Genomic DNA, 59,752 nt, shown 5'->3' with positions numbered 1-59,752 from the left:
TTACACCAACTCGATTTTTCACTTTTAGAACGTTAAATTTCAGAATTTACAAAACGACGAAAGTAAGATTCTCCACTTTCACAACCTAATCGCTACTTTCGACGCTCCGTTGTATGGAGAGACAAGGTGACTTAACCACGAATCAAAACAAAATACTTCTTGAGTCGAGTGTACACTGGTACAAAAACGTCGTAAGTAACTGATTGAAACGCCTGATCATTTTGTCATACAATTTTTGTGGGAAATGATAGGAACTACTTAGCGTTCTTTAACGCGAGCTGATTGCATGCAAAATTTAAGTGATGTACACGGTAAAAAAAAGTTTTAAAAAGGGGATTCAATTTAAAACAGTTTTAGAAGAAAGGTTGTGATTCTTCTTAATTAACTTTCTCAAAAGCGTATGAAAGTTACTTACGTCGATTTGAAAAAGTAATCGAGAAGTCTTTTTTTTAGAGAGTTGGTCCCTATATAGGGGGACCTGGGGCAAAATGTATCATTTAAGGAAGATGTGCCGAAATGAAGACATGAATGTAGTGCTATAACACACTAATTATACTAGATTGTTGGAAAATTTAACTTTTTTCGAACACTACTCTTGCGTGAATTATTGATGCAAAACGCACCACAACATTGAGCAGGGTGGCCACCGAACCGGGAAAAGCGGGAAAAAGACGGGAATTTGAATCCACCGGGAAAAACCGGGAATTTGAGAAGATCACCGGGAAAATGGTTTTGAACGAACATCTTCAAGCTCCAATCTTCAAATAACCAACCTCCAAAATAAGTTATAGAAAGTAGTTATGTTTAATGATATTGCCATGAGGCATCCGCAATTTTAACAAATATCCTTCAAACATTAATGATTTAATGTTATTATCATATTTCTTAAAAATGTTTCATTCAGTTCAAAGCAATGTTTCGATTTTTTTTTTTGAATTTTTGTTCTTCCACTGTCAGGGCTAATATGTTTTGCACTTTTCTCTAATTTGCTCGACGTTTTGAATCAAAATATAATTACTTATTGCAGATTGGTTTAGCACTCTTCTGTAATTGCTGAATACCACCACTAATCTTGAAAACAAACCTTTATTTATAAAAATTTTTAATATGTCTATAGTTATCTAAGCGACAAAGTTTTGAATAAGGGCTCATTTAAGATTTTAATAATGGTCAAGCTGTTAGAGCTCATATAAAATGTGTAGAATATCTATACAGAAAGCATTACAAGAGGGTGAGTGGATGTCAAAAATGATATTTTTTGTTGTTATTAAAATTGTGAGTGAGCCCTTAGTAAGTGCTTCTAAATGTGTGGCCTTATTTCATCCATATCTGTAAACTCATTTGCTTTCGAACACTTTTTATTTTTACGAAAAAAAATCAAAAGATAAAGAATTGAAATAAATTTAATTACGGTAAAGAACTACTTGGGCATCTTAATGATTTCTTTAGGCACCTGGGACTTTTGTCGGCCAAATTATCTGAAATTCAGCATTAAGATTCACTTAAGATAATTATAAATAAAAGCCAAATCTCTACATTTCAAGAGCAGAGAATCAAACAGAGCTCCGAGCTGAAATTCCGATCGTTTTATCATCACCAGTATGCAACCAGTCCATTAAATTTTCAACGTGAACGGTTGTCAGGTTCTCTAGATCTTAAAATCTGAACTTGAAAATTTGAAGTTTTTGAAGCCAAACTTGGTTGGTAAATTGTTGGTAAATATGGTTCAAAAAGCATTCAAATTAAACCCCTGCCATGTCAAGAGTAGGATCTGTTTTATTAGCACAAGTAACCATCTCTTTCCCATAATAGATAGGGCAAACGCTCCCTTAGTGGAGGTAGCTCCAATAGTGGAGGTAGTGTGTTTTGACATGTTTCGCACTTTTTTATGGCTATGTGATATTTTTCTATGATGTACGATGTGAAAATGATACAAGTTATCGAAAAATATTCATAAAATTTAACCATAAACCTATTTTAAACAATTATTTTGCTTAAATTTTTTGCTCCTTTGCACCTATAGTGGTGCATCAGTACCCATAGTGGAGGGTCCCATAAGAAATCAATGGTTTGCGCCACTAAAGGAACCATTCTTAAAACATACCTCCACTAAAGGAACAGTGTTCCTATTGTTGGTGCAAGGCTTTTTGCAGGGAAATTTCAAATGAATCGTGATTTTTATAATTTGAATGATAGAAGGATTTGAGATCTAGCGATTGATACGCTAAAATCATATAATTCATGATTTTATCACCATGTTTTAGCAGTTTTCGCTTAGGTGCACCACTAATGGTACATTTGCCCTAGCTCCAGCTCCATTGATTTTCGACGAACGCGAGATAAATCGATTCAGATGAATACTATACTGTGCCATAGTTTTCAGAATAAGATTCTAAATAGATTAGAACAATCTAATAGTCAACTCATTGCTCCTATAGTGAAGATAAACAATCAAATTACTATGGAAAAACAACTAAAAAATTGAACCGATTTAAAAAAAATGTTACAGTGCTTTTCAAAGAAAAGGTTTTTGATATAGAAAAAATCTACTAAAGTCGTTGGAAAGAATGGATTAAAAACCGGGAAAATTATGTAAAATATACCGGGAAAAAAGCGGGAATTTCAATATCGAAATTTGGTGGCCACCCTGACATTGAGGCAAGATGCACCATTGTGTTTTAAACGTAATTTCATTTATCGAAAAAACATGAATTTTGGATGATTTTCACGTACAAGATTAAACAATTGTGCTTCAACAGCGGAAATGGCCAAACTTTCATGATTATAGTTAATTTTTTAATGGCTCTGCCTTCGACCAATGGAGTGCATGTTGCCCCGACTAGGAGCTTACCAGAAAATGTTATAGAATATAGAAATCGTTGTGTGATATCGCCAAATCATCGCATCAACAACTAACCTAGTTCTCAATCATCTGTTTTATGGTTGAAGGTTGTAAAAAATCTCAATTCATCACTTTCAAAATAACAAGTGAAATGATCGGCAAAGTTACATCAAAATAAATTGCTCTTCGAATTTATTATTCTATCTCCCCGTTAAATTTTTCAACATGTATAAAATCCTTTTTTAATGTTGAAAGTTAAACTACGATTGGTATATAGTGATCTCACCCACCAATAATAACCAGAATAGGATTATGCAGCATTAAATTTGGTTTGAATGCACGAATAAATTTTGAATAAATCGATTTTATCAACATGCCGTCATCGTCACACAAAACTATTCGTTCCTATTATATGGCAAGATACCAAACTTTTCTGATACTTCAACAAACAACTTTTATGTTTTGAAAGTATTATGAAATTTGTTGAAAAGTATTCTCTAATACATTAACTTTGAATTCTGTAGTAAACTAAGCAAATAATTCTTCATATAAGCTGGTTCTTCCATGTTAGTTGGCTATAGTCGTTAAACAATGCATTTCAACATCCAATATCTAAAAATTAGAAAATATTTTTGGAAACGGCCATGGTTTCAGTAATTCTAATTTGAGTAAATAGCAGTAGTTCGAAGTTTGAAACAAAAAAAATTTCGTAGAAATGAATGAAATACAAAAAAAATAACATTTTATGTTCTTTGTAGAGTTAGTAGCAGGTCTCTTTTAAGATACTTGGTGTCTATTTCAATGCAAGTCTTGAAAAAGTTTCTATTTTTGAAGCAAAATCTCTAAAGTTTTTGTTTTGAACAAAATGGTCTCTTAAGTCACTATATTCATTATATTGCTTGCAGTTAAGGTGAAGAGGCGTGTAACTCAAAGAATCATTAGAATCATCATTGATGTAATAGTAGTACATATTCAACAGGTTCATTTAGATTTTTTTCTGATCTCTCGAGGAAAAGCTTCAAGAAATAACACAGTAATTCCAAGAGATTTGATCTGGAATACTTTCAAAGATTTTCTCTAGAATTTTTTATCGAGTTCTCTCTACCAATTATCCCAGAAATTCATCCAGCGACTTTTCGAAGGATGCTTAGAGGAAAACTATCCCAAACTATGCACTAATTCTACAATCGATTCCTCCAGTTGTTGCTTCCAAGAAATTTTCCATAGATTCATATACAAAAATTTCTTCAAGAAAACCCACAAAGATTTATTCCATAGTTTTGAAGAAATTCGCTTAAATATTTTACCAAGGAACCCCACAAGAATTCCAACGCTTTTTCATGTGAATTCCTTTAGAGTTCATCCATGAATTCCAGGAATCGCTCCAGCAGTTTCTCGAATGGCTATTCTAGAAAATCTATTCGGAAGGAAGGATTCCCCAATAAATAAACTCGATCGTCGATTCATCATAATGCTCCTATAGGTTTTTTTTTTCTAGGAGTTTCTTCAGCATTTCACCCAAACGTTTTCCAATGAATTTCTCGAATAAAATATTCTTGGAATCTTCTAAAGTTTATTCAAGGTTCTACACCAGTTATTCAAGGAATTAGAATTCAGAAAATCCTACGGGATAAGCTATTCGATTAATTTTTGTTTTCAATATCTTAACAATTGATCTCAACAATTGATGTCTCTGAAAGAACTAGCGATCCTTGTACATCAAGAGTTATGTACTTTAAACCTTACAAAAGCTTCATCAGAGTTTACTTTAGGTTTTTTTTCTAAAATATTACTTGTCCAGGTTTTTATCAAAGATTCATTTAATAATTTCAGAAAAAAAATCATGAAATTTCTTTGAAGATATGCTTTCCTGAAAAAAAAAATATTCGAAGAGTTACTTGGGAAATATCTCAAATAATTACTGGGTAATTTCTTAAGAAATCTTAGAAGGAATCTCTAGGGTACATCCAGAAAGTATCCATAGAGAAATTTCAAGTTGAAATGTTAAAGATATCCTGAAAAAACAATGTTGTAGGGGATTCTAAGAAAGATCCAGGGGTGCTTTCTGGAGAAGATACTGTTATTTTAGATGTTCTAAACGGGTATTTTTTAGAGTGCCCAAAAGGAAGTAATGGAAGAATCATTGCATAAGAGTCTGGAGGACTCAATACTTTGTTGGAGAATCTTTGGAGGAATTCCTAATGAAGCTCTGAGGTGTTCTGTGGTTCTCCTTCGAATAATCCATATTGTATTCTTGAGGTTTGTAAAATTATATTGTAGGGGAAATTCCTTCAGAAATAATCACTAAAGAATTAAAGAAATCTTTTTGTTCAAGTGTGTTGAAGCCATTTAAAACCTACTGTTAGAAATGAATTAAAATTATTTAAAAATTAATAATTCGATAATCATTAGAATTTAAGGTGATTATAAAACAAAGCCAAACCTGAATTTTCAAGAGCACAAGACTGAAAAATCTGTCAACAATTCGCGTTGAAAATCAATCAAATTGCTTGCTTGCTTGCTTGGTGGTGACCAATGGGATAAATTTTAAATGCGGAGCGCTGTTTGGTTTCAAGTCTTGTGCTCTTGAAAATTTGAGGTGTGGGGCTTCGTTTTATAATCACCTTAAGGTTTTTACTTTAGCCTGGAATTATTTATTAAGACCTGGAAAAAACTTGAAAATATCAGGGAATTTCATTTCTGTAAACGAGTAGACACTCTGTTGTTAGATCATTTTATTAATTCAATTGTGCTGATTCTGCGCGGCGTGTGAGGTAAGACGAGTCGAATGAGGTGACAATTGAAGACTCGCTCCCATTTGATTATTATCGGCGAAATGGTTCCTCGCCGAAGTTGGATTTTTCTTAGAACCTATGGGAGGTACCTAACTTCGGAGGTGGTGCATTCGATTCGAATCGGGATGTGCTCGAATGCACCCTACTTCTGAAGTGGGGTATCTTGCATGGATGCCGAGAAAAATCCAACTTCCGCGAAATGCGTTTTCTAACGATTAACCGAACTTACAATAACACACGCCGCGCAGAATAAGCACAAATGGTAAGATCTTTGAGGGATAAATAAATGGCAAGATTCTTAAGATATTGCTCAGATTTCGTAAAGTTCTTGGTAAGATACTTGGCCAAATCTTCAATAGATTCCGTGGCAGATGCTCTTTTTGAATTTATGTCAAAAAAAACCAGCTTCATAGAAAAACAATCAAATCTGTGCTGTTACTGCAATAGGGCCTAATTGACATGGGCGATTTCTCTTCATCGATCCGCTCTTTTGCTAATAACTTCGCTAAATTAGATAAATCTGTAATATTTATTGTTAATGAAGCAAGAATTCTTCATCCAACAGCACAAAAATATGTTACGAAAAGAGAATCAGTTTTCTGCAATAACGCAAAGAGAGCAACGGTGAATAGAAATAGATGAATGCAGTTAGGCCCTTATGAAAAACAATGCTGATATGTTCGTGGCGAATTGATTCTCTAGGGATGATAGAATGCTGAGAAAATTGAGAATATCTCTCACTTATCGCTCTCTGTTATAATCATGATCCGCATTACATCATAAGAGTCTGTTTATAATTTTCTGCTACAGTGCATGATAAAAAAAAAAACATCTAAACAAGTGCCAAATTTGCGAAGCACTATTGATGTAGGATGTTCAGGGATTTTTTATCATGTCAGTAAAATAAAACACCTATCCTTAATTACAAATAAGCGAGAAAACCGGTTTTTATCATCGCTCTCTCTTTAATGTTCTCATTTGCTGCTGCTATTTATCAAGCTTGTTACAACTTGTGAAATAATGCCGATTATGGACCGATACAGATGACAGTTGCGAGTCACTTTTTAGTAGTTTGGTGACTTCAAAGTCATTATTTGCAACAAAAAGTCTCTAAAACCAATTTTTTTAGAAATTTTGTCACTATTTTCGTGATCTGGTTATAATGAAAATTAAGGATGAGTCAGCTTTTCAAACGCAAGCACCGAGAAATAGATATTAGTTATTCTAAAGACAAATATAGTGTGATTTGGAAAGTTCTGTACAAAGTTTTGTTAAGTTTTGGATAAGATTCTATCAAAACTTATGTCGAAATCGTTTTCGAAACTAGGTAGGAACTGGCGAAACCCGTGCTGAATCACACCAACCCCAGTGTTGATATGCTCACACTCAAAATCTCAATCAATACGCTCTCCCGTGAGAGCAAACTCATTAGAGATCTGCTTCGCAAATCTCACGCTTGAGATTTTGATGAAAAATCAACTCAATCAACTCAAACCGTAAAAAATGATTCAGTCGCAAAACCCGGCAAAAATTCGTTAAACCCGAATGTTGTTGTTTACGTTAGAAAGGATTAACATAATTTTACCAGACTAACAAGAAATTATTGACGTGTGTAAGTGAACTGTGGAAATACGAGACAATGAGTTAAAAAGGTGAGCCAACTCATCCATTATTTTTTGACTGCTGAGTTGCATTATTGACAATGAAAAATCTCAAGCGTGAGTTGTGAGAAATTGAGTTTTTCACAAAACTGACCAACCCGATTCAGGTTCGACCGAACTACAATTTGCTTGGTTGTTTATGTGTTGGGTCGGTGATCAATCCTAAAAGCGAAAACGGCATTAGAATGCGACTTTAGGCTAAATTTTCTGGCCGTAATATATGAATAAATTTTAGCGAAAACCAGGACCAATATCTTGCTGAATAAATTACTAGTGAACTTTCTACAGTAATCTGCGACTATAGGGTGACTGATCCAGTGGTAGTGTGTGTCCCAATAATAGTGCTAGTTCGGTTTCAACCGTGTAAAGAGTGTGCTTCCGAAAGCCCAAGCAAGCGAGTTCAGTTTGTGCGTCGCCGGAATGATTTTTTTTCTTGCTAGCAGTGTTTTGAAAAGCCCAAGCAAGACGGTTCGTTTTCAGGACGCCGAGAAGTTTTGCTGTTCGCGCTGTGTGAGTGCAAAAATATATTCGTGTTCAGTCGAGGACGGATTATTAACTAGTAAGCTCGTTTCATGCTTATGATAACACATTTTTTCAAGAAAGCACTTTTATGTATTCAAACAAACTTTGTATGGTTTGTCATTACAAGTGTCGGCATCAAGATACATATATTTTTCTCTTTTTGACTAAAAATATCTTTTCAATTGTTCGACATTATGAATGTTGACGCATTTAAAAAAACTTCTACCTTCTACCAAAAACTTTTCATCTCGAGACAAAAATGCACAGTAATACTCATATGTAATTTTCAAACAAAATATGTATGGATCATTACTACAAGTGTGGGCATAATTCCTTTTTCATATAATTTAAAATATATACATATATTTTTCTGCTTTCGCCATTAATAAAAAAAATCTTTTAAATGGTTCGACACTGCAGATGTTGACGTATTTTTTTATCTTCTACCAAAAACTTCTCGAGACAAAATACAAAACTAGCTTTAAGTATAAGTCGTATTTTCCCCCCTTGTCCATGGATCGCATCACCGACCAAAGGTGACTCCCAGATCTTTCCCTCCCTCACTAATAAACACTCTTCCCGTGGTGATTGTGGAGATGCAGAGGTATTCTCGGTCTCTAGAAGCAACAATCATTACACCCTAACATTCTTTCCCCATCCCAACTGACTGTAAGGACTTGGCCGGTGCCGTTATTGATCAATAATATTAGACCTGCTAAAATTGCACTTCGAGAGTAAGTGGAAACTCGCATCCCTTATTAATTTGGATCCTAGTGCAATTCTTACCAGTTCTGATCAATCACGGAGTAGCAACTATTGACATGTACAGTCAGTATATGCTATGCTTAACGAAAGAATTAACGTTTCCAAAAACCGCGTACATCTTTAGAATACGATTATGGGTTTCAAAATGGTTACACGAATTGGTGTCAAGATGCATTCCAGTGCAATATGAAACTTCTCATAAAACAAACGGGTTTACATATCCGTTCGTATGAAAAAAATAGGATTATAGATAACTGCGAATGTGCTCGGAACCTTTGTATGACTAGTTTTATATACAACCATTATAAAACTGTAAGTGTAATAAAACAGTTACAAAAATAAAATCAAATTGCACTTCAATTCTAACTTGCGATAGACTAAGGTCTGCGAACCCCCTCATCTCCTCTTGTAAGAAAAACGGGTTTTGAGTTATATTTAACGACCCCTATTTGCAGTAGCAGAAAGCTTGAAATAAAAAAAGGTTTAATTCGCTTACTGCTGGCTGAAATCAGTCATTATGACGGTGACAGCCATGTTTGGATTCCAACATTTTTTACCTTAACTCCCGCCCGGAATTGTCTAAATTTATTGAAATGGTAATAAAAAGTTTTGATTATGAATCAAAAGTTAATTGATATTGAATCAACAAGTAGGATGTATAAATGTTTTAATAAACTATCCTATTCCTCAATATCGAACCTTCGTTAGAATGTCGGACTGAATTAGATTATGTTAGATTAATCGAACAGTAATGGTGCTCTACATATAAAGGCTCTACATTTTGTTTGATCTTCCTTATAATTGATATTATTCCCTCTCTGCCTCCTAAAAATAAAATAAACTTATTTAAAACCGTATGTTAATTTATTCTCCTTTACTACTTTCCCAGGAAAAGTACCTGAAGGAACGCTTCAAGGTCAACGGCAAGACCGGTAACCTCGGAAACAGTGTGTCGTTCGAGCGCCAGAAGATGAAAGTCTACGTCAACTCTGACGTGCAGTACTCCAAGCGCTACCTGAAATACTTGACCAAGAAGTATTTGAAGAAGAACAGCCTGCGTGATTGGATTCGTGTTGTGTCCAACGATAAGGATCTGTACGAACTGCGCTACTTCAGAATCAGTTCCAACGATGATGAAGAGGAAGATAACGAGTAAGCTTTCGGAATACATGTTAATGGCTTCGCTTTAGGAAGCCAAAACTAATTGTGTCAAAGTGTTGGACATTTTTTAAGAGATCCGAAAGCCGACAGTATTTTAAAGTAGTCACCACACAGTTAAGGATCAACCGAGGGGGTCATTTTTTCAGAATATAATATGACTAAAAGTCATGGTGACGCTGCACAAAAAAATCACCTCCTCGGCACTGCAGAACATAGTACTTTTCGGGAATACACCTCGAAATTCGCGGTTATTTACTAAAAAAAATGTTGATTTTTACAGAGGTTACAAACGTCCATCCCACAGATGTTGATTAGTGGGAGAGGAATGAATCAACGCTAATAAGAATATGGTTGGAATGATATGCGTTAGCGTATTATAATTGGGTCCTAAAAATGTTAATGAAATCTTGTTTTTATTTAATAATACAAAAGAGCATGTTACTGCAACTATTTTAGCATTTTCCCGCTCAAATAACGGCTATATCATGTTTAAACTTCAATTTAAAAATTATGACGCTTTTCGCATTTTTTATGGGCCATACTGTATATTGCACTTGAAAGAGTATTTTTTATTTATTTTGACCTTGTAGATGAACATGGGGTAAACTTAACATCAAATATAAATAGTTTTGAAACAAAAAGATTTCATGATTTTTTTAACCTTGATAAAAAAAAACTCAATGTACGTACTAGCAACACGGCCGAGCTAGCAACAAAGTGCCCTGTTGCAATCCAATTCAACAATGTGAAAGTATGCCTTTGCCAAAACGACCAATGAGAAAGTGGTATTTTTTGACAGGCGATTGGCTTCGTTTTTGTACTTTGACCTGTCACGTCTTGCCTTAGATCAAACCTATCATACATAAGTTCTACAAAAATATCTTGAATTTTTTCCGAACATGTTTTTTTGTGAAAAAAAAATCAATTATTTCCCCACAAAAGTTGAAATTTCATTGGATTTTAACAAACTATTGTTGTTATTATCATTATTATGTTTAACGAGATTTGCAGCCCGCTCATCTCGGTTAACAAACTATCTGTACTCCTTGTGCTGAAAGTTTTCGCTTGGCAAATTTGCTGATAACTAAGGCGGCATCCACGAATTACGTAACGCTCTAGAGGGAGGGGGAGCAGGCTTCAGCGGTATGAAATTTTTCATACCAAAAACCGTTACGAAATGCGGGGTCAAAATTTTCCAATTTTAGCGTTACGTAATAAATTGATGCTGCCTAATGTAAAAGCGAAGTTTGTGAAGAACTTACAAGAGTTTTAGATTTTAGCCGCCATAAAAACCGATTTTTCTACTGTAAGGCTCAAACCCATGAAATTTAAAATTCTCAAACGAGCTTTGCAAAAATTGTTCAAACTGCATGTTCATCTTGGATTTTTTTTTTTTTGCTGAAAAAACTTCATATTTTTACTTTGTATTGTTTATGAAGTATTAAATGTTTCGTGATTTTATTTTTATTGATTGTATATCCAAAATAGCTTTGTCTTAAAAAATAACAATAAATTGAACGAAAATTAAGGATTTGTGAATACTGCAAACATTGCACGCTCTGTATTTTTAAGCAGAGAATCTATATTTTTGATCGATAAGTTTCGACAACAAAGTAACAAATGAACTTAAATGTTTGCAAGAACAAATCTAATTTTTAAACGTTTTTCCTGGAAAGTCGTGAAAAATATGCCTGCTCGTTAGGCGGCATCCACAAATTACGTAACGCTCTAGGGGGAGGAGAGAGTAGGCTCAAGCGTTACGGCTCATACAAAAATTTGAAATTTTTCATACGAAAAACGTTACGGAGAGGGGGAGGGGGTCAAAAATTTCAAATTTTAGCGTTACGTAATAAATGGACGCTGCCTTAGGTGGGTCGTGCACTCGAAAAGTTTGGGAACCTATGCCCTTATTCACAAATTACATAACGCCAAAAACGGCCATTTTCGACACCCACCCAGCCCCTCGTAACGCTTCTTGTATAAACATTTTACAAATTTTGTATGAGCCGTAACAATACGCGGACCCATCCCCTTCAGCGTTATGAAATTTGTGAATGGGCCCTACACAAGTCAATTGAAATACAATGCTAGCAGTCGAGACTGCTATGGACATGGTCACTAGTGTGAGACAAAATTTAGATTCTCGCTCCAGTCCACTTTTTGGATAGCATTTAGGTCCAATACCAACTGTGCAAAATTTCAGCTCGATCGGAGAAACTATATTTTAGCGCCAGTCGTTCAAAGTTTGTATGGGAAAACTTACTTTTGCAAAGAAAAATCGCCAAAGGTCGCTCATTGACCTCTATAAAAATTCTGAACACATACCTCGATAGGTAGTTTTACGATGAAGAATATTGCCGAAGACTGACACTTGTGAAAAAAGTTATTCAATGAAAACCTATTGGCAGGGCGACGTTGATTAACACGTAAAGGAATAACAATAATAACAAAATCGGGCAAAATTTCCGAATAATCTATGCTTAATAACTTTTTTCACAAGTGTCGGATTGCTTTGCGGTCTTCGGCAATGTTGTTCATCGTAGATATATCTATCTAGATCTGTGTTCAGAATTTACATAGAGGACAATGGGCGACCTCTGGCGAGTTTTCTTTGCAAAAGTAAGTTTTCCCATAGTAAATCCCATACAAACTTTGAATAGCTGGCGCTAAAATATAGTTTCTCCGATCGAGCTGAAATTTTGCACAGTTGTTATGGGATCTAAATGCAGGTGGGGATTGCTTATCAAACCTTCCGGTCCGCCTCATAGTTACGTACTATTTGGTGCTGGGTGTAGTTCTTGTTTTTCCAGCTGTATTGAAAAGCATGAGCCATAGTCTTTGGCATACAATCGGGTCTTTCTTTAGCAGAAAAGAACCGAAATGTCTATCGACGACCGGTGATTGCTAGCAGATATAGTGGAGAGCTTGTCTTGATACGTTCATCGCTTCAAGCTAGTTGAAAAACTGAATACACTGATTGCCTGTCGATCAGAGCCGAACTAGGCATAGATCGTCTACATACATCTGAATCTACATGTCTCCGATGTATTACATCGTTCCAGGTGGGAGTTATCTGATATGTGAATATGGTACCATAACAGAATTTTCCATCTGAACGAAGTGATAAATCATAATATTCCGCAAACTGTATCACACATCTACAGAATGTATTGCGTGAAGTTAAGACACAGCAGAGTATTGGGTACATAGGACCAAGTCCCTGCCGGGTGGCGCGAAACTGATGAGCGATAGACAATAGAATCAACAACACTGCCATAAGGGATAGTAAGCATGTGACTATTGTCGAAACTATGATTAGGAGGCAAATCAACATCCCAAGATCAAATTTTTGTTACAACCCAATGTAGGTATTATTAAATTAGGCTGTAGAAAATGATAAATATCTGATCACTTAGGAACCTTGCAACAGGTAATAAATGCCCGTAGTCTGTTTTATTCGAATACACATGTATAAATTGTTAAAATTGCCGAATCATACGCGGAATTTATTAAACGGATCATGAAATTAGGACTGAAATCATAATGATGATAGATTATCAACTTTCCTTTCGTCTTGCTATTTGTTACCGTTAGAATCACCAAACTGATTGGTTTCCCACTACTTACACCAATACAACAGCACGAAAACTGAAGTATTATAATCGCGCGTTGGAACTTTCAATATCCATATATTACATCAATAGTGAATTCTTGTATGTAGCCAGTATAAATAACAGAATCATCAACTTCTTGAACATTCTTCAACTGAAAACAGGATGCTTGTTTTATCAAACATGCTCAATCTGCACCTAAAATCTCGGATCCAAATAGTTTTCTAAATAAAAATTGTATCTAAATAAAACGTGTAGGCCAACAAAACATAATTGAGTAGGAGTTTACAAGTTACTTAGCACATGAAAAGCAGTTTAAATTAATCTATTACTAGATCAACACTAATGCTCACATTTTTATATTCTCATTTCATCATGGTCCTCATTGCTCGAGCGGAGACGAACACCCTGGAGATGGAAAAATCGACAGCGCTACGATAAGGAAACGTAACAGATGAGAAACTATCGATACATTTATCAATTATAAAACCCCGTTTTAATGTTAACACTTTGTTTCTGTTTTTTCTGTTTTTTTTTCGTTTCAGCAATCAAATAACCGAACCAACTCTACTATCTTTTCGTTTCTTCTTCGTTATACTTATAGTCCTTCTGGTTTAGTGCCAGAGGGACTAAATCTATTTAATGTATCTGAAGCTTGTGGGACCGCTTTAATTCCGGCGCCTGCTTGTGGAAGATCCCGGTGTGCTAAACGGTATAGGACATGTTAACGGGGGAGGCTAGGTAGGTCCTCACCCAGCCCGTGTCTAGATGGGCGGATAATTGTCTGCCAGGGTGTGGATTGAGCAATTACAATTACAATTACAATTGTTATGGGATCTAAATGCAATCCAAAAAGTGGACTGGAGCGAGAATCTGAATTTTTCATATTCGCTCCCAAGACGACAATTCGTCCGGTGGGGTGTGCTGCTGTCGTCATGATGATGGTTGACGAGAGCAATGTCAAACTCATTCATGGTTTCAAAACATTCGGAACAAAATATTTATTTTCACCGCCTACTTCACTTATGTATGAAATTGAATGAGATCCAATGGTAGAGAATTCATTTATCTACCCAATGGTATTTTTAGGGGCAGCGGAGAATGTCCCGAAGCGTGTTTTATTCAAGCGCAAAAATCGCTCAGGCGAAAGTTCCAATGAAACTAACCTCACATATCCTGGTTTTCCAACCTCAAACTAGTGCTCCTACCAGCCGGATCTCAATTTTTATGAAAGTAGTGCAATAATACAAAAAACAAACGTATGTAGAACATAGAGAATGGATATTCCTACCTTTTCCGCCTAACTGTTTCACTGTGAACAGTCTTATATCAGGAAAATAAAACATTTTTCCCCACAGCGGCATGTGATGGATGCGTGAAAAATCAAATCTCTCATCATCTGACTAGTTGCGCTACCAAAGTATAGATGGCTAACAGTATGTTGCATTTTGCGATTGGAAGCGTATGACCGTGTCCCAGGCTAATGCCCAATTCGACTCTCCTAAGCGTGCCTACGAACAACAGTGAGAGATTTTATTTTTAGCGTCGCACTGTTGCCTTGTTTGTGCCGTAATAGACATGACAACCCTAGTTGAGATTTGTGTAGTCGGTTTGAGAATCGTTGGGGCCCATTCACAAATTTCATAACGCTGAAGGGGGTGGGTGGGTGTCCAAACGATGTTACGGCCCATACAAAAATTTAATAATATTCATACAAAAAGCGTTACAAGGGGGTGGGTGGGTGTCCGAAATGACCCCCTTCAGCGAAAATGTGAATAAAAGTGCGGGATTGCATCGAATCATTTCGATGTCTTCAGCGGGGTTTTTGTTTGGACTTCCAGGAATAACCCCGCTGAAGACACCGACTCGATTTGATGCAATCGCGCATTTTTATTATCATTTTCGCATTTGTACAAACTTCTGCGATAGTCCAGTGGTGAAAGAAATGCGCAATATGTATTCTCCAAGCGTCGCGCGTCGCGACTAATATTTGAATAGTGCTGTGTTCACAAACATCGTAATGCTACGTTCAGACTAGAGTTGATATTACGTAATATGCCTATGTTCGTTAATAATCAAGAGAGACTTCTCTTGTTATCAGAAACCATACACAGCAAAAAAAAAGTTGTTGAATATTACATCAAAACTGCTGCAACCAAGTCATTCCCTCGGTTGTGTAATATTACACAGTCCGACGTACTCGCGGGCTTTTGGTGTAATAAATGCGACCAATGTAATTTTGTCGATGTAATAGTTTCAACGTACATAATACAACGTAATCGATGCGATGTAATAGAAAAACTGTGTAATCAAGGCGATTTGACAGCGCTCGGTAATTCTGCACAATAGCGATTGAATTGCTTTTGTATCCTTTTATGCTTAAAGCTGTTATAACGGTTTTAACTCAAAGAAAAGAGTACTGTAATAACATTATTGGAACTTTAAAAAGGATAAAAAGCAATTCATTCGACCATTGAAGAGAATACAAATGCAATCAGATAAAGAATAACTGAATATGAGTTATATAATGTATTCATCACATTTTATTATTTTTGGTATTATTCGTTATTTTTTTACATGGTAAGATACATCAAAAAGACCATCTGACAGTGCTTCCAGAAGAAACATTGGCTTAAAAACACTGAAAATATTGAGGTAGACATAGCGTTCTTACTCCTTAGGAAGCCGTTGAAACGATCTGGTCGTTCGATCGGGTTGTTGATCTGGATGAAAAAAGAAATAAACAAGCGAAAAAAAATAGTTAAATATAAAATCTAGCTTTCGCGTCTTACATGAGAAAATTAATAATAGACAAAAATGTCATGTTCGAGTATTTCTACTTTCTTGAAAAAATGTCTACCATTCTGGAAGTTTTTTCAAGAACTCCATCCTTTGGTAATTTCCTATACAATTTGACATTATTATTTGATTTGATGCTTATTTGATTATGATCAATGTATTAACTGCTTTGCTCATGTCCGAAATAATTCGTTAGATGCATTTCGCCATACAAATATTTTCCGCGTTACCTTTTAGCGATTTTTCGTGCATAGATAGCGGCTCAGCCGAATTGTTTTACGCTGGGGTATTTATAAGTTAGAATTCCTCGTCGTGGAAAAATTCTGACATAAACCACTGCCTCAAAATAATTTCCCTGAGTTTGGGCGAAATTCCCAGATAATTCCAGGTTTTCCAGGTAGTATAAACTCTGATCTCATTTCTCAACTCACTTTACCAGTAGAATAAGGTCAACTGCAATTCTTGTGACTCTTCGCATAAAATGCTCAAAAACATGATTAAGTATTTTAACGTTGGTTTTTAAATAAATTTTCATTTTCATTTTGCAGCGTTTGGTGGGGCAATGAGAGCGCAAGTCAGTCCAAAGCCGGGGTAAGGGATAGGTAATGGCCGTAATAGTCTATGCGGACCACTTGAACACCATCGGAAAGGATAAGAAGGGTTGGGGTAGGGTATAGGGAATGGAGAAGACTTGACACAGTAATGCGATTAATGCTGCAAAATGTAAATGTGCTGAAAGCAATTTAATTTGAGTTTTGAAGTTTGATTTGACTTATTAAAATTCCAAATAGATCGCCCATTGTACAAGTAAGAAAGAATATGCTGATCGCTTTCTAGAAATTTTATAAACAACAAAATAACAACAATATGAGAGTGATGCTAAGGGCTGCTGATGGCACAATGCGACGCTTTAGGAGATTTTGATACTGAATGAACATTACTATACAGAGCGCAATTTAATCGATGGTGATAACTTTACAAACTTTATCTGTTTTTACACTGATTGACGATGCTGATTTATATAAAAATATTTAAAAAATATTTGATATTAGTTCATTTGTTTGTGTGATCTAGGTGTTAATAATGGAAAAATTTTACATAACCTTGATAAAATACTTCCCTGACCAAAAATATTATATTTTGAGCGCCCTTTTCGAAGCTATTCTATCCATACTGCTTTCAATCCTGAAATTATTCTTATTGTGCATGCTCATGCATTATATTAGTGATGCTCATAATCATGCAACAGATAAGAAGGAGAGAAAAAGAGAATATAGGAACAGTGATTAGTAATGAGTTAATTATGTAGTTTTGTTAGAATTATAAACAATTAAACAGCAGTAATGAATAACTTATAAAATTACTTTGCAGCATAGCTGAGCCTTTCGGATCATAAGACCGATGTATAAAAATAATTTGTTTCGAAATTGTCCGCGTGGTCTTCTAGTGCCCCTATTAGATCAGAATCAGTCATAGACATACATATCGAATGCTCGCCATGACCCTATGACCAACATTTGTATATGTATAGACTTAGCTGATGTGGCTTTTCTAATAGGTAGTTCTTTCACTCATTGATTGTCTTCAAAACCTTGTCAAGTATAGAAAATTGATTTTATTTCATTTATTACTACATTAAAGCTACATTGTACTTATTAAGTATTAGGTATTATTTTATGTTTTTATCACTATTGATATTATCAAGGCCAGAATTCCCAGTGAGTGAAGAATTTTATAGTACTAGAACACCATAGAAGATCGCTTAACATTACCTAATCATGGAACGGCTTTTTGCTCTATTATTTTAGGTAGATGCTATTGATCTCCCTTTGCTCCTATCCGCAACCCGGTGCACGCGCCCTGTTGGTTTTCGAAAACCTCGTAGAAGATTACAAACCGTCAATGGCATTCCCAATTACTACCCCACATTGCACATTCAAGGGTCTGATTGTGCTCCTAACCCACCCTCAGTCTGTAATCTTCTCGCCAGTTTGAAATTATATTTTCCCGAAGTGAAAGTAATTTTGATGAGTGATAGCGTAGTGCAGCCCAACTGCATAGTACAGTAGTTTAACCAGAATCTTTAGGTCAGAAGATAAAATCTAAATTTTGTAATAAAAAGGTTGCCATTGCTTTGAAATTTACCCAACATCTAATCAAAACTACTAACAACAGCGATCAATTATCAAAATTCATCGCTCCCTGGAAAATATAATCCCAAGCCCAGGGATTAAGTATTTTAACGTTGGTTTTTAAATAAATGGACAAATTTTGTTAGCGTTAGCGATTTTCAAACAAAATGCTCAACTCTGGGATGCTGTAACTTTGTTTTCCTGTGAGCAATCGGCATGAAAGTTTAGCAGAAAACTACAAAAATTCAACTTTATTATCACAATTTTTTTTCACAGTACCGGTTAAAAAGAGCACGTTCAAAATAAATCTGCTGTATTTGGAGTTTTTATTTTTTTTCCAAGCAATCGAAGCATGCTGTGCTCAACGATGGACGTTAACAAATGTCGTCCGTCAAATTCAAGAATGCAGTTATTTTATATTTAGTGATTGCTGCATTCATTACGTTATAAAGTGTATGGCTCCGATAGTAGTGTTGATGCTGAGAAGATTTTTCAAGCAATGTTGCTGCTATTTCCAAAAACGGTGAACTTTCGTGTGTGAGCCCGAGTTCAGTCAGAGGAAGTGACTATGGCTTATGGACAAGAAGTGTCATACATACAATACACAAGGCTACGAGAAACGAGAAATTTGCTGACCACTGAGAAGCTACCATTGATTGTGAAAACGCAACATGCAAGCATTGCTGGGCACAGGGGAATGCAAATCCGGGAGTATAAAAACAACAAACGTTGGTACACTACATCTGGTGAGATCGTTTTAAATACTCAATACGCGCACAATAAATTCATGGGAAACAGCGGGTTCCAATATAGCGGGTTTGGGGCAAAATAAATTTTCTTCTCGTTTCAGAGAGCGAGCAAAGGCGCTCAAACCAAGGCTCTAGAGCCAGGACATGAGGAAGAAATGCCTATGTCCCATCCCAGGAGAACAACAATGGAGTGGGCATTAACTTTCTTAACAACGCCACTCCCAACGATTTTACCTCTAACCCTGAATTGAAACGGTTGGTACGGTTGTCCCCGTTTCTTCTTCCTTGAATTGGGTCCTAAAATGTTTAATGAATTCTCGTTTTTATTCAATAATACGAAAGAGCATGTTCTTGCAACTACTTTAGCAAGTTTTTCCGCTCAAATAACGGCTATATCATTTTTTAACTTTAATTTTAAAAATGGTTCCAAATATCAACCTTGACACTTGTGATCTTGTTTGACATTCACTTTTTCGACAAAAATGCCACAGGGCATATAGTTTTAACACTGGGGTTGTTCCTATCTGACATTTCGGAAGGGACACGGAAAACAAAATATACCCAAAATTCGAGTTTAAACCAAGGGGTGTGACAAAATCTCAAAAATCATAAAAAAATGTTTTTTGTACTTAAACCAATGAAAATCATTTAAAAATTGAGTAAACATGTGTTTCTGCCCTAAACTTAAGCGTTTGGTAATAAAAACAGGGTTTCCTCCTTCTGTCGGGTGTGAGATCACTGCGTCCATTTTTTTAGAACTAATGTGATATACCCTTTTGCTTTTACAAAGACCCTCAGTGGCGGGAACGCCATCGGAATACTTTGCGCGGTGACTGAACTTTTAGCCATCTGCCATTGATGGGCAGAAGTCCTAAGTTGCAGCATTGTGAATCCCCCAATCTGGTACGATCAGCCTGATAAAGCCGACCACTTCCCTGGGAGATGCGTTCCAAATATCGGCCGGCTCCAAAAAGGGCTTGCCAAATATTTTGGATCTTCGTTGTATATGTGCACTGCAGGAGCAGAGAAGGTGTTGTGAGGTTTCGCACGTTTCACTACAGAAACGGCAATTTGGGTTTTGGATGGCTCCGATCTTTTGTAAATGGTATCTGCTGGGGCAGTGTCCAGTTATAAGACCGGTGTAGGTGCTGAGGTCCCTTTTGTTGAGACCAATGAGTTTTTGTGTTTGTTTCGAATTAATTGTGACGAATCTTTTAGATTGATTCGCATTGGAAACTGTTTTCCAATTGGATATAATTTGCCTGGACAACCAGCTGTTCAGTTCAATATTTAGTGAGCAGTTTGATATGCCAAAGAATGGCTCAGGACCAATGAATGTATTGGCCGATCCATTCCTGGCTAGCTCATCGGCAATTTCATTACCCTCTAGACCCATACGCCCGGGGATCCAATATAGTTTAACTCGATTGCGGATGGCTAGGGTTTTTAGAGCAAGAGCACATTCCCACACTAATTTTGAGTTAAAAGTGTAAGCTTTCAGAGCATGAAGAGCTGCTTGGCTGTCGGAGAAAATACAGATTGTGGCATTTCTGTAATTCCTCTTTATGCTGAGCTGCACACATTCAATGATAGCATACACTTCAGCCTGAAAAACTGTAGGCCACTGTCCGAGAGGGACAGAGATTTTGGTTCTTGGTCCGTGCACTCCAGATCCAGAACGATTGTTCATTCTCGATCCATCAGTGTAGAATTTGATTGTGTTGGGAACAGTCGAAGAAAATAACTACAATCGCGAAATTACGAATTCACAAACGTATATTGAATTGATAGTAAAAAGATTACATTCTTTATCGAAAACACTGATTTGTTAGTGACTTAAAAATAGTAAACAAAGTCGGCTCGTTTGTTCGAGGTGTGCTTACTGCTAGTGTGAGTTATTCATGTAGAGAAGATTGCATAGGGCAAACACTGCTCACTTCTACACTCCTCCTCAGTGTGAGCCCCATAAAAATAGTCGTACTATATGTTCACGCATACCAAACTAAATTTAGACAAAATAAAGACCATTCTTTTTGCCGAAATTAGTAATTACTCTGCCATGCTTCATAATGTTAGCACCTGTTGCGTCAAAATGTACATTGTATCCAAGCCCAACAATTTTTGGTACGGATAAGAAACTTCCAACAAGCCCTGGCACAAACAACACATTCTTCACTGCGATTGTGATTCCTTTGGTTTGTAGTTTTCCAGTCCCTACACCTTTTGCTAGCACTTTACGTCCATCCGCTAAATAGACTATTCTGTTGCACGTAACTACGCCTTCTAACAGTCCTGAATCTCCAGTCAGATGGGTGGCGCAACCTGAATCCAAACACCAGCTTGTTTTATGTATCACTTCAGCTTTGACACCAACATTATCTCCTCCTGAAACTGCAAAACAGACATCGCCTCCTCCGTGATTCTGCGCAAGTGCCTTTGTTAGCCTTGCACTATGTCCTGACTGCTCTTCACTCTCATCATGCTGATCTCTCATTTCAAGTTTTGGACACGCACGCCAAAAATGACCCTCGTTCTTACAGCAGTAGCAAGTCTTCTTCTTCCGCACTCCAGATCTCGTTGAAACAGTCAACGCTTTCTCCGAGTCTGAATCGTTATGATCGCATCGTCGCTTCCATTCATCTAAAAGTCTTCCCTTAACATACTCCTGCTTCAATTGCTCTTCCGGACGTGTCTCCAATGCTGTGATTAGTGCGTCATAGCTTCTGGGCAAACTCGATAATAATACTGCTATAATCCAGTGCTCCTTTAAATCCTCTCCCATAGCAACCAATCGTTGGACAAGCTCCGATATCTGTACTAAATGTTCCGCCATGTTTCCGTTTTCCGCAAGATGCATCGTAAACAGTTTTCGCATAACATGAATTTTATTGGTCAATGAATCTCTCTCGTGGTAGTTTCTTAATGCATCCCACATATCTTTCGCTGTGCGGGCGGCCATAACATGGCACAGTTGGTCGTTATCGAGCGCAAGACCGATTGTTGCTCTGGCTGCTCCGTCCTTTTTATCCCAATCTCCTGGTGGGGCTTCTGGTTTCGGTTGAATAACCATATCATACAGTTGCTCCTTGAGAAGAAGTAGCTCCATCCTAAACTTCCAACTGGACCAGTTGAAGTTATTCAGACGTTCAATAACAACTTTCGATTCCGCCATTCTGATATTTTTCTCGCAAATCACTCAGAACGCGAACGACAAAAATAACAAACTTTTTCGCTTTCTTTCCGATCCGTAATTAACTTTCTTCTCGCGCACCGCGTCCCTGGGCCCATAACCTGTTGGGAACAGTCGAAGAAAATAACTACAATCGCGAAATTACGAATTCACAAACGTATATTGAATTGATAGTAAAAAGATTACATTCTTTATCGAAAACACTGATTTGTTAGTGACTTAAAAATAGTAAACAAAGTCGGCTCGTTTGTTCGAGGTGTGCTTACTGCTAGTGTGAGTTATTCATGTAGAGAAGATTGCATAGGGCAAACACTGCTCACTTCTACAGATTGAGCCTGGAGGAATACTCGGTCCACCTTCTTGCCACTCTTGGCGAGAAGGAATGAACACCGTATATGATATGTCATAATTCACAACCATTTCCATCCAGTCACTGCATTTTTCTACAATTGGATTTATAGAAAATTCGTTTAGCATGCTTAGGTGACCGGTTAAATCACCTGGCAGAAGGTTTATTGATCGTTTTAGCCTCAGAGCGCTTTTCTCAGCATCCAGCTTTATGAATTGATCTAGCCGGGGCAGATTAAGCATTGCATCTAGGGCGAATGAAGGGGTGCTGCGAACTGCACCAGTAAAGGCCCAAACGCAATGATAGCGGAACGGCAACGGAATGCGGTACCGGTTCGCCAGGATGAATCACACCATCTCGACTGAGCTGACAACGAATGAAATTGAACTAACACTTAGTCGACAAGCTTGTTGTAGTTCATGCTGGCGAACCGGTTCCGCTTTCCGTTGCCGTTCCGCCATCATTGCGTTTGGGGCTTAATGGCGACGCACGCGGCGCGTTGGATTTTGTTCAGCTTGGCTCTAGCCGTAACCTCGCTTGTTTTTGGCCACCAAACAAGGGAAGCGTGGGCTATTCTAGGCCGAACGATGGTTTTATATATCCACATGATCATATTAGGTTTTAGGCCCCACTTTTTTCCACAGGTCTTTGAGCAGACCCACAGAGAATTGGCTTGTTTAGGGGTATCCTGTTTTTTGCATATTCTGATTCTACGTTAAAAACTGAGCCAGAATCCAAAGTTTCATAATTTTCCGTGCCCTGGAACTATTTTTAAAACACGTTTGAATTTAGTATGGAAATCGCGTTTGAATCACCCCTCGGCAAATTTTACTTCGGGACGAGCTGTCATTATGTAAATTGAAACGTCATTCAGTCGACGGAATGAAATCGTTTTTAATCATTTACTATATCAAAATTAAGATATTGAAGCGCAGTAAAATCATGTTACAATTAGAAAAATGTGTTCTTTCGATCATACTATGAAAAACTGTGAATTTTTCATCACCAAACAACCCAGTTGAAACCTTTATTTACCATGTTTTGAAGATGTGTGTTCCAATTGAGTTTAGCATCAAGCGTAATGCCAAGGTATTTGACTTCATTTGAGTAAACCAATTGTGTTTGATGGTTGCAGATGGTTGCCGTTGTACCTTTCTGCGCTTTGTGAAAGGAACAATCGTAGTTTTTGAAGGATTTATCCCCAGTTTCTCTTTCAGACACCAGGAAAGCGTGTAATCGAGAGCTGATTGCATTCTTGCAAGGACAACGCTTTCAAATTTGCCGCGTACAATGATGACAACATCATCAGCGTAGCCAACAACCTCGAATCCTCTTTTTTCCAGGCTATTAAGTAGATCATCCACCACTAGAGACCATAGCAAAGGTGAAAGTACCCCTTCTTGAGGACACCCCTTTGTGGCCATGACAGTGGCGCACGATCCGCTCAACTCGGATGAGATTCGGCGATTTGCTAGCATAGCATGTACCCAGGTAGCAATGCATGGGTCAAATTTTCTCCTATGCATTGCTGACACTATAGACAAATAGGAAGCGTTATCGAATGCACCCTCAATGTCAAGAAATGCCACGATGGCGATTTCCTTTGCATGAAATGTTTTCTCGATCTTGTTGACTAGCATGTGTAGTGCTGAGATCGTAGATTTTCCACTTTGGTAAGCGAATTGGTATTTGGAAAGAGGCATTGCTTCCATAAATTTTGAATTTATGAAGTCTCCTAAGACCTTTTCCATTATTTTAAGCATCACTGACGACAGACTAATCGGTCTGTATGCTTTGGGATTGGTTTTGTCTTTTTTCCCGGCTTCGGGATAAAGACAACTCGAACTTGACGCCAGCCATCTGGAATATGTCCTAAGACTAAACTGGCCTTAAAAATCTCTATCATGGGAGGAATAAGCGTTTGCTCCTCTTTCTGGATAAGCGCTGGGAAAATTCCATCCATGCCAGCAGATTTAAATGGCTCAAAGGATCTCACTGCCCTTTCCACCCTTGCTCGCGTAAAGGCTTCTTTGGCAACCTTCAATGCGTCTCTTTTGGTACTTGAGTCCCATGACAGGAGCTCTTGTTGACCAGAGACGCCATGTCTGTTGCCATTAGCGTTCACGATCGCTTCAGGGATTGAATCAGGGAAGTGAGTCCTCAGCATTTCACTCAGTGTTTCTGTGGGATCCACAGTGAGCGAACCGTCAGTCTTTCGGAGAGTTCCCAGACCATTGGAGTGGTCTTTCGATAGAGTTTTATGAAGTCTGGCAGCTACGGGAGTCTTCTCAATGCTTTCACACATGAGGACCCACGATTTCCGCTTAGCTAGCCTTATTTCCTTGTTGTAGTCTGTCAGAGCCTTTCGGTATAGGCTCCAATCAGTAGAGCGTTTGGCACGGTTGAACTCCCTCCGTGCCGTTTTCCTAAGCTTTTCAAGATGGTTGTTCCACCACGGAACATCTCTGCTCGACTTAACAGTTTTAGTCGGACAGCTTTCTTGATATGCATTAAGAATTTTAGTTTGTATAGAGTCAGAAGCCATTTCTAACTCTAGAACTGTTTTGATATTAGGATTTATGATGTAGTCTTCGGATCGGAGAATGGCTGAATATGTTTCCCAATCAGTCTTCTTAGGATCTTTAAACGATTTTGCATTAGTTAGACCCCCTTCCCATTCAAAGACTATGTGTTTGTGGTCTGACATAGATATTTCATCAGAAACATGCCAGTTTGTTATTTTGTGGGAGATGGACTGACTACATAAAGTCAGATCCAGCACTTCCTGTCGTATGGCGTTTTCATATGTAGGCTTGTCACCTGTGTTACATATGTCTATGTTGTTTGAGGATAGAAACTGTAAAAGGTACTCACCTCGAGGATTTATATTTGTACTTCCCCATACAGTGTGATGCGCATTCGCGTCACATCCGATGACAAGGGGAATGTTTTTTATTTCACAGTAAGAGGTTAGCGCAGCAATCTGTGGAGGAGGAACATCTTCCGCGTCGCCTGGAAAATACGCCGAGACCATGACGATATCAGCCTTCCCTCTAGCGGTAGGAACCTCCACCCTGACTGCTGCGATGTCGCGTTTAATGAATTCTGTAATTGGAAAGCATTTGCGTATTAGAATAGCTGCTCTTGGAGAGAGCTGGCTGTCATCATATACCAACTTGCATGAGTTTACATGAATACCCTGTATTCGAGATTGGTTGACCCATGGCTCCTGGATAAGAGCCACAGTGAACAGTTCTTTTGTGAATCTCCGGCAAAGCACATCCGTTGCGCTTCGAGCATGATGGAGATTCACTTGAATGATCTTAGTCATTTTTAGGTGTGCCGCAGTTTCCAGGACGGAGGTCGTTCTTCTTTGGATGCTGCGGATCATCTTGTATTTGTTTTGGATGATGTTTCGGGTGTTCGTGTTTGTCAATCTTCTTCCCTAGGCCAGCCTTTTTTGTCTCTGTAGTCGAATTCAATCTTTTACCAGATCCACTGCTCTTAGATGGCACCAATCTGCCACCGCTAGAGCTAGGAGTTTGGTTAGAGCTCGAATCTTTAGAGACAGGCAGACTGACCTTTTTAATGGGGTTTGATTGTGGGTTTTTGCTAGAGGCTGCCTTAGATTTCTCTTGGGGCACCCTATTAGTTGAATTTTCGTTCGACTGAGTGGTTTTGCCCTTTATTTTTCTCAGCTGTATTTCGCCAAAGCGATAGTTGAGGATAAAGTTGGATTTTGTTAGGTTCGCCATAGACGGCCCATCAACCGTAAATATCCACTCGACATGGATATCGTTTGGTGTGCTTCTTTGGAGAATACGCCAACTAGAGGTTGTGATCTTGTTTTGACTCTCGATGAGCGTTTTTATGCGCTCATCACAGTATTTCGCACTTTGGGGAAAGAACGCACAAATTGGTTCTGGACGCTGAATTTTCTCCTCGTCCATTGCCTCCAACTCGGCACCTTCCCAAGGGATGAGTGAAGGAGTTATTTCTTTTACCCAGTCTGCAGTCTCGAGATCCTTGCAGACAAGGACCATGTATCCAGACTTGTAGAGCAGGTTGCAGAATTTTGGTTTCATCGGCTCATTACGCTGTTTCTCCACTTTTAGCAGCAGGGCCTCCTGAAGAACATCAAGCTGAGTCGTGGAAAGATGGGATGTGGGAAAGTGTTTCGGAACAACTCCGACCTTCCTACGATTGGTCATGTCACTGTAGCTATGACCAGCCGTTTGGTTTTCTCCGCTATTTTGGTGACCGTCACTTGACTGCTGAGCCATTGGGCCATCGTGGTTGGATTGCTCAGCTCGATCTCTGGGATCCAGGCGTTTCTTGGTTCGTTTCTGCTTGGGGACGTCCTCACTGGTAGCCGAGTTGTCTAGGTCCGTCCTGCCACGTTTAGAGGAAGCTAGCTCATCTTTGCCCTTCCCGAGTTGAATGAGGGCTTCAGATCGACTCACGCCGCTCTGCATCAGTGCTTTAAACTTCTTCCTTTGTCCTCTCGTGAGGTTTATTTTTGTCGTCTGTTGGTCATTCGCGTTGTTCGAATGACATGAAGGATCCGTTTTGGATTCAGATCCTGATGGTTGAGATTCTGGGATGTTGATGATAACATTTATACCATCGTTATTATCGTCGTCCATGTCCAGTTGGGTGTCCGGATACGGATGGTTTGTTGAATTTTTGTTGCTTACTTCGGTTGCGTCGGTAAGCATGTCCTCCTGCGAACTTGCGAGTAACTGCTCTTCGGTTAGCTCAGTATTGCTCTGCACGTCCTCCACTACCATTGGCTCCGACTGAGAGAGGCAGTCGACACCTTCAAGATTGTTGTTGTTTTGATTTGTACTCATATTTGTTCCCACGAGTCGCTGGGGAATAACGGTCCGCTGCATCATTGCCCCGCCGTAATGCAGTAAGAGCTACATACTGGGGAGTTCGCCCTGGTACACACCAGGCTCCGTTCGCGATTGAGCATCTTTTAAACCCCCTCAACCATTCATCCATCAGCACGGGTCGCATGACACCTTGGAATTGGGGTTACCTGACTGGTGGATTTCTACCACCGGATCAGGCGATCCGTAGTATTATTCTTAGCCAGTTGAGTCAACCGCTACCGATAACTACACGGCTCTCTAGGCTGCTTGGAAAAGTTGCTGAAATTGATGTTCAACAACTTATTTGGCCAAGACAGCCACAAAACAGGGCTTTAGGACCCTATTGAAATTTTTTTGTCTATTTGTTTATTCATGCGTGAATAACCTAATCGTCATGATTTTTTCAATTGCCTTCAACCCCAAAGTCTGCACAGTGGGCCTGGCCATTTTAATATTTGTATCATATCGCCGATATTCTGCAAATATTAATACTGACAAGAAAATATCTTAAATAATTAAGGTATTTCCAGGATGCTTTTCAATATTGGCTGTGCAAGCGCTTAGATTAGATTAGATTAGATTAGATTTTTCAAAATAAATACAAGAGTAAACTACTATTATTTTGAGCAATTTCAGCTAGTGCTTATGTCGAAGTTTTCTTCGACCGAGATTTACGATTCGTGACTTTGACTGATAGGGTAATTCTTCCGTTTCGGTAACCTCCAGAGCAGGGATTGTTTAATTGGCTCTTTATTTGGGAGATTACTAATTTCCTGTGCAAGTGTGACAAAATTGTATAAATATTTCAGAGATTAGTTTCATAATTTCAGTTATGTAGGCCACAGTTAACAAATTTTGTTCTGAGAACATTATATAATAGATACTGTTGATCAACACTTACGTTTAGTTCCCCTAGTTCAGATTCGGCGGGTAGTAGGGGTCTTTTACTGTTATAACGGAGCTGCAATAACATGTATTTAAATTTTGGAAGAAATTTCATAGTTTTTCATCGCCTTACCGGTTTAAGTTCAACGTTTGATTTGAAAGGTACACTTTTAGATTAGACACTCGTCTAGGATGCTTTGCCTGGTTGTTTTAGGTTATAATAAATAGTTCTAATTAGTTTTAAGATCTGGTATAATAGATTCTAGTTTACCTCGCAGCGCAATTAATAATTCAATTAGTTTAGCAGTAGATTTTAAGTTATCACCATAAATAGATTAAGTATCAAGCTAATAAACTCAACGTGTATATACTTCGCTAATAGCTTTCTTTTTCTCCTTCTGTACTCACGGACAGTGACAGACGGTCGTTCTGTCACTCTTTACCAGTGTTGCTAGAACCGCAGGGGCAGGGATGCTGTTGAGGCACTACAGTGGGATTCCGTTTTTGGCATGCTCCGATTTTGGCACCCTCCGATTTTGGCAACAAAATGGATCCGTTTTTGGCAACATTTTTCAATACCATTAAAATTTGTAAATTTTTGTAAATATTATCGTGTCTGTTGCTTTATTCACTTGAATAGCATGTCAACTCCAAACCGATTACATTCCAGATCTCCATTTTCGTCGATGTTTCCCCAAATCTCACCAACTACTAAGGACTCGCGTACATAGGTCATACATAGGCAACTTTTCGTGAGACCAATAATCTCCACCAGTATCTCAACTTAAGACCATTCTTTTTTCATAGGCATTCATATTGAGTGACCAGCCCACTTGAGTCTGCCAGTAGGTGATACAATAAAAAAAACTGTTCTTCGGATTTGGAACAGCTTGTTCGAACAAAGCACCAGCACCGACATAAGAGCAACGAAAAATCTATGACTCACACAGAGTTACAATCATAAATTTTGTCTCGCTGTGTTTATTATTATGGATTTATATACATTGCGTATGTAAAAACACACCGCAATAATAGATACAAATATGTACAGCAAAATGTCATGTATCATAACTTTTTTTAAAATTTCATTAAATAACGTGAAAAATGCGAATACAGTTCAAACTACAATTTATTTTCAATAATACCATTGAAGCGTGTGATAAATACGACTGAGAGTGTTTTTACTTTTTGTCTGTGGTATTGGTGTGTATATTGATCTTTCTGCGTCAACTATTTAAAGCTACGTTCTCTCTTTTCTATAGACTCTATAAGGCGTTAGATTTGTTAAGAGACGATCCAGAATTCTGTACAAGATTGTTAATCAAGGATACCGGTCTCAACATCATCAAAATGTTCCTTACAAGCTGAGTCTATGAGTTTCCTAACTGTACCCTGGAGAATCCTTAAGGGATTATTCGTTCTTGTGGGACTTTTCAGAAATTTTCACGAATTCATGAGGATATCTGCAGATTCCAAGTGGACACTGAGAGCTTCATGAGGGATTGTTAGAATGTATAACTGGTTATGGAGGATTATGTCCAAAATCTGGTGATTCCTAATAAACTCTAGGGCGTCTTAAATTCTGTAAATTTAAATCTTAAGGTCTGTAAATTTTAAGCGGGATAATGTGAATTTCTAGTAGTATTTTTTAATATTTTTGGCGATAGCTTGAGGATTTTGAAAAGGTTCCCAGAGGAATTTGAGGTGTGCTAGTGGTAGCCTAATAATAATAAACTTTTAATTTTTTTCATCGGAGACTTGAGAATTTACGGCAACATCGCAGCGGAATTCCAAGATGTTAACTCATAGCAAAATCCTTAGCAAGATCCTGAGAGCTCTATGCGAGATCCTAAGGATGCTTGGCAAGATGCTTCAGAGCTCAAGCGTTTTTTTCTGTAGATATCTTATAAGAACCTGAATATTCCTATTAGGTTTTTGAGGTTTCATAACAGGATCCTGTAAATTTCAGTTGATTTCATAAGGCAGGTGTAAAACATATATCAAGCTGAATTGAAAAATATTTCAAGTAAAAATTAAATTCTACACAATTATAAGCCATTTATGCATCTTCTCATGTTTATGTTTGCCCTTTTGATACAGTCAACCATTCATTATAAAATGCTTTACTTTATCAGAAACATAAATTGAAGGAGCAATTCTGAACTTACCGAATTTTTCAGATTTAATGCTAAAGTCCAAAAGTTAAACTGATTTTAAATGTTCATTTAATTAGAAAAAAAGGTCAGCCGTTTTGCAATACCCAGCGCATTTGATTTGCAAATACGTCTTTAAAAGAAAACATATTTGTTTTCGTTTTCTCTCATAGTTTTAAGAAAATGTCCAGTTCTTCAATAAAAGTCACTTATGCGATTATTGGTTTTACAAGGCCCTCTTATACAAACATTATGCATAAAGCTTCTAAAAAATAATTGAAGACGTTGAGGCGTAAAAACGCGACCAGAAAATCGTTTGCCAGATTTAATATTACGGAGCTATAGATTCATAGAATCGTGGCATGGTGCCGGAGAAGGCTTTGTGACTAAAAGAACTTACACGAAGTGCGATGCGTTTCAGAATGAATCATGTATTTCTGGTGCTTGACTGTTTTATAACTAGTTTACAAAAAGGGTAGGTATAACTAAAACACAGAGCCAGCGTGATGCGTCGGTCGTCAGGGTTAAGCGTGTCAATGTGTCGCGCAGCTGTTGAGTTGCGCTTGCATCAGCATTAAGAAAATGGTCAAGGTTGTCGGTGCTTTGCTTTTGCTTTTGCGGGGTGTTTTGCTTTAATGGTCCTTATGACAACAATAAAAAGAAAGCAGAAAAGAACTGCAACGTTTGAAGGTTGTCGCTCAATTATGCAAATAAAGAGAAAGTTGTTGAAAGTTCTGGAATGTGACTATGTGATGTGATAGGGTTTAGTTTTATGCTGTGAGATTGAATATGAATGCTACACCTCCCCCCTGAAGGAAGAGTGGTTTAACCAGTCTTGAAAAAGTTTATGTCTCTCTGGCTTCATGTTTCACAAGTAATTTAAATGCTAATAATATAAACTTTTAATTTCGCCATTACGTTACATTATACACTTAGCTTAGAAATGAATTAAATTTTAATTACTCTGTTCTTATGAACTGTATGCTGAATATTCGTTGCTTCATCCAGTATTGTTATATTTGGATGTGTTATATTGATTACTTTATATGGTCCTTTATATACTTTGTCAAGTTTATTTCTATTTGGGTTTTCTAGCATTACGAGATCATCTATTTCAATGTTTATTGGTTTTGCTGTGACATGTTGTTTTGTATTTCGATTATTCTTAACCTTGTCAATGATATTTCGAGTTCTAATTGCTGTTGCTTGTAATTTATATTTTAATTCTGCATAATATTGATCATAGTTATAAATTGGTTCTATATGTGTTGGATTCTTTAAGTTATTGGGTAACGTTGCCATTTTTCCAAAAACAAGTTCATATGGTGTATAAGGGATATCTGTGCATGGTGTGGTATTATAACAAAAAGCATAGTAAGAAATCCATTCATCCCAATCGGTCTGAGATTCATTAACGAACTGCCTCAAATATTCATTTAAACAGCGATGATTCCGTTCTAAGTTTCCGATAGTTTGGGGATGGTATGGAGTTGAAAAGATATGTGTATATTGCAACATTTCAGAGATTTTATTGAATATTTCATTTTTGTACTCGGTTCCTTGATCTGTTCGTATGATCGAAGGTGTTCCGTATATCAAAATGCAATTTTCAATAAATGTTTTAGCAATTGTGGATGCTTGCTTATCTTTGATTGGTTTTACTATGACGTATTTAGACAAATCACATTGAATTGTCAAGGCGTATCTGTTATCTGAATCAGACTTTGGAAAAGGTCCAATGGTATCCATGGCTATTGATTCGAATGATTTTAGCGGAGTAGGTGTATGCATAAAATTTTCGTTAGTTCTAATAGTGTGCTTATGTTGTTTACATGTGATACATTGATTTACATAATTTGTAATGGTGGCTTTCATATTAGGCCATTTGTACATTGTTTTCAGTTTACGATATAGTCTGTTTATGCCGACATGTCCGCCAAATGCTGATTCATGGTTTTCAGCAATAATTTTTGTTATAATATTTGTATCTTGTATGTCTTGCTGTGGTATATACAGCAGTATTTGCAGTTTTTGAAGCGTTTCATTGGCTTGATTTTTAAATTCGTGTACACTAATAAATTCGAATATTGTACTAGATAGCGCTAGAGCTATTTTTTCAACATTCAATTCTTTTGCCCATTTCTCTATTTGTTCGAACATATTTGTTAGATTGGGTACTTGAGTACTTGACTCTCGTGTCAAGACCTTTTTAAAATTTTTGTTCAATATTTGGTATATATACGATTTATTTTTATAGCGCTCTATATATAGTTTTGGTAGGTCATAAATTTCGGTGTTGTTGAGTGATTCAAACGCATTGAGGTGATCAGTCTCGTTGCTATTTTGTTTCACAGTATTGTGTTGTACACTCGGTTGTGTTTCCGTTTTCTTGGACATGGCTCTAGTGGTAACTTTGAGCACTGTCATGTTTTTGAGTATGTCTGAATCGAGTTTGATTCGTGAGAGAGCGTCTGCTCCCACATTCGTTTTACCTTGTACATATTTGATATCATAATCAAATTCTTCCAGTTCTAATCTCATACGAGTTAGTTTTGAAGTAGGGTTCTTCATTGAAAACAAATAGACTAGAGGTCTATGATCTGTTTTAATTGTGAATTTTGTTCCTATTAGGTAGGGTCGAAAATGTAACACTGCCCAGTGGATGGCTGTCAATTCTTGTTCAATTGTAGATTTATTTGATTCACCTTTAGTAAATGCTTTACTTGCAAATGCAATAGGTAAATCAACGTTATCATAACTTTGGGCAAGGATTGCACCACATGCTACTTTCGATGCATCTGTAATTAAGACAAAGCTTTTCTTGAAGTCAGGAAATCTCAGAACTGGAGGTGAAATTAATTTCCTTTTCAACGTTTCAAAGGCTGTTTTGCACTTTTCGTTCCATTCGAATACTGCATTTTTCCTCAAAAGTTTATTAAGTGGGTGTGCTATATCAGCAAATTTGGGAATAAAACGTCTGTAATAGTTACAGAACGCAACAAATCTTCTAACTTCATCTGAGGTTTTGGGAATTGGAAAGTTTTTAATCACGTTATATTTTGATGGATCCGGTAAAATGCCTTTCTCTGAAATATGATGTCCTAAATAGGTAACATCATGTTTGAAAAAATTGCATTTTGCTGGATTCAGTTTCAGATTATATTGCCTTAATCGTTTAAAAACTGTTTCTAGGTTTTTAAAATGGTGATTTACCGAGCATCCGACTACAAGGATGTCATCGATGTACAAGAAGGCACACTCAGGGGGTAACCCACTGAGAGCAATCGTCATCATCCTCTGGAAACTGTTGGGAGAAACATTAAGTCCAAAGGGAAGACGATTGAATTCATAATGTCCGGAAGAGCTCGAGAAAGCTGTGTAGTGTTTAGAATTTTCGTTCAACTCGATCTGGTGAAAACCAGATGCAAGATCAAGAGTTGTAAAGTACTTTGCCCGTCCAAGGTTGTCTAACATCTCGTCGATCCTTGGTAATGGGAACTTGTCTGCAATAATGGTTTTATTAAGTTGGCGGAAATCCACTACTAGTCGCCATTTTTTCTCGTCATTGTTGGATTTCTTGGGTACTATAAGAATTGGCGAATTGAAAGGAGATATTGATGGTCTGACTATTTTATCATCGACCATTTTTCGCACTTGTTTATCCATTTCTGCTTTATGAGCTTCTGGTATGCGATAATTCTTGATATAAGTGGGGCTATCCGAATTTAGCTTTAAGGTTTGCTTGTAAAAATTATTTGCCGATAACGGTTCATCTTTCAAGGCAAAAATATCATTAAAATCCAGACAAAGTTGTTTTAATTTGCTTTTAATTTCTTCATCTGGTATAGTCGTCAGATTTAGCTCATCAATTAGTTGATGGCTTCTTGTCGAAGTTTCTTTTTGTTTATTCGGATTAACTAATAGGTAATCTTTAAGTGGTACTATCTTGGGTTTAAATGTATGTGGGATAGTTCTTGTACTGCTATTTACATTGAGTACATTAATGAACTGAATCTTGTTGTTAATTACTGAATTTCCGATGAATACTCCAGGTTTTATTTGATCGGCTATAACTACACTGTCTTCTTTTATCTCAGGTATGAATATTTGTTTGATCACTTGGCATCTAGGTGGAATTACGAGGTGATCTTGAAATTTGTCTTCGATCGGAATTTCGAATAGTTCATTTTTGTAACTAAATGTCAATAACCAAGATTTTAAACATATATTACAGCCGTAGTTCGCTAGAAAATCTCTTCCTAAGATTCCATCTGTACAAATAGGAAAGTTTTTATCTACGACCTGAAAATTCGCGGGTATTTTGTTGTAGTCAATTTTAATATTAGTATATGTGAGTCCAATACTCTCAGTTTTTCCTTCGGTTATTCCGTTTATGATGCACTTTTGTGCGGGATATATATTTTGATTCGGGTTCAGGATATTTTCCTTGATTACTGAAATATCTGCACCCGTGTCTACAATAAGTGTGCAAATTTTTTCGCACATTTCAAGTTTGACTGTTACAAATATAGAATAATTCATATTTATATTGAAGAGATTTATCTCCTTGGATGAATTATTTGATCCCCATGCTCCGCTTCCGCCTCGACCTGGGGTTGAGTCGAGGGTTGATTGCCGTTTTCCGAGTAAAACACATTTCTGTTAGGATGGTTGCGTTGACTACTACCCCGTCTATTGTAGTCATTGTTACGGTATCGGTTTTCTGGATTGTATCGATTTTGATCCCGTCCGTAGTTTCCAGAATATTGCCTATTATTGTTGTTATTATTAAATCTTGTATTGCGGTTTACATATCTCCCACGATAGTTTCCGCGTTGAACATTAAAATACTGACGATTCCTGTTGGTAAACTTTTGACCAACCATGTGGAATATTTGTTTTTCGCACGCCTCTTGTGTAGTGTTTTCGTTCACCTTTTGAATGGCTTCTCTTACTGACGAGTAATTGCCAGCTTTCAAGATTATTTTAGTTTCGGTATTTTTGATACCGTTTATCAATGTATCAATACCTGCTTTAGCAGCCATTGATTTAGCAATTTCTGTCGGTATTTTTTGGGACACATATATATTTTGGAGCTGAGTGGTTAGTGAATCAACATCCGTGCAAAATTGTTCTAGATCGTTCTTTTGGCTACTTGCTTTAAGTTTGGCCATAATATTTTGTGCTGTGATAGTTTCGGTACAGCGTGCTTTGACATCTGTAATAATATCATCAATTGTCTTTACATCCTCAGGTAGGCCTTGTCTTGCCTTACCAGTCAAGCGTGTCTTTAAAAATTTTGCTGCCATCTCCATATGATTACGACTAGTAAATTCTTTGAGGAGGTTAGCTCCATCAATAAATGTATTTAAATTGGCGGAGCTTCCGTCGTACGTCTGTACGATAGCGGTAGCTGTTTTAATGTCAAATTGTTCTGCCATTGTGTTGGATTGTATTGGATCTTTTCTAAGTTTTCTACAGATTATCGCAAGACGAGCAAGGGTTTTAAATGTGTAATTTGTATTTCGTGCACTGCCAATACGTAACTCGATAAAGTGAAAAATTCGGCTAGTTACCGTTCTTACTTCAACGTACTTGGAATCTACGTATTTTTGAGATAAAACATCCTCTAGGGTAGCAAGATCGTCTACAATTATGTTCCTTAACTCTCTAACTTGGTCTAACTTTTGATTTAGAAATAGTTTTGAATAGCTTCTATTGGGGGCCTTTTTGAAATTGTTTTCAATTTTCCTCAAATGTTCGATGTTGGCCTCTATTACTTCCATTAATTAGGGTACTAAAATTATTGCACTCCACTTACGTATTTTTTTTCAGCTTTGAACATCGGCGGCCTGGTAGGTACTCTCGTCGTCGAACTGCATCCTCCACTACTATTTCGTCCTTCAAACCCGCCTGCCGATGGTTATCGGCAGTGGTCTCGCCTGCAGTTGATATCGATTAGTATTTTTTCTTTGTGCACTTGCACTTTAGCACTAGATCTTGAGTTGATTTCACAGATTTCTTCACTGTTGGATTTTCACGTTGTTTAAACGAATTTCTCGCTGTGCTGTCTGCCGCATTTTTGCTTTCGCGAATTTACTATGTGCACGCAAGCACAGGAACAGGGCTAACACTGATGCAATAAATACGATGGTGCCGGCGATGATTCTCGCCTCCGTCGTGCTCAGGCTTACTTCAGTCTTGTTGATAATGGTGTCTGAAAACCAGCTCATAATTATGGCACAGAACCTTAAAGTTCTTCACTGAACTGATTAGTACTATTAGTGAGAACACTTAGTAACTTTTCTTAAGATCGTTACGCTTTTCACCGGTCTAAAATCATTAGACACTTTTGGCTTTTGGTTTTTCACTCGAGCTCACTGTTCACGGTCGCCAAATCGTGGCATGGTGCCGGAGAAGGCTTTGTGACTAAAAGAACTTACACGAAGTGCGATGCGTTTCAGAATGAATCATGTATTTCTGGTGCTTGACTGTTTTATAACTAGTTTACAAAAAGGGTAGGTATAACTAAAACACAGAGCCAGCGTGATGCGTCGGTCGTCAGGGTTAAGCGTGTCAATGTGTCGCGCAGCTGTTGAGTTGCGCTTGCATCAGCATTAAGAAAATGGTCAAGGTTGTCGGTGCTTTGCTTTTGCTTTTGCGGGGTGTTTTGCTTTAATGGTCCTTATGACAACAATAAAAAGAAAGCAGAAAAGAACTGCAACGTTTGAAGGTTGTCGCTCAATTATGCAAATAAAGAGAAAGTTGTTGAAAGTTCTGGAATGTGACTATGTGATGTGATAGGGTTTAGTTTTATGCTGTGAGATTGAATATGAATGCTACAATAGCATAGTATAACCCTTCGGGAAAATGCTTCGAAGTGAACCTTTTCGAAGTCTCAACGCCTTATGATTCCATAAAAATGATGTATTAACTTTGTAATGATGCTTTCAAAACCAATAGTTGAAAAATAAAATTTGAAATATGGGTTCCGATTTCGGCACGGTTCCGTTTTTGGCAACTGAAAATTTCAACTTTGTTGCCAAAAACGGCATCCCACTGTATCAGAGGAGTAGTTATTGACTACTGGACTCAGGCTGGTTCTATTTAGCTATGAATAAGTGAGTTTGAGTGAAATTTTACACGAATATACAGATTACTCAAATATTTTTAAATCATCCCCTTAAATTCTGTGCAGGACTTTTCCAAGAGTTTCTTGAAAAATTCCTATAAACTTCTACCAGGGCTGCTACAACGCATCATTTACATGTAAATTTAACATGATAAGATTTCGATCTACTTCGTCGCAAGCGCTATTATTCGTCGTATCTTGTATCTTGTGTTCGTCCACTTGTACACCAAAAATGCAATGGTTAATTTGACCCTGGATTACGGCACCCTTAAGTGATAGTTCGTTAAAAATCAACTCAGGCAATTGCACAATAATCTTCAAACATTTTTTAAAACGTTCAGTTTACAGTGACTTTTAGAACTTTCAAATATTCTCTTGCAAGAATACGTTTCCATTTTCATTTTGCAGCATTTGGTGAGGCAATGAGAGCGCTAGTCAGTCCAAAGCCGGGATAAGTAATGGCCGTGATAGTCTCTGCGGTATTCTCATATACTATCTCACATTGCGCTTTCAAGGTTCTGATTGTGCTCACAACCCACTCTCAGTATGTAATCTTCTCACCTGCTTGAAATTATATTTTCCTGGAGTATAAATGATTTCAATAAGTGGTAACCGTATTATGCAGTAATTTGAAAAAGATCACTAAATCAGAATATCAACAGAATCTGATTATTGTAATAAAAACTTTGCCATTGTTATGAAGTTCATGCAACCTCTAATCAACACTAAAAAATACAGCAATCAAATATCTAAAATCATCGTCCCTTGGAAAATATAATTCCAAGCCAAGGGACTCTCTTGCATGAATACGCTACAAAACTTTCACATATCTCATGTAATTCATAATACTCAGTTTCCTAGTAGATGGACAAATCCATGAAAAATTTAAAAAGTTCCCAATATATATATATATATATATATATATATATATATATATATATATATATATATATATATATATATATATATATATATATATATATATATATATATATATATATATATATATATATATATATATATGTATATATATATATATATATATATATATATATATATATATATATATATATATATATATATATATATATATATATATATATATATATATATATACATCGGCAGCTCTTAAAGACTTAATATGAGATTCTTATTGAATTTTGAGTTTTTTCATCTGGAGCTTCTGGAGAAATCATTCACGCAGGATAATTTTAATATGTTGCAACTAAAAATGCATTGATTAGAATTAATAATTTTAATTTGTATGTGTATCAAATCAATCCACTAGCATATTAGCTTCTAAACCAGCATATTTCTAAAACAACAAAATTTCTAGTTGGAAAACTAGAAAACAGGATAGGGTGTAGAGCTACTTGGGCACTTCCATAATTCACTTTGGCATGGGGAGTTTCCCTCGTTGGAACTATCTGAAACTTTGCAAGAAGAAGCATTTCAATGCGACGCATATTGTAGCCATATATGAGCTCAGCAGCTTTCAAAAAACTCTACTGCCGAAGTGAATAAAAAGTGCCAAGAATAGTATCCGGCTCCCTACTCGTTTTTCGATTCAACAAATTACAATTTTTATTTTTACAAATGTGTTTGTAGAATCGACAATATTTTTAAAAAGGGAAAAAGTTACGCGAACGTAATTAATACTGTTAAAACTGAAATCCGGTACAAATAGTGAGTTTTCTCTCTAGTTTTAGTGAACCGATAAAACTAAAAATTTAATGGGTTGTGCACTACATATATATAATTATAGTGATACATTATTCGCATCGATATATTGGGCCGTATGAATAAAATGTAGTAAAGTTGAGTTTACTACATTCTCGGTAGTAAACGCTATATGTGGAACACGAGTGGAACATGTTTGTGTCATTTTCCTTTTTACACTTTTCGAACATACTACAAACAACGCATTGCTATGAATAAAGGTAGCATTTACTACAAAGCTACTGGTAGTTAGCTTCAGAGATTGCTACACATGCTTTGAGATTGCGGAATTGAATGGAATAATTTACTTTTGAGTAAAAATCATGGGAAAACGATATAAGTTTTGATATTTCGGAAGGTATTTTGAGTTTTGCTTATGGCCGGTACCAGGGTGGCTACCAAATATCCATTTTGAAATTCCCGCTTTTTTCCCGGTTTTCCCGGTATGATTTTCAAAATTTTCCCGGTTTTAAATTGAGAGGCCCATACGCAAAAGGATGACTTTTAACTGAATATTTATTTTGGGTGATTTTTCCGTCCAATAAAAAAAATAATATTCGGGTTAGTTTTTTGGTTCCCGTACAATTAGTATGAAAAATTACGGAGCTCTTGATGGCAACAAAAGTGAAAAAAATGTTCAAATCGGTCGTCCCGTTCTCAAGCCAACATACGAACACCATTCCATTTTCATTTATATAGGATATGTCCCTCTTGTGCATCCTATTACACTATTTCAAATGTTTCAATCTATAATCTTTCAATTTTATTTTCTTCTTAAAAAAGAAAAGTTCACTAAAGCAAATAAACTTTAAGTTGAGGATGAAACAAAGTCCCATTAAACTAAATAAAGTTATGAATCCAATATGTTCAAGGTTTAATCACAGAGAAACAGACGTAACACTTAGAACAAATCGCGATCAAAATCATAGTCGCGAAAACATGTACGCCCAATGCTAAAAACACTGTAGGTAGCCGATGGCCCAACAGGTGGTGGTAGTGTGTAAACGTCAAACACGAACAAAAACGACGCGAGCGCTACGGGTGGTCGATTGACCACCTACCATATATTCGAATCGAACGTTAAAAAGTTGGTCGATGGACTGCAGTGAGAGTGTGACGTCTATTTGTCTATGGTTTAATTCAGCCTGAAGTTTTGAAACTCTGATTCAAAACATTGAGTCATAAGTAAGTGAAAAAATCAAGCCCTGGTAGTGCGAGAAAAAAATAAACGATTTCGAAACATTACCAACCAATTTGAAACATTTCTAAGAACTTTAGTATAGCAAAGTAGACTATTTCTACGAGAAATTGAATCATTAATGTTCAAATGTTATTTTTCCAACAATACAGATGCTCAATGGAAATATCATAAACCATATCAACTTTCTATAACCTATATTTGGTGGTTTGTAAATTTAGAGCTTGAAGATGTTTTTTCAAAATGGTTTTCCCGGTGTCCATCTCAAAATCCCGGTTTTTCCCGTCTTTTTCCCGATGGATTCAAATTCCCGTCTTTTTCCCGCTTTTCCCGTTTTTCCCGGTTCGGTGGCCACCCTGCGGTACGCTGATCATAAGTACTGTGCAAAAGGATAGGACAAGAAACGGTCAAGGAATGATTCCTCTACCGAAATTACTTGAGCTGTACGCTGCTGAGAAGTAGAGCTGATTTCATAACGTCGGTAACGCCTGCCGTACAAATCAAATGGAGCTGTCACTTTTCCGTACGGAAAAATGTGCCGCTCAATTATTCCGCAAGTAAAAGTGATACTTCGCTCATACTGGATCGGCTGTCAAAATTACTTTGGTAAACAAGAGAAATTTTACTTGAGCGCTTTACGTTTCAGGTGCATACTACGCATTAGGAATTTTGAGGTTACGAAAACATTCGCCCCGCCAATGCTGAGATTCCGGTATGACTACCGGCAGTAGCAATTTGTAATATCCGTGTGAATTCTGGCATTACGATAATTATGTTATTTTCTAGGAATTTTAGGATGTTGGTAAGAATTCATATATTTATAGGGGAACCTGGTCCAATTCGAACCCTGTTCTAATTCGGACCATCAAACATTTCTCGAAAACTTATTCATACAGACTCAAGTCATAAAAGTATACAAACTTACTTTATCGATCCTACTTGTTCCGCAGACGAAATTCTACACATTTCGCTCTGAACCAACTCGATTTTTCACTTTTAGAACGTTTTATTTCCGGATTTACAAAACGACGAAAGTAAGATTTTCAACTTTCGCATCCTAACCACTACTTTCGTCGCCCCGATGTATGGAGAGACAAAGTGACTTAATCACGAATCAAAACAAAACACTACTTGAGTCGATTTTACACTGGTAGAAAAACGTCGCAAGTAACTGAAAAAAAACGGCTTATCATTTTGTCATTAAATTCTTGTGTGAAATAATAATAACTCCATAGTTTTCGAACGGGAGCTCATGGTATGCAAAATTTAAGCAATGTACACGTCGAAAAAATGTTAAAAAGATGATTCATTTTAAAACAGTTTTAGAAGACAGGATGTGATTCTTCTGAATTAATTTTCTCAAAACCGTATGGAAGTTATTTACGTCGATTTGAAAAAGTAATCGAGATTTCTCAATACTGGCGCTACTGTAAAGATCGTGGGTACACGGGAAAAAAATCTGTGGTAAAAATTACTATTTTAGCTGAGTACGCCCATTCTTGAAACTACCATGGAATTTCAGATCAATTTACTATTTTTACTGTACATCCCACCACATTACTGATACATTTGACAGAAATAATTTACAACAACCTGATTTCGACAACGGACATGGTAGAATCAAGCGCATTTCTGGTCTGCTGAAAATTGCCGGTGCGAGCGCTTAAGTTAACCCCCTAGAATGGTAGTTTTTACCGCACAATTTTTTTGCGTGTACCGTTTTTCTGCTCACCGTTTGGCTTAGATCTAACACAATAAATTTGACGCCTTCAGTTATTGTGCTCTGCAAGATAAATCCACGTAATGCGATTATCTGAAAATGTCGATATACCGTCGCAGTGATAATGAAAATCACCAAATGTTTCAGATTTAGCAAATTTGAAACATTTGCGTCCTTGAAGAACGAAAAAATCCAAGCCTACTTGAATTTTGACGTTGCGTTTGAATTGCGCGCATATCTTCTGCGCGTTACCGCCGCCGCTGGATGTGGATTTAATATAAGCGCCGCAATATTACGTTTGATTTTTATATTAGTTTATTGTTTTGAAGTGCTCAGGTGTACTGTCGGTTCGCGTTATTTCCAAGCTTCTATAAGCGACAATAATTATCCAATCTCTCTGTGTTATTTTATAATCGAATCACCCTAGCCTAAGCTTTCATCTGACCATATGGTTTTGATATGTCTATGCACCGTTTGTGCTCAACGAGTTTGAAAATCTCAAAATGTGTGTTGGTCCAATCCGGACCTTTTGATATGGTTCAAAACGGACCTCTTGTTTTTCAACTTGTACTCAGTCTATTCTAAGAGCTCCACCCCGTGAAAATCTTCCCGACTCAATCGAAAATCACAGAAGTTGTAATATTGATTAATAGTGCCTTTGTTTCTGTTGCGGTCAAGAAAATGGCTTCGCAAAAAATGTAAGAAATGAGGTAGATTACCAAAAACTAAAGGAATCAATAAATCAGCAGCTTGAAAAGCATCTTCATCAATACCACAGCCAAGCTTTATCCAAAATAGTTTAGCAATACGCTATAAAAAACGTTTACGAGTAGTATATAAGAACTATACAGTCAACTATCCCTTATCCGATTTACTGTGTTTTTGTTCACAAGCTCGAAGGAAAACGCAGTCCCTTCAATATAGTGTACTTCAATCCATAAATATAAGTAGGTACTTCTCAAACTTGAATTTCCGAGACTTCGAGTCTGTTTGTTGTCTGTTTCAGTTTCCCATACAAGTTCACCTTTTCAACCCGATATTTCATAGCAAAGTTTCAATGTGTGGAAAATTTTACAATATTCAACTTCAAAATTACTTTTTCGAATGTATTTTGTCAAAATAAATAAAAAAAAGCTCTAAAATTTGAAAATATGTGTACTTCATCTCGATAGCTCCCATACACGATAGTCTGTTCAAAATCGAGTCAGGAATAGTTGACCGTACCCAATTTTGAACAAGTTTCCGACATATTTTTTAATGAAATTCATATTTCACTTGAGCTTGTTCTGACTCGAATTAGTTTGAAATTTCTCATACATTGAGTTCATTTTTTATGCTTGCGCTTGCAGAAAAAGTTCAATAAGCTTTGATACCAAACAAATCTGAGTAATATTTTGTTACTAACACCTTTTGGAGAAGTTGGTTCAAACATGTCTAGCCATGTCCTGGTAGGAGCTATCACAAAACTCTCTGAGAGAAAAATGTGCGCGCTGAATTGCGCTTTCTCGAAAACATAAAACTTTTTATGCCATTCATCGTGCTGAAAAGATATGGCCAAAAAACTGTTACTAGGTCCGAATCGGACCATGTTCCCCTAATGTAATTCTGAATTTTACGTGTAAATACTGACATCTCAGATTCTCAGATTTCCTTTGGAATTCCGGAATTCCTGTAAGAACTTTGGGATTCCGATAGGGATGTCGGATTTCCAGTTCCGTTGAAATTTCAAAGCAAAGCTTTAATATAATAATATAATAAACCTTTTGAATGTCGGTAAATATTTGTATGATTTCAATGGGATTTTTTGTGAAATCGATAAGAATTTTAATTATTTCAAAGGGAACCCAGGTGTTTAGGGGAGATCCTCATTGAATTCTAACGACTACCAATGGAATCACTACAATTCCCATAAAAATCTCTACATTCTAAGTTCTAGAAATTCCAAGGATACTATCAGAAACCCCACCAAAATAACGAGAATATCACAGAAACACTTAGAACTTCCGAAATTCAACATGCTGTTAAGAACACAAACGGGGAGCATCAAAATTCTACCGCAATCTCACCAGAATCTCAGTACTGGTGCTAGAAAATATGTGGTTCCTAATTTGATAGCTGTAATCTTAAGATCTCCTCATAGATGTTAAGCTAATATTAAAAAAAATATCAATCATTGGCGTTGGCGAAGACCGAAAACCACCCAGAAAATTCTTTGATGTACCATCATCATAAAATCATAGACATAAAGAGAATATCAGACTAATCGCAAAATTACACTACAACTATTGTCAAATTACAGCACCTCCATGATTGTGTGCAAATTGTCGCTTAATCGATTAGATTCCATGCATTTCCTTCATATGCGTGATTGTATCACAGGACTGAAACGGCTGTCATCTACGAACAACTGAATTGAAGCCAAAAATTTGGTGCTGGAGAAGGTGCTGATTTGACAGCTCGACCAAAAATACCGTTTTAGGCACGAAACACACTCGTTTTCGAATGCGACATTCATATTTTACCTATGAATCTGGTGTTGAGTGCGTATTACTTTATCCAGTTTTTCTATAATTGCTAGATAATTTAGCCACATTTTATTAGGCACAACGAAAAACGATTATCAATAGTATAATGTTTTTCTCATACGACATTTGTCGCTTCCACACGCGGTTTGATGAGGGCAAAGCCTAAATTTGTTTACTCCAGCACTAGCGCCACACAGATGGTGGTAGGCTTCAAGAACTAGCGCTTTCTTCAGGGGGTTGGATTGTATTAATTTTAAGCGTCACTCTGAATAGATTGTTCTTTACGTGCAGAATCACTCTGCATTCTGAATGGAAATTTCTTAACGTGCAGCTTCAGTCACTGCTCATAGAGGTCCCCAAGCAAACTGCCACGAATACCAACGCACAATCAATCTTACACAAGTCGATTTCCTCAGAATGAAAACGTATCGATGTTTGTTTGACGTAATTGAGCTTTCGGCCAACGGCAGTCCAACAAGGAAGCGGTTGTTTTGCAGCAATTCTGTTTATATTTGGATTCTCACAGCAAACAAAAGCAATGTTGTGACAGTTCTCACAGCAAACAAAGAAAATTTTGTCAACATTGCACTACTACGCAGGCAACTGGATTGGTCTATGTTCGAAAGTATAGTAAGTACCTGAGACGAGACTCGCGAAGACGGTCTTCTTTTTCTGTGATTGCTGAGTTTTTTTCTTATTCCACTTTGTGTTTATACCAATTATGCGCAAGCCGTACAAACCCTCACATCAATTTCTCAGCAAAAAATGATTGAGTTTGCATCACATCGAATCATAAATAGCCGTTTGAGTGAAATTTCATGCCAGCAAACGTAGTAGACATTAGAAATAATTAATCTTCTGCTTAGATTTATCAGCAACTTTGGAAAAAACTGCTCCGCTGACTGAGGTTTTTAATAGCTGTGTTCAACGAGCTGCTCGAACTTGGTTGCAACCACTTGCGAGTCAGCTTTTGGTGTTCATTGAGCCACTCCAACCTACTTCGCTCGGGTTTGTGTTCATTGAGCCGAGTCCAACCAACTCCGAGTCGCTCGAAACAGGTTGGAAGCTAGAGTCCGAGCTAGTTCAACCAGCTCGCAGTAGCTCGTGTTTTTGACGTTTAAAAACGTAAACATTGAGAAAAAAAGCAAAATTCCGAAGCGATACGGATTGTTAAGTGCGCGAATTTTTTTTTCACGTGGAATTCCGGTAAATTAGTAAAAAGAGTAAAAAGAGCGTTCATTGAGAAAGCAGCTTGGAGTTGCTCGAAGTAGCTTTGACAGTTATTTGTTGACAAAAAATACGAGCTAGTTCAACCAACCCCGAGCAAGTTCGATCAAAGTCATTGAACACAGCTAATAACAGTTTACTTTGAACACAATAGCTGTGTTCAACGAGCTGCTCGAACTTGGTTGCAACCACTTGCGAGTCAGCTTTTGGTGTTCATTGAGCCACTCCAACCTACTTCGAGTCGCTCGGGTTTGTGTTCATTGAGCCGAGTCCAACCAACTCCGAGTCGCTCGAAACAGGTTGGAAGCTAGAGTCCGAGCTAGTTCAACCAGCTGGCAGTAGCTCGTGTTTTTGACGTTTAAAAACGTAAACATTGAGAAAAAAAGCAAAATTCCGAAGCGATACGGATTGTTAAGTGCGCGAATTTTTTTTTCACGTGGAATTCCGGTAAATTAGTAAAAAGAGTAAAAAGAGCGTTCATTGAGAAAGCAGCTTGGAGTTGCTCGAAGTAGCTTTGACAGTTATTTGTTGACAAAAAATACGAGCTAGTACAACCAACCCCGAGCAAGTTCGATCAAAGTCATTGAACACAGCTAATACTTTTCACTTTTTCAGCCATAGAAACGGTGGGCTGCATTTGACGTTTCGTGAGAGGGGAATCTGGGCTGCATATGACGTTGATATTTTTCCTCTTCGCGAGTCTCTCTCAGGTAAGTACTACATGTTCGTTTATTTACATGTTGTTTATTCATACCAAAAGTGTAGTAAACTTTGTGGATTTTGTTTTTGAGTAGATGCTACATGTAGTAAAGTTCAATGTTTTTTATTCATATCACCCATTGAGTGGTACTTGAGATTTGCTTCTTCAAATGGAGAGGGTGATTAAAACACCGTCCCGTGCGGCCCTCACAGTGGAAGTGTTCAAAAGAACAGTAATAAACTGGGAGTCTCCAGCTTTTTGAACAAATTATAAATATTCGAACAAATTATCAATAATCTGTACACGTTTCTCTATTTTTTACAAAAAAAAACTAACCAACCAAGATTGTCAAAAATTTAACGATGTCAGCTATTGACTAAAATGATTTCTTAGCCCTCACCCTATTCTAGCAATTCACATTTTGCATTAATCGAGTTTTTATTTCAAATAAAAATAAGAATTTTCAAGAGTCTATAAGTTTTTATAAATCTTCAATCCAACTAACCATTTTAGCGCTATAAGCCTCGATTTTTCTACTTAAAAGGGAACGCCGCATAAAATTGAAGCTATAAAGAATGAAACGATAAGCGTTAACATAGCTTTAGCGTAATCGTCTTGCAATTAGGTACACATCCTAGCTGAATATCGTTTCCAGTAATCCTAAGTTTTTTGAAACAAAAAAAAAATCGCGGGTAATGAAAATGAGAATCTAAAATATACAGCCAATACTTCCCCAATATCATAAAAAACCTAACAAACAATATATTTATAAGAACTACAAATTTAAAATAAAATAACAATTTTAAAAATTCTCAGTTTTTACCAAGAATGTTCAAGTATTTTGTATGAATTTCTCTGAAAACCGAAATATGCCAATATTCTGCAAACTTTCTAAACACTCTTCAGTCTGTAACCATAATTTAATTGTTTTAATATTTTCAAGTACCTACTATAAAACGGGGTGAATAGAAACAAAGCGACCTGCAGTTAAAAATATTACTATTATGTCACGATGAACTTTGAAAATCTACTATAATATATGTTGTTCATTAGTTCAATAGCAAGAGTAGAAATCATTAAAAAGTATTGATTTTTACAGAAAAGTGTTAAATGTGTTTTTATGCGCCCCATTGCGGGGTGAATAGAAACATACAATATTAAAAAAATATTAAGTGTATGATATAGTTCTGCTTCTTGACATTACTAACTCTTTGGGACAAAGCCTGCTTCTTAGCTTAGTGTTCTTATGAGCACTTTCACAGTTATTAACCGAGTTCTCATCTTTTTAGTGGACTAACAGGGTTACACATAGGATATTAGGGAGTAAAATGAAACATCTGATCCACTTCAAAGGCCCTGATCAAAGAATTTTTTAAATTTTAAAGTTAATAAATTGTTATTAAAATTGCAAACACCGACTACGCATCAAAATAAAAGCATGCAACTGCAAAATGTGAAGGATTAGGATTTCCTTTACTTTTTTTCTTCTTTTTCGTCACTTTGTCCCACCTCACTATACAATTTCAAGTTTTTTTTAAGGTTAATCGCTAATATATATGTAAAATAATGTGAACAGAAAATTAAAACCACTATAATAATTTATTAAATTATTATTATTATGATAACTAAATAAATAAAGTTATTAGGGCTTTCAAAAATTATTTGAGAAGGGCTAATTTTTATTGTTGGAGCTAGAATTTGGCCAACGGAAACTTTATTTTTTCACAAACTAAACATGGTTTTTGTTTAAAATTTTAACTTCTATTGATTAGGCTTAACCAAATGCAATTCAATTTAAATTCAGTGAAACAATTGACGATGATAACAGTGATAATGCAGGGTGCTCACTATGTCCGCATAGACACAAATCTCACGAAGTAAGCTACAAATACTTGGGCACTAGCAGAAAGCTTGAAATAAAATTATCAGGGACGATGGTTCACTTTTACCTTAGTTTAGTTGCTTCGAAAACGTGAGTAGGGGCACGAGTCGATCATTGTGATGGGTATTTTTGGATTTAATTAAGTTTCACCTTAACTATAGTTTAAAAAATCTTTTAAAAGCATGATCTTTGAGCAATCCCTATTTTTGACCGGTAAGTCACAAATAGTCAGAAAATTTTCCAAGAAATTTCAATTATTTTCAGCATATTGTTTTGTACTGTTAACTCTCCTTTACTCGATATTTGGTATCTCGATATTGAGTTAGAGAACCGTAGTAAAAGTTAGTTTTCATGGTAACCTCGATGGTCCCTTGGATTGTATTTGCACTGGTTTTGTGCTCTCCAACTCGATTCCTCCCTAACTCCATGGTTCCTTCAATATCGACTTATGGAGAGTTGACTGTAATCTCTGGGAATACTCAATTTCTATAAAAATTTGCCAGCAGATACCTGTGAAGGTATTTCCGATGGAATGTTCGGAGATAACTTCCAGGATGAATTTCGAAAGAACTAAAAATAATTCAATAAAATTCTCAGGAGAATTATCTTGAGAAATGTTTACTTATATTAGGGACGCTCTATGATATCTCGCATTATTCATTATTTCGCCCAAAAAGCCATTGGTAACCAAATGTGTAGCTCGCTGTTTCTAGGCAAATGAGTACGTACTTTGGGTACGCCGCACCACCGAAGACCCATTAGAACCAGCCCATGCACTGTATGTGGTGTACAAAATGCACAGACATTACCCTTGGCCTCAGACCCTTTTATCCCCGGAACCACATTACGGTATTTCTTCGGGAAGATATTTATGATTGTCTATCATTGCGCAAAATAGCCATTGCCTTTTGATTTACTTACCTGTATAGCTGTCGTTTGTTGTATTTGATCTCGGGTGGGTCATCGTATCAGGTTTCATTCCCCAGCTGATAAGATTCGCACGAAATCCTCCTTCTCTCAATTGTTCTTCCATCCGATGGACGTAATTTGTGGATACGGCAATGGAACCGCAGGTAAATTCAGCAAAATCCATCCGCTTGCAAAATAGATCGTTAACAACTCACCCCAATAGCCGTTGTAAACAATCGTTAAAAGACATCCATAATCACGGAAAATGTCCGCGTCGGATGAGGAAGGCGACACCGGAGGCGGGAGCAATCGGCCGACGTGTCGGAGGTCAAAATCAGTGATGAACCCGATGATGACAACGATGGGTCCATTGGACATTGACGGATCTTCTCCTCCTGCATTTGACCCCGCAGCACTGGGACTACACCCCTTTGGGACAAAGTTACCGGAGAAGACAAGTCCGACGCAGCCGATCCAGACGTTGAATGCTGGCGGAATGCCCGCCCGGATACGGAAGAAGATTGTTCTTCGACGATGATCTGCTGATCAACGATCGGATTGCCCGAAAGGATGGTACTCATGGGACACAGGGTCAGCTAACTCATCGCATCAGCAAGCACTTGTCACTCCGGGGAAGAATTTGACCCGTTCCGGAAAAAAGAAGAAGGCCCTTTCGTGGTACATCAGGATGAAAGACAGCTTGGATGAAACGCAAGGAAGACCCGGACGAAAAAGAAGCCACGGGCACTCTGCGGGTCATCAATCCGGTCGCCCTACTGGACAAAGAGCCAGCCAACGGATCCTCAATACTTTCGAATTTCCATACTTTTCATCCTGTTGTACACTGATAAAAATCCACACGCTCGATCTGTGTGTTTAAAATTATGGATCGATTCATGAACGACCATATCGATTTGCTATGATTTTCTTGCAAACTTCGTGTGTGTTACACGTTAAATTCCTGTGTTTTGCTTCATGGATTGATTCATTAACCGACAACAGGGATTCCATATTTTTTCCACATAAGTTCCCGAAGCTTTCTCTTCAGATTCGTATATGTCAACCTATGGACGCATAGATCATCACTCCAACACGGATTCAGTGTGTTTTGCTTATGATTATCTTATGTCATAATCATCATGTTCAAGTTGGTCGATTCATTGATTTGCGCAATGAGATTGTTATGATGAAATCCATGAGCTATGCTATCGATTTTCATGTTCAAAACTTCTAAATTGTTTGTGATCAACCCATGGGATGCATAGTGAACTGAATTGCGGTTGGACCTCGTGTCGAACGACAGTCATCATCATGCTTCCAAAGAGAAGAAGCAAATTTTGAAGCTGAAAGTGTTAGATGAAAATTTGTGAATTCGATTTTTCTTTTATTAGTGAAGTTGCCCGATATACGAGAGTTCTACCTTTCTATAAGAAAACATTGATTATAATGTATAGTTTAGTAGAAAAATCGGATTCCACTAACAGATTTTCCTGGCTTTCAGTTTCGAAAAAAATGGAATATGCTTATCCCTGGCTTCCCAAATTATGGATTTGCGGCGCCCCGCTTGTTGCTGGCTCACGGGTTGGAAAAAAATCAAGAGAGCTTGCGACAAGCAGAGGAGCTTCGGATCCATATTTTGGGGAGCAAAAGTTTTTCTACCAAATTTCTTCTTTCAGTCCCTTGACATTTATGTTCTACCACACATGACTATCTAAAGCTACTACATTTCAAATTCATTAAGCAAATCAGTTGGTTTTCATGATTTTATATTTGGAAATTCATGTTTGTTTCACATGAAAACCTAATGTTAATACACATGTTATTATACCGTGAAATCAATGATGAAATCCGTATGGCTACCACACTCAAATCATGTGGTTTTCCTCATTGCGCAAATCTATAAGTAAAACACACGACCTTGACGTGTAGATTTTTCTCAGTGTAGGCATCCGAACAAGATTCCCTTGCTTTCCGAGCGAACATGGAAGATAAAGCTGATCGGGATTTCGTCCAAATTTGCAATCAATCCGTACGGAAGTAGACACATCTGTTGAAAACAAAACAAATCATTAGATTTCTGAATGTATAAATCTGTTTTTAGGAGTATTTATCTAATAAAACCTTGAATAAAACTCACCAAAATCCGCAAAGAAAAACAACCCAACGTGTACCACGACCTGGACGCCATTGAGCTCTCGCCGAGCGGTGTCACGAACACATGCGCAAATTTGCTGGTTGAAAATACTGCCATTTGATTTTGCTGGGAACAGCTGATCTTTGTTTATATTTTCCACCAATGAGAATATATACCGAGGTGGGGAAGAAGACATTTAGTGTGCGTGACATCCGTGTACGGTGCAAAATGTTTCACAACTACAAACGAGCGAGCTCCCATAAGAAGCCGTGTAAATTAGTGACGTAGTTATTTTTGTTTACGTTTTATCTCTTTACTAATACTTAGCCGTTGCTTCTTCTTCCACACCTTAGTATATATTCTCATTGATTTTCCACCAGCAATTTTTAAGTAGTGTTGGGGACATGTACCGTACACGAGCGCAGAAACCAATGAGAATATATACCGAGGTGGGGAAGAAGACATTTAGTGTGCGTGACATCCGTGTACGGTGCAAAATGTTTCACAACTACAAACGAGCGAGCTCCCATAAGAAGCCGTGTAAATTAGTGACGTAGTTATTTTTGTTTACGTTTTATCTCTTTACTAATACTTAGCCGTTGCTTCTTCTTCCACACCTTAGTATATATTCTCATTGCGCAGAAACCACTATGATGCTTACAACAAACTATGGCCGTGTTGCGAGATTTATTATAACATCGCTATGAATGCGTTATGGCATTTATTCGTGTAATATTACACATATTCATGAGAACCACTTGGTTGCAGCTGGTTCTGTGTAATATCTTATATTTTTCAAATGTAATTATTACACAATTGCGACGTAGACCAAAAGTGCAATGTTGATCCAATGTAATTTGAGGTCGATGTAATATGACATCTAAAAGCATGTCATGGTCTAATCCACCGGCGTACTAAATTTACTCGGTCTGAAGGCCGGAGCACAATGGATACGTTGCGTTTTGCGTTTGAGTTTGCGTTTATCAATCCGTTTGATCCGGTTGGTACTAAAATGGAAAACGTACGCAAAACGGATAATCAACGCACAATCAATACGTTTGGTTGCAGTTAACCAGTTGAGAACAATCTCTTTTTTCACATTTTAAAGATTTGCATCAAGTAGATGCTGAACCGAGTCGAATTAAGAATTTTATAGGAAATTAAACACTATCATCAAGGTTTCAGAAAAATCACAGTACAGTTTTGACTGATGCCTTGGAAGGTGTTAGGTGGGATTATTTGATAACTGCTCAATACTTCTTGATGCAAATCCCTGAGACAATGCGCAAAGAAACATAGACGAAATTTTATTTTATTTTATTTTATTTTATTGATGTACAAGGGGGTCAGGGGCCAAGTCTCCAGCATAAGTTTGAAAACTCACACCGTCCATAATACACCAAGGGGGTTTTGGAGTTTGGGAAGTAGGCAACGCAACATCTTTGACCAGAAGGTTCTTTAAGTTTTGCTTCTACTCTTGACTTCCAATACACGTATGAATGATGCAAGGCCAAAAGAACATGAATCAGTCATACATATAGCGGTAGTGAAGTGTTTTGCCTAAGGATATGGAAAAGGAGGGATTTTGTGTGGTTTTTTGTAAATAGCTCTGTGGAACAACTTTGTTATTAGTTAAAAATTTAGTTGATCTTATTCACCTTGCAATCAAGAAGGTTTGCAAGAATATTTACAGAAACAAAAATCCACGTGCTCGGCTGGAGGACAAAAGATTTCTAGAACCGATCCGTAAACAGGTCCTTGGCCAACAGGTTAGATACCATCTTTCGGGGTGATATTGAACCACTCGGGGTGACTTTGGGCCACTATTTGTCAAATTGAAGCTTCGGCGTTCCATGAAGTGGCGATGCAGATGAATGGAAATTCAAGATGCGTGAATTTACGCAGCGTCGACGCCATGGTGATCTAGCAAATCTAGCAAGAGAGTTGTTTCTGTATATTCCACTAGCGTTTTCCCACAATCTTTAGCTTATTTCTTTATCAAATACACCAGGAGTTCTATCTGTGATTTCAACATAAGTTCAATAAGGAATTCCTCCATGGATTGTAACATGAATTGATACAAGGTATTTCACAAGGAATTCCTACAGGTACCGCTGCAAGAATTTCTTTACAAATTCTACCAAAATTTCTTCATGAATTTCATTGGTAATTCCTTCAATCATGATTTTTACCAGTGATTTAATTAGGAATTCCTGTAAGGATTCCTTTTAGAAATTTCTTCCGAAAGTTCACATGGAATTCTTCACGAAATTCCATCAGGAACTACATCAAAATTTCCTCCTGGGACTTTATCAGGAGTACCTACTGAGATTCCATCAGTAGTTCTTCTAGGGGTCAGGAGATTTTGTGGGTATTTAAACACGAGTTCGTCCAGGAATTCCATCAGGAGTAGGGGGAGATCCCCCAGTGCCGGACAGCACCCAATACCGGACAAAGTCGAAACATTGAGAAATCATGGTCCAATCAAGATGGTGTATTAGTAGAAAAGAAAGCTATTATGTAGACTAATGTTTGCGTAGAATAACACATCCTTGAAATATGCATGCCTTTTTAAAAAAAGTAGAAAAGTTTGAAAATCTTTTAAAAATTGACGTATTCTCTTAATGTTGAGCCTATTAAGTAATTATTTTCAATATGAAAAAATACTTTGCATCACGCAAGCATGATCGGAAATAATTCTTATTTGATAGTATGGATGTATTTTGTAGCATAATTGAACTAAATACGGACAAATTACAATTTTCGTTAAGCATCTCCTGTCCCTCAGTTTAGGACAGCTTGATTTGTTATATGATATCTTTGTAATTATTGCGTCAGTGTCTCAAAATACTTTCATTTTTCATGGGTTCCGACGATCATGGTATCAAACATGTAATAAAACTAAGAAGAATGAACATTCAGAACAACATCGTAAAATGTGCTATTTTTTCATCATATATGGAAGAGGTTTTTGATAAGCATCTTGCAAACTAAGAAAAACTCAAATTATTCTTGTAAATGTTACAAATGCATTGAATTGGTAATTATAAACTATTCCTATAGTGTGCACATTCAATGATGTTCAAATTTACAGAATTCGAGCATTTCCAGATCGTGTCCGGTATTGGGTGCCACCTTTCAAGATCGATCAATTTGGTACTCAAATACACCATCAAAATTCATATTTATATTTTCAAATTTATTTTGTACACTATAAAAATGATAATTTTTATCATAAATGGACTCGTATAAAATCAATAGTTTTCGAATTATGAATTTAGTGGCTTAAATGTCCGGTACTGGAGGATCTCCCCCTACTTCTCATCATTCTATCATGAATTCCACGAAGGATTTCATCAGGAGACCCTATAAGGGTTTCATTGGAAGTTTCTCTAGGGATAAAACCGGAAGTTCCTCTAAGAATTCCATCGTAAATTTCTCTAGGAATTCTATCAAGAGTCTTTCTGATTTCCCATCAGGAATCATATCAGGAATTCCTCCAGGAATTTCATCAGGAGTTCTACTAGGGATTTCATCAGAAGTTTTTCAAGAATGTCTTTAGGAATTTTTCCAAGGATTTTCTTTTGAAGTTTCTCCAGGGATTCCATCAGGAGTTCCTATTGAGCTTCTATCAGAAATGCCCTTAGGGTTTCCATCAGGAGTTCTTCCAGGGGTTCCATCAAGAGTTCCTTCAGAGATTACACCTAAAATTCCTCCAGAGATTCAGTCAGGAGTTCCTCAGAAACTGTATCAGGAGTTCGTCGAGGAATTTCGTCAGAATGTCTTCTAGGGATATCATAAGTAGTTCCTCTAGGAATTCTATTTGGATTTCCATCGGAAATATTATCAGGAATTCCTCCTGGCATTGCATCACGAGTTCCTTTAGAGATTCCATCAGAAGTTCCTTCGAAGATTCCACCTGGAATTCTTCAAGAGATTATATTAGGATCCTCCATCAAAAATTCCTTCTGGAACCTTATCAGTAATTCCTTCAGAAAGTTCGACAGAAGTTCCTACAGAGATTCCATCAGGAGTTCCTCTAGAGATTACATTGAACGTTAGTTCAGAGATTTCAGCAGGAACTCCTCCAGAGATTCATCAGGAGTTCTTTTGAAGATTTCATCAGGAGTTCCTTCAGGGATTTCATAAGCAGTTTCTTTAGATAATCCACCAGGAATTGCTCCTGAGATTCTATCAGAAGCTTCTGTAGTTCCATTGAATCTTTTAACATGATTTCTTCCAGAGATTCCATCAGGAGTTCCTCCAGGGATTCCATCAGGAGTGACTATAGGCATTTCATAAAGAATTCCTTCATGGATTCCATCAGGAGTTCCTCCAGGGATTTCAATAGGAATTCTCCAGGGATTCCATTAGGGGTTCTTGAATGGATAACATCAAAGGTTCTTCTAGGGATTATATTAATAGATCCTCCAGGGATTCCAACAGGAGTTTCTTCTGAGATTCCTCCTGGAATTCCTACAGGAGTTCTTTCAGAAGTTTCTCTAGGGATTCCATCAGGAGTTTCTTTGCAGATTATATCAGGGGTTCTTCAAGAAATTCTATCAGGATATAATCTTGGGATTTCATAAGGAGTTCCGCTGATATTTTATCAGGAATCCCATCAGGGATTTCATCAAGAGTTCCTGTAGTGATCCCCTGTGGAGTTTCTTCAGAGTTTCTATTAAAAGTTACTCCAGAAATTGCATCAGAAGTTCTTCTAGGGATTACAGCAGGAGTTTCTCCAGGATTTCCATTAGTAGTTTCTTCAGAGATTCTACCTATAATTCTATTAAGAGCTTTTCTTTAGAATTTCATCATGAATTCCTCCAGGGATTTCATCAGAAGTTCGGTAATAGATTTCATTAGGAGTTTCTGCAAGGATTCCATCAGAAGTTCTTCCATGGATTCCATTTGAAATATTTATAAGATTTCATTATAAAATCGTCCTGGGATTCCTCTATGGATACTTTCTGAGATTCCATCAGAAATTCTGTCAAGGATTCTATCAGATTTTTTTCTAAACGTTCGTTCAAGAATTCCTCTAAGGTTATTTTGGGCCCATCAGGTCATTTACCACGGATTCCTCCCGGAATTTATTCAGGAATTCTATCAGATTTTTCTTCCATTGGTTTCTCTAGGGAATTCCTCAAGAGATTACTCCAGGAATTCTTCAATGGAGTCCTCACATAATACCTCAAAGGATTCCTCCTGAAAGGGATTTCTCCCAGAATTAATCAAGGGATGTCTCCCGAAATTCCCCAAGGAATTAATCTCGGAAGGCCTTAAGGAATTCCCTCCAGAATATTTCCAAGGATTCTCGAAGGTTATCTGGAATTCCTCCAGAGATTTTACCAGAAATTTCTTTTAAGGATTTCATCAATAGATTCCTCCCGGAATCCCTTATAGAATTAATCCCGGAAATCCTCAAGAGGTTACTCCCGGATTTTTTTAAGGAATTTTCCGTGGAATATCTCCAGACATTCTTGCGAGTATTCAGGAGTTCCTCCAGCGCTTTTACTGGAGAATATAAGGATTTAACTAGTGATTTGGGAATCCACCAGTATATCCTCCAGTAACAGTCATATCGGGGATTTGAAATCGTTTTCATTAAAGATTCCACTAGTAATTCCTTCAGAGACTTCACCAGTATTTCCTTTGATTATTTCATTATTAGAATTTCTACCAGAAAAATATACCAGAGTTTTACCAGTAGTTCTATCAGAAAATACTTGAAAGGTTTTACCAGGATTTCTTTTCTTTATTCGGGGGAGTTATCCTCCAAGGAACTCATTAAAAAATTTCCAAAGAGTCCACAAGATTTTTTTCTGAAAAACCATAAATATTTCCACGAAAGAATCGATCAGGAACCCTAGGTATTCCTGGAATTTTCTGCAAAGCTCCAAAAGATAATTCCTCCAGGGATATCACTTAATTTATTCAGAGTATTAAACAAAGCATTTTCATAAGGGGTTGAACACCTAGAGTAGCACATGGAAGTATTTTTACGAAAATTTCTGGAAAAATCAATGGAGCAATGTCTTGGAAAATCCTTGGAGGAATCACCAAAGAAATCACTGGAGAAATTCCCAGGGAATTCCCTGGAGAAATTCCTTAATATAACTTTGGAAGAACTTTAAAGCGATCCCTGAAGAAGCTCCTAAAGGATTATCTAAGTCGATTCCTGGTGAATTCCTTGGAAAAAATCCTGCAAAAATACTAAAAGAAATTGATGGATAAATTCCTTTGGGAATCCTCGGAGAAATTTTTGGTAGATCCTTGAAGCAATTTCTGAAGGAATCCCAGGACGAATGCCTCGTAGAGTTTCTTCAGGGGTACAAAGAAGAATTTATAAAATAATTCCTGGTGGAATCTGTGAATAAATGTATAGAGGAATTATTGATAAAACTCCTGGTGCATCACCAATAGCACCACTAGTGTGCATCTTTCTTCTTAGAGTAAAGATACATTTAAGCCCCAGGACCTGACAGCAATCATGCTGATCACAAGGTTGTACCTTTACCCAGGGATTTTTGTTTGTTTTTTTATTTTTAAATATTGCTGAGGATTTAATAATGGATTCCAGAATCTTAAGAGAATGTCAAGCAACAAGCGGAGGAATTTTATAATAGTTTATTGAAGAAATTCCAGACGCAAATGTTGGAAGAATTCCAGAAGAAACTCTTGTGAGAACATCAGGAGAAATTCTTGAAGAAATTACAGAAGCAATTTTTGGAAGAGTTTCTAGAAGCAACTCTTGAAGGAATTCCAATACAACAACAACAACAACTTAATGAGTAATTCCAGAAGCATGGCAGAATTCGAAGAGCGTTAACGTGAGGAACTCCAAATTGAAAAATTTCAGAAGCAACGTCGGAGGAATGCCAGGAGGATTTTCTAAAAGGATCCAATAAGTAATTCCATAGGGAATTGAAAAAATCCAGAGGGAGCTGCAGAAGAAACTTTTGAAGGAATTCCCGAAACGACTCCTTGAGAAATCCCTGAAGCAACTCTACAGGTATTCCAAGAGGAACTCCAGACAGAGTTTCAGAAGCAATTTTTGAAGGAAATTTAAGAACAGTTTTATTCAAGAAGGACGGCCAAATGCAACTTCGTGTGAAATTTCTGGAATATCCACTAAATCAATTTCAAAATCTACAACTTTAAGAATTCAGAAGCGGTTTGTAGAGTAAGCGTAGAAGGAACGTTCGGGAAAATTCCAGATAAAACTCAATTAGAGAAATTTCAATTTTCGAAACAACTCTTCAAGGGTTTCAGATAGACCAGAAAGAATTTCAGAAGCAACTTCTGAAACAATTACAAAAGAGTTAAAAGAATCCAAGAAGCAATTTTTACAGAATTTTAGAAGCAGCTTTTGGAGGAATTTGAGGACGAATTTCTAGAACAATTGCAGAAAAACTCTTGAAGAAATTTCTCGAGAAATACCCAAGGACGCCTTAAAGGAATTCCAGGAGACACAATTAAAGGGACTGCAAGAACAACTTTGTAAAATATACTCATGCAACTTCGTGGGAAGACCTTCTGAACGACATCCGGGAGCAATTATCAAAGGAACTCTAGGAGAAACTATTTCAGGAATCTTTTAACTTTCAAAAATCACATTGAGGGCATTTAAGCCAAATGTAATAAATATGTAAAATGTCTCTATCCCCTTATTAATAGGAAATCAAAACTTTGTCTTAAGAACAGGCTTTTGATATTCAAACAAATTTTCAGGCCAGCCATGTTGTATGCTGTACCAATATGGACTAGCTGTTGTAATACCAGGAAGAAAGCTCTGCAGAGAATTCAAAATAAAATTTTGAAAATGATTCTGAGACTTCCTCCCTGGTACAGTACCAATGAGTTACATAGAATATTCAATGTTGAAACATTGGAACAAATATCAAATAAAATAATAAATAATTTCAGGCAAAAATCGTTACAATCTTCTATTGCCACGATTAATGCGTTGTATGTTTAGGTTAAGTTAGGTTAAGTATATTCAAAGCGTTTTTTTTCTCTTATAAACAGGTGAAATCTACTCACCTGTAAAAAATCTGAACTGCTACGGCAAATGAAATGTAATATGTTGTTAACAAAATGTTAATTAAATCT

At 37.1% G+C, this 59,752-nt stretch overlaps 1 protein-coding gene and 2 long non-coding RNA genes across 4 annotated transcripts in view; 1 reads left to right on the top strand and 2 right to left on the bottom strand.

Annotated features, from left to right (window-relative positions):
• LOC5569582 (60S ribosomal protein L22) overlaps nt 1-9,789 on the top strand; it is a 10,896-nt gene extending 1,107 nt beyond the window's left edge. The window contains exon 3 of the mRNA XM_011494642.2: nt 9,475-9,789. Within this exon, the coding sequence (XP_011492944.1) occupies nt 9,475-9,741 (267 nt within the window). The 3' untranslated portion in view covers nt 9,742-9,789. The remainder of the gene's footprint in view (nt 1-9,474) is intronic.
• Nucleotides 9,790-15,873: 6,084 nt separating this feature from the next.
• LOC110676382 lies at nt 15,874-50,424 on the bottom strand. 2 transcript variants are annotated; one of them, XR_002500329.1, is made up of 4 exons: nt 28,610-28,849; nt 28,472-28,539; nt 28,355-28,414; nt 15,874-16,080 (listed from the first exon to the last, which is right to left on the bottom strand). It is a non-coding gene; the product is annotated as an uncharacterized LOC110676382 (long non-coding RNA). The 2 variants fall into 2 exon arrangements; XR_002500330.1 differs by lacking the exons at nt 28,355-28,414; nt 28,472-28,539; nt 28,610-28,849 and adding an exon at nt 49,516-50,424.
• Nucleotides 50,425-51,393: 969 nt separating this feature from the next.
• LOC110675542 lies at nt 51,394-51,783 on the bottom strand. The gene is made up of 2 exons (XR_002499582.1): nt 51,641-51,783; nt 51,394-51,550 (listed from the first exon to the last, which is right to left on the bottom strand). It is a non-coding gene; the product is annotated as an uncharacterized LOC110675542 (long non-coding RNA).
• Between the last annotated feature and the right edge of the window lie 7,969 nt (nt 51,784-59,752).

Source organism: Aedes aegypti, chromosome 2 (assembly GCF_002204515.2).
Source record: "Aedes aegypti strain LVP_AGWG chromosome 2, AaegL5.0 Primary Assembly, whole genome shotgun sequence".
Lineage (NCBI taxonomy): Eukaryota > Metazoa > Arthropoda > Insecta > Diptera > Culicidae > Aedes > Aedes aegypti.
Note: the sequence above shows the minus strand (reverse complement) of the source record. Positions and strands in the feature narration are given on the sequence as shown.